The sequence below is a fragment of the Salvelinus alpinus genome, chromosome 9 (assembly GCF_045679555.1).
Source record: "Salvelinus alpinus chromosome 9, SLU_Salpinus.1, whole genome shotgun sequence".
NCBI classification, from domain to species: Eukaryota; Metazoa; Chordata; class Actinopteri; order Salmoniformes; family Salmonidae; genus Salvelinus; species Salvelinus alpinus.
The window spans coordinates 85,090,297-85,160,599 of NC_092094.1; the positions used below are offsets into that span (position 1 = coordinate 85,090,297).

At 44.9% G+C, this 70,303-nt stretch overlaps 5 protein-coding genes across 8 annotated transcripts in view; 3 read left to right on the forward strand and 2 right to left on the reverse strand.

Moving 5' to 3' along the window:
* The first annotated feature begins 21,639 nt into the window (after positions 1–21,639).
* slc35f4 (solute carrier family 35 member F4) lies at positions 21,640–45,007 on the forward strand. 2 transcript variants are annotated; one of them, XM_071327608.1, is made up of 7 exons: positions 21,640–21,990; positions 41,876–42,176; positions 42,688–42,907; positions 43,038–43,163; positions 43,276–43,468; positions 43,559–43,648; positions 44,248–45,007. In XM_071327608.1, exons 1-7 carry the CDS (start codon positions 21,768–21,770, stop codon positions 44,481–44,483), a joined length of 1,389 nt encoding a protein of 462 aa, XP_071183709.1. In that variant the 5' UTR covers positions 21,640–21,767; the 3' UTR covers positions 44,484–45,007. The 2 variants fall into 2 exon arrangements, with proteins under 2 accessions (XP_071183709.1, XP_071183710.1); XM_071327609.1 differs by lacking the exon at positions 21,640–21,990 and adding an exon at positions 36,423–36,977.
* A 112-nt stretch (positions 45,008–45,119) lies between these two features.
* On the forward strand, positions 45,120–50,636 carry LOC139530857 (uncharacterized). Its single transcript, XM_071327610.1, has 7 exons — positions 45,120–46,467; positions 46,586–46,872; positions 46,970–47,061; positions 47,299–47,361; positions 47,504–47,587; positions 49,436–49,553; positions 49,776–50,636. The coding sequence occupies exons 2-7, from the start codon at positions 46,647–46,649 to the stop codon at positions 50,252–50,254; spliced, it is 1,062 nt and encodes a 353-aa protein (XP_071183711.1). The 5' UTR covers positions 45,120–46,467; positions 46,586–46,646; the 3' UTR covers positions 50,255–50,636.
* A 991-nt stretch (positions 50,637–51,627) lies between these two features.
* naa30 (N-alpha-acetyltransferase 30, NatC catalytic subunit) lies at positions 51,628–54,893 on the reverse strand. 2 transcript variants are annotated; one of them, XM_071327611.1, is made up of 4 exons: positions 54,293–54,893; positions 53,752–53,872; positions 53,238–53,293; positions 51,628–52,016 (listed from the first exon to the last, which is right to left on the reverse strand). In XM_071327611.1, the coding sequence occupies exons 1-4, from the start codon at positions 54,644–54,646 to the stop codon at positions 51,879–51,881; spliced, it is 669 nt and encodes a 222-aa protein (XP_071183712.1). In that variant the 5' UTR covers positions 54,647–54,893; the 3' UTR covers positions 51,628–51,878. The 2 variants fall into 2 exon arrangements, with proteins under 2 accessions (XP_071183712.1, XP_071183713.1); XM_071327612.1 differs by having other exon boundaries at positions 54,330–54,890.
* Positions 54,894–56,713: 1,820 nt separating this feature from the next.
* ap5m1 (adaptor related protein complex 5 subunit mu 1) lies at positions 56,714–60,438 on the reverse strand. The gene is made up of 8 exons (XM_071327607.1): positions 59,799–60,438; positions 58,987–59,647; positions 58,642–58,869; positions 58,399–58,538; positions 58,122–58,207; positions 57,885–57,997; positions 57,708–57,804; positions 56,714–57,588 (listed from the first exon to the last, which is right to left on the reverse strand). Exons 1-8 carry the CDS (start codon positions 59,864–59,866, stop codon positions 57,506–57,508), a joined length of 1,476 nt encoding a protein of 491 aa, XP_071183708.1. The 5' UTR covers positions 59,867–60,438; the 3' UTR covers positions 56,714–57,505.
* Positions 60,439–60,460: 22 nt separating this feature from the next.
* The window catches only part of LOC139530854 (exocyst complex component 5), an 18,813-nt gene continuing 8,970 nt past the window's right edge, over positions 60,461–70,303 (forward strand). The window contains exons 1-12 of one of the 2 annotated variants that reach the window (XM_071327604.1): positions 60,461–60,626; positions 63,271–63,365; positions 65,218–65,365; positions 65,586–65,780; positions 67,138–67,202; positions 67,480–67,508; positions 67,610–67,719; positions 67,945–67,989; positions 68,125–68,265; positions 68,358–68,440; positions 68,944–69,153; positions 69,833–69,980. In XM_071327604.1, the coding sequence (XP_071183705.1) occupies positions 60,600–60,626; positions 63,271–63,365; positions 65,218–65,365; positions 65,586–65,780; positions 67,138–67,202; positions 67,480–67,508; positions 67,610–67,719; positions 67,945–67,989; positions 68,125–68,265; positions 68,358–68,440; positions 68,944–69,153; positions 69,833–69,980 (1,296 nt within the window). In that variant the 5' untranslated portion in view covers positions 60,461–60,599. Of the gene's footprint in view, positions 60,639–63,270; positions 63,366–65,217; positions 65,366–65,585; positions 65,781–67,137; positions 67,203–67,479; positions 67,509–67,609; positions 67,720–67,944; positions 67,990–68,124; positions 68,266–68,357; positions 68,441–68,943; positions 69,154–69,832; positions 69,981–70,303 lie in introns of both variants that reach the window. The other variant, XM_071327606.1, reaches the window with a different exon arrangement.

Genomic DNA, 70,303 nt, shown 5'->3' on the forward strand with positions numbered 1-70,303 from the left:
CCACGGTTGGGCATTGAAATGGGCTGTGGCCAACTGGGAGAGAGGAGAGGAGGAACTAGATTCTTATGAGGGGTTCATGGCTCTGTTCAAATGCATTTTCGATCATCCTGCGGAGGGCAGAGAGGGAGGTGAGCATCTGCTTCAACTACAGCAGGGGAATCAGACGGCTGTTGAGTATACGCTCACCTTCCGGACATTAGCAGCTTCCAGTGGATAGAATGAGCCGGCGCTTCGCACGTTATTTAGAAGAGTGCTGCGCGAGGAGGTCCATTCCACTGGAATGTCGGGATGACGACCTCACCCTGTATGCACTCATTGCGATGGCCATCTGTCTGGATAACCTTCTCCTGGGAGTGTTGGAATTCTCATCGTTTCTCTCCCTCCTTTGGCGAGTTCTCAGGATCAGGGCCCGAACCCATGGAGGTAGGGGTCACATGCCTTTCTGCGGCAGAATAACGCAGACGGATACAGCTGGGGCTTTGTCTGTACTGTGGGCAAGGAATGCACAAGCTCCAGCGGTGTCCGGTACTTCAGAATCCGGGATCCACTAGAGCAGAGGGACAGTCACGGGATATTTCATCCTCTGGACCAGTAGTGACTATTCCAGATTCAGCTCTTCCTGCTAGATTATTTTTGGTGTTAGTGGATTCTGGCACCGCGGGGAACTTTATGGATCAGACCCTTGCCTCCTCCCTCAACATTACCATCTATCCACTCTCCTGTCCTTTTCCGGTTCAAGGTCTCGACTGTCGGCCATTAGGATCTGGAACCATCACCCACATCGCTCAACCACTCACCCTCAACGTGGAGTCCAATCACCAGGAGAACATCCCCTTCTTCATCACCAGTGCACCACTTCACAAAATCACCCTCGGCCTCCCATGGCTCCAACGCCATGACCCTACCATCTCATGGTCGAGGATGAGAATCACAGACTGGTCACCTGAATGCCGGAAGAGCTGCTTCCCTGTCCCCTGTGGTTTCACGTTGGTTGAGAGTCCTGTGGTTGCCCTTCAGCCCAACATCCCGGAGGAATACCAGGACCTAATGGAGATATTCTCCAAGACCTACGGTACCTGTCTCCCTCCTCATCGCCCCTGGGACTGTGGCATCGACCTGTTTTCCGGTGCCATACCTCCGTGCAGACGCATATACCCTCTGTCTGTGACTGAGACCCAGGCCATGGAGGATTACATTCAAGACGCGCTCCAACCGGGTTTCATCTGCACATCCACGTCTCCTGCGTCGGCTGGTTTCTTCTTTGTGGCCAAGAAGGAGGGAGGATTACGCCCATGTATAGATTACCGAGGACTCAATGACATCACCACAAAGTATCGGTACCCTCTCCCATTGATGCCGTCAGCCATCGACCAGCTCCGCGGGGACCAGTTCTTCACCAAACTGGACCTGCGGAGTGCCTACAATCTCATCCACATCCGCGAGGGGGGGGGGGGTGAGTGGAAGACGGCGTTCAGCACGATGTTTGGTTATGCCCTTTGGCTTAGTCAATGTCCGTCAGTGTTCCAGGCATTCATAAACAAGGTGTTCTGGGACATGCTCGGACGTCAGGTGATTGTATACATCGATGACATCCTGATCTTCTCAACCAACCTGGAGGATCACATCACCCACGTTCGAGCAGTCCTGGAACGCCTCTTGGTCAGTCACCTGTTCGTCAAGGCGGAGATGCCAATTCCATCAGAGGGCTGTATCCTTCTTGGATTACCAAATCAGCCTGTAGGGAGTGAAGATGGAGGACAAGAAGGTAGATGCGGTAAGGTCATAGTAACGACTCTCCTCATCTGATGATGAGGAATAGGAATCATCGGACCAACACCCAGCATGGTAAGTGTTCATTGTAATTTAATTAAAAATAAACTGAACACTGAATGACAAAAACAACAAAGAGAGTGAACGACACGAAACAGTCCTGTAAGGTGAAAAAACACAAAACAGGAAACAACTACCCACCAACACAGGTGGGAACAGGCTACCTAAGTATGGTTCTCAATCAGAGACAACGATAGACAGCTGCCTCTGATTGAGAACCACACACGGCAAAACACAAAGAAATAGACAACATAGAAGGCGTCGCTGGAGACTCCGGACTAGAGGGCGACGCTGGAGGCTCCGAACTAAAGGGCGTCGCTGGAGACCTCGTGCAATAACTCCTCACTGGAGGCTTCGTGCCATGGATCATCACTGGAGGCTTCGTGCCATGGATCATCACTGGAGGCTTCGTGCCATGGATCATCACTGGAGGCTTCTTACCATGGATCATCACTGGAGGCTTCGTGCCATGGATCATCACTGGAGGCTTCGTGCCATGGATCATCACTGGAGGCTTCTTGCCATGGATCATCACTGGAGGCTTCGTGCCATGGATCATCACTGGAAGCTTTGTGTCATGGATCATCACTGGAGTGGAGAGACACACAGGAGGCCTGGCTCTGGCAGCAGGCACAGGACTCACCAGGCTGGGGAGACATGCAGGAGGGTTAGGGCTTAGCACAGGCACAGGACTCACCAGGCTGGGGAGACATGCAAGAGGCCTTGTCCTTGGCCGAGGCACAGGACGCACTGGGCTGTGCAGACGCACTGGAGACACAGTGCGCAGAGCCAGCACAGGATATCCTGGGCCGTAGAGATGTACTGGAGGTCTAGATAGCAGGGCTGGCACAATCCCTCCTGGCTCGATGCCCACTCTAGCCCGGCCGATGCGAGGAGCTGTGATGTAGCGCACCGGGCTATAAACATGTACTGGAGACACCGTGCGCTCCACCGCATAACACGGTGCCTGACCAGTACGACACTCCGCCCGATAAGCACCGGGAGTTGGCTCAGGTCTCCTACCTGACTCCGCCAATCTCCCCGTGTGCCCCCCCAAAAAGAATTCTGGGGCTGCCTCTGTCGTGGAAAATCATTTTCAAATACAACGCTTACCAGAACTTTTAAAATCAAACATGCTCTTTATTACAACTGTACAGCCCACTGGCATGTCCCCGCGGAACACACCCCGCGGAACACACCCCGCGGAACACACCCCGCGGAACACACACCGCTTCCCAACCCCGGTTCCAACATTTATACATAAATAGCATATGGGTCCACCCCATATGCAAATAAGCATACCTCCCCTAATTTTTCCTGCCATCCTTATCTTTTTAGTTCAGGCTTCCTGCTTGTTCACGCCTACTAACGCCCATTATCTGCTTTCAGTTAAATTATAATAGTGGCCAGACCCATGCTTGTCTTAAAAATAATATATGTCCCTCTATACTCTAGGCCTATGACTCAACCCTGTATTTAATTCAATGCCCCAGCATGTTCTCTGGTATTTCCTTATTGGAATTGGCAGACTCTATGTCTCTTCTTGTCATTAGTGTCCAGTTGCCTTAAGCATATTTCTCTGGTATGTGTGCTTTTAGTGGAATGTGTAGACTATAAGTCTAGTGTGTCCAATTATTTTAGGTGCCCATGTGTCTGGTCAGTCTGTCAGCACAATGGAGAAAATAAGAGGGCCAGAACGTCTCTTAGTATATCTCCATTACCACAGTCTCATGATAAATGTGAACATGTGGTTCGTTACTTTAATGTTCAGCTATCTTTTATATTTATATTTTATCCATGTGTTTTATGTTACTACTACACCTCTCGTGCACGTTTCCTCGAGCTAACTCCTCGTAGCGTCACCGCTCCGCTTTGGCTGCCTCCAGCTCCTCATTAGGACGGCGATACTCTCCCGGCTGTGCCCAGGGTCCCTTGCCGTCCAAGTCCCCCCGGAATGCTCCAGCAGGGAAGCTCCTGCCGCTTCCCGTGCCTCAGCGACCTTGGTCACATCTATCCATTGACTTTGTAACCGATCTTCCCCCCTGTGATGGTTTCACCACCATTCTGGTGGTAGTGGATAGATTTTAGTGTTTTCATGTCGATTAATCCCTCTTCCTGGTCTCCCTACTGCTCTCCAGATCACTGAGGCACTCTTCCATCAGGTCTTCCGGCATTATGGCCTTCCGGAGGACATTGTCTCCGACCGTGGCCCCCAATTCACATCACGAGTATGGAGGGCCTTCTTGGAGAAGCTCGAGGTCACGGTCAGCCTCACTTCCGGGTATCGGCCTCAGTCCAACGGGCAGGTGGAGAGGATGTACCAGGAGCTGGGGAGGTTTCTGAGGAATCACTGTCAGGGACAGAGTACGCCCAGAACTCCCTACATCACTCCTCCACTGGGTTGACCCCCCTTCCAGTGTGTTTTGGGTTTCCAGCCGACCCTGGCCCCGTGGACCTGGGCCAGACCGCGGCTCCTGCAGTAGATGAGTGGTTCCAGGGTGCGGAGGAGGTGTGGAGCGACGTGCACATGAAACTCCAACGCGCCGTCCATCGTCAGAAGGAACAGGCAGACCGCCACCGCAGTGAGACCCCTGTATTCCATCCTGGGGACCGCGTCTGTCTCTCTACCAGGAACCTCCCACTCCACCTGCCCTGCAAGAAACTGAGCCCCCGGTTCGTGGGGCCGTTCAAGGTTCTCCAGAGGGTCAACATGGTGACATACAGGTTACAACTACCCAGTCACTATCGTATCTCACCCTCTTTTCATGTCTCCCTTCTCAGGCCGGTGGTTCCTGGTCCCTTAGCTGATACTGTCCCCCACGACACACCTCCACCCCCCCGGACATCGATGTGTGTCCGGCGTACGCTGTCAGATCCCTACTGGACTCCTGACGTCGTGGGGGTCGGCTCCAGTATCTGGTGGACTGGGAGGGGTATGGCCCAGAGGAGTGGTGTTGGGTTCCGGTGGAGGACATTCTGGACCCCAACATCATCCGTGATTTCCACCTTCACCGCCTGGACCGACCCGTTCCTCGGGGGCGTCCCTCGGGTTGGCGTCGTCCTGTGGCTGGAGCCGCACATTAGAGGGGGGGGTCCTGTCACAACTGCTCCTCCCCTCTGGCATACGACGTCACTGGAATATTAACCACCAGTCATGGGATTCATCATTACGCACACCTGGCACTCATCATTACGCGCACCTGTTAATAATTATGATTCACAACTGGACTTCATTACCTTCATCATTTTCTCCCCTTTATATGTTACTCTCTTATGTTCACTCACCAGTTAGTATTATTCTTGTGTACTGGCGTGTAACCGCAAGGAATTGTCTCGTTCCTGGTTTTGTTGTTTTATTAAACGTTGTACCTGGTTCGCGACTCACAGCTCCATTATTACACATTTTTCACGTGATTTGTTCATATGTGTGCTCAAACATCCGAGAACCATGTGATTTTTGTTGTTGTTGTAAGGGCAGTCTCAGGAGTCAAGGGCATAGTGCTAAATCAGGCTTGCTTCCATCGTAAAGACAAGAGGCCATACCACACTATAACCTTTCTATTACACAACAATACAGACACTTCAGTATGGTCACTTTAAAAAGCAGGCCAGAGGAGAGTCATCAAAGGCAATGTGGAAACCATCCCCATACGTGTTTCATCTACCATGTGACGTTAACTGTTCTCCCTCTCTAATTTCATAATAACAAATGGCTGCCATTGGCATGTTATATAGATACAGTTTAGTGAGTGGTCAAGTAGGAGCTACTTATGACAACACTTCACTTGGTTAGGGATTCTACATACGTGAGGAAATGGGCCAACCGTAAATACCCAGAGTTTAATGGGTGTGTGTGAAGCCAGTGGAGGAGGACTGAGCTGAGAGAGGCCGATTTAAAGCGACACTGGTCCTGACCTGGGAGGCCATCATGCTCAGCCAACCATCTCCATACCGCTCTGAACACCAGCCAGTGGAGAAATCTTTGCTTTTAGATTGCCAATCTCCAAAAACATTTCTCTCAATACGGACAAATGACAGAGGCTGGTACAGAGGGCTCTTTTGAGACTTCCCAAATCCCTTCACTGGTCTCTCACTCTCTGGTGACGTCGACCTTGGATCCCCAGAGATAGTGGTGCCTCTTCCACCATCAGGGTTCAATGGGTTTTGGTCTGAGGAATGAACTCTCTTAATGACCGATGGGGAGAGTGGCTATAGGCTGTGTGGTCAATGTTAGGGTCATAAATCTAGCCATGGAGTAGAGTGGAGTGGAGACACCCACCACTACACTGACTCCACGGTAACATAGGCCTATCTCATAGTGCTGGTGCACTTCAGGGACAAAACTGCAGCGTAACCATAAACTTCCAAAATGACTGTCAACAGATAATAAAACTAGTGGGCTGTCTGTGGATAATAGTTGATTGAGTGTCTAGGTCTTCATCGATTGGTACTTTTCTCAGAGCTGCAGTAGTAAGGTGGGGTTGATTAAGTGACAGAACTCCCATGGGGCCTGATCATAAAAATGTGTTTTACAGAAGACACCTGATAGAAAAAAACAACAACATTTATTTGGCGTGTTTGATTCAGAAATACACCGGTTTCAACTCGCCCAACATGCCTACAAAGTATCTAATAAGTTACCTGTACACTTGGTCCAAACATTTCAAACAACGTTCCTAATCCAACCTCAGGTACCCTAAAACGTAAATAATCGATAAAATTTAAGACGGAATAAACTCTAATAAATTCTAATACCGGATAAAAACAACGTGAACGCGTTCCAGTTCACGCACACCGAACAGTCGAGTCCACCTGGAGTGACACTTACAAAGAGCCATACTTCTTCATTTCTCAAAAGAAAAACATAGAACAATTTCTAAAGACTGTTGACATATAATGGAAGCCATAGGAACTGCAACCAGGTTCCTAATAATAAGGGAGTCCCATAGAAAAAATTTGGAAAATCCTATGACCTCAAAAATAAATTCCCTGGATGGTTTGTCCTCGGGGTTTTGCCTGCCAAATCAGTTCTGTTATACTCACAGACATTATTTTAATAAAGTTTTATAAACTTTAGAGTATTTTCTATCCAAATCTACCAATTATATGCATAGCCTAGCTTCTGGGCCTGAGGAACAGGCAGTTTACTTTGGGCACGCTTTCATCCGGATGTCAAAATACTGCCCCCTACCCCAGAGAGGTTATTCTGGAGGCCAGGTCATCTGATGCAGCACTCCATCACTCTCCTTATTGCTCAAATAGCCCTTACACAGCCTGGAGGTGTGTTTTGGGTCATTGTCCTGTTGAAAAACAAATGATAGTCCCACTAAGTGCAAACCAGATGGGATGGTGTATCGCTGCAGAATGCTGTGGTAGCCATGCTGGTTAAGTGTGCCTTGAATTCTAAATAAATCACTGACAGTGTAATCAGAAAAGCACCCCCACACCATCACACCTCGTCCTCTATGCTTCACAGTGGGAACCACACATGCAGAAATCATTCGTTCACCTACTCTGCGTTTCACAAAGACACAGCAGTTGGAACCAAAAATCTCAAATTTGGACTCATCAGACCAAAGGACAGATTTCCACCAGTCTAATGTCCATTGCTCCTGTTTCTTGGCCCAAGCAAGTCTCTTATTCCTATTGGTGTCCTTTAGTAGTGGCTTATTTGCAGCAATTCGACCATGAAGGCCTGATTCACACAGTCTCCTCTGAACAGTTCATGTTGAGATGTGTCTGTTACTTGAACTCTATGAAGCCTTTATTTGAGCTGCAATTTCTGAGGCTGGTAACTCTAATGAACTTATCCTCTGCGGCAGAGGTAACTCTGGGTCTTCCTTTCCTGTGGCGGTCCTCATGAGAGCCACTTTCATAATAGTGCTTGATGGTTTTTGCGACTGCACTTGAAGAAACTTAAAAAATTCTTGCCATTTTCCGGATTGACTGACATTCATGTCTTATAGTAATGATGGACTGTTGTTCTCTTTGCTTATTTGAGCTGTTCTTGCCAGAATATGAACTTGGTCTTTTACGAAATAGGGCTATCTTCTGTATACCACCCCTACCTTGTCACAACACAACTGATTGGCTCAAACGCAATAAGAAGGAAAGAAATTCCACAAATTAACTTTTAACAAGGCACACCTGTTAACTGAAATTCTTTCCAGGTGACTACCTCATGAAGCCGGTTGAGAGAATGCCAAGAGTGTGCAAAGTTGTCATCAAGGCAAAGGGTGGCTACTTTGAAGAATCTCAAATATAAAATATATTTAGATTTGTTTAACACTTATTTGGTTGCTACATAATTCCATATGTGTTAATTCATAGTTTTGATGTCTTCACTATTATTCTACAATGTAGAAAATAGTAAAAATAAAGAAAAACCCTTGAATGAGTAGGTGTGCCCAAACTTTCGACTGGTACTGTATATATCTTTTTTTGTTGCCAAATGTGACTTTTTTTTAGATTTCATTAGAATAATGGATCAGATTCCATAAGCAACAGATATAAAGTACTAACTTTGAGTGGCACTTGTTATTGGCCTTTTTATGATATGGCACTTTTAAAAGTGGTATTGATTCAGGTTCACAGACAGCTGTAAACCTTATTTATTTTATGTTGGTCATAACTGCAGTTTTTTAAAATCTAAATTGTAGCATACAGAGGTAGTGAAGACTCCAGAGAAAGCCCCTACTAATAGTTACAGCTATCAATAATAAAAAATAATCCTTCCCCTAAAAGGAATAAAAGGACCCTTTGAGGAGACATCATATACCATGTGACTTGGTTGGCACCGCACCAGCCCCACTCCACCAGCAGCATCAGCCCCCCTCCACCAGCACTGCATGCCCCCTCCACCAGCACTGCAAGCCCCCTCCACCAGCACTGCTTGCCCCCTCCACCAGCACTGCCAGCCCCCTCCACCAGCACTGCCAGCCCCCTCATCCAGCACTCCCATCCCCCTCCACCAGCACTGCTTGCCCCCTCCACCAGCACTGCCAGCCCCCTCATCCAGCACTGCCAGCCCCCTCCACCAGCACTGCCAGCCCCCTCATCCAGCACTCCCATCCCCCTCCACCAGCACCCCCCGCAAAGCCACCATAAGTAGGGTTGCAAAGCTACTGGAATCTTCAGTAATTTTGGTAATTGACAAAAAATCTATGGCAATCTATCGTAACTTTGGTAATTTATACTTGAATAATACATATGGAATTATGTGGAACAGGTCAGGGTTCCATAGCCGCAGGCAGAACAGCAGAAACCGGCTTAGCAGCATGACCAGGTGGACTCGTAAAAGCCAGGTAGTCCTGAGGCATGGTCCAAGGCCTTAGGTTCTCCGGGAGGGGAGAGAGACATGGAATAATTAGAGGTAGCATATCTAAGATCACACAGGACACCAGATAAGACAGGAGAATGACACCAGATATAACAGAATGACACCAGATATAACAGAATGACCCTAGCCCCCCAGCACATAGCCTACTGCAGCATAGATCAGGGGACAGGGGGAGACAGGGGGGGGGGGTGTCGGGGACCCCCAGACAGGGACAACCAGGCAGGATATAACCTCACCCACTTTGGCAAAGCACAGCCCCAACACCACTAAAGGAATATCAACAGGCAACTAACTTACTACCCTGAGACAAGGCCGAGTATAGCCCACGAAGATCTCCCCACCGCACGAGCCCAAAGACAGGAAGAATGGAAGAGCGTGAGCGAGCCAGTGACTCAGCCCCCATAATAGTGTCAGAAGCAGAGAATCCCAGTGGAGATAGAGGAGCCGACCAGGCAGAGACAGCAAGGGTGGTTCTTCACTCCAGTGTCTTGCCGTTCACCTTCGCACCCATGGGCCAGACTACACTCAATCATAGGACCTACTGAAGAGATGAGATGAGACTTAAAGAGTCTGCGACTCTGTCCATCCACGTGACAGGTGTGGCATATCAAGAAGGTCATTAAACAGCATGATCATTACACAGGTGCACCTTGTGCTGGGAACAATAGTTCAATACAAGACTTGAAATCACCGGTCACTTTAATAATGAACATTGCTCGTCCAAATATTTATATATTCTTAATTCCATTCCTGTGTGTGTATTGTGTGTATTGTTGTGAAATTGTTAGATATTACTTGTTAGATATTACTGCACTGTTGGAGCTAGAAACACAAGCCTTTCGCTACACCCGCAATAACACCTGCTAAACACGTGTATGTGACCAATGAAATTGGATTTTGAATTGAATAAAAGGCCAATTTAAAATGCATAGTTTTGTCACCCAACACAATACCACAGATGTCTCAAGTTTTGAGGGAGCATGAAATTGGAATGCTGACTGTAGGAATGTCTACCATAGCTGTGGCCAGATAATTTAATGTTAATTTCTTTACCATAAGCCGCCTCCAATGTTGTTTTAGAGAATTTGGCAGTAAGTCCAAATGGCCTCACAACTGCAGACCACGTGTATGGCGTCGTATGGGTGAGCGGTTTGCTGGTGTCAACATTATGAACAGAGTGCCCCATGGTGGCAGTGGGATTATGGTATGGGCAGGCATAAGCTATGGACATCACCTCATGTTACAGCATGATAATGCACAGCCTCATGTCGCAAGGATCTGTACACAATTCCTGGAAGCTGAAAATGTCCCAGTTCTTCCATGGCCTGCATACTCACCAGACATGTCACCCATTGAGCATGTTTGGAATGCTCTGGATTGATGTGTACGACAGCCTGTTCCAGTTCCCGCCAATATCCAGCAACTTTGCACAGCCATTGAAGAGGAGTGGAACAACATTCCACAGGCCACAAACAACAGCCTGATTAACTCATGCGAACATTGACAAAAAATACATACTGACATTGTAAAATAAATAAAATGGTGTGAAAAATAATATTTCATGCTGAAACCCTCATATTCACATTTTAGCAAAGGCTCTTATCCAGAATGAATTATAGGTGCAATTAGGGTTAAGTGCCTTGCTCAAGGGCAAATTGACATATTTTTCCACTTCGGAATTTTATGGAAAAGTGATCGATTGGCTCTTTTTAAGAATACGGAAGAAAGCCAGTTTAGAGGGTACTAGAGCGCAGCACCAAGGTTGATGTCACGTGGTTTCCGTGTGGTGGCAACGTGATGGAATGAGAGACGACAACACCTTCACCACCACAGACTTCCTCGAGTACTTGTCTCTGTAGTGGCACGTCTGACTGTCTCTCGCTAAAAGCGTGTTCAAACATGTATGAAACCAAACAGGGCGGAACTTGGCATGTTAGAGTAGCTCAGCGCTGTTCATCTTCTATTTTTTTTAAATGCAGTCTGTTTACTATATGTTTTATTCATGTAGAGACTGGCTTAGGCCTACTTACAGCAATTGCATTTTCTAGATGCAAAACCAACCTTTGAATGTCAGTGGAGAGGAAGAAGAAATGTCATGGGCCGACCAATTCACAGCAAGACCAAGTTACAAAAAAAGCTGACTGTACTATATGTTTGTTCTGCAGATCAAAACAACAAAGAAAGGTCATCATCAAATGGCATCTTGATATTTCATCTAGAGTGCATTGTCCATGGAGGTGGAGGAAATATTATTCTGTAGATAGGCATTCTTGTTTCAATGATGAAGCAAAGCTCATACAGCATATGGCACACATGTAAGAATGTAATTATATTACTGTATGTTATATTATATTAGGGCCTCAAAGAATACTCTGTACATTGGGGAATAATTCAGTGATCAGGCTCAGACTGCATGCACAGTTCTTTCTGTATTGGCTTTTGATTATACATAACTCCTGAAATGCTATCTGGCAACTGCATGGCCAACATCAAAGGTGTTTGATCACACATATTAACTCCTCTCTGATTGGGCTGAGGCTGCTATAGTTTGCTTCCATCCATCCCAGTAGGTACTGACTCTATACTTTCCCGACAGTGTTCTCAGTACTGCCCCACCTCCACCCCCTTTCATTAAAACTACAGTGACCCACTGATCAAAGACATCAAATATTTAGCCGCTTTTTAAACCTTTAAGCAGGTCAACACGGCATGCCGCCACAGCTGGCCTTGCTATATTCTAATGAGAAAACATTTTCTATAACAGACCTCTTTCTTTAATAATTGAATAATTATATGGGCAAGAGGCTGGGAGCACATTATCCTAATTCTCTCCTTCTCTCTTTCTTTCTCTCTCTCGGAGGACCTGAGCCCTAGGACCATACGTCAGGACTACTGGGCATGATGACTCCTTGCTGTCCCCAGTCCACCTGGCCTTGCTGCTGTCCCAGTTTCAACTGTTCTGCCTGCGGTTATGGAACCCCTACCTGTCCCAGACCTTCGTACATCAGCTGATATCTCAAAGTGCTGTACAGAAACCCAGCCTAAAACCCCAAACAGCAAGCAATGCAGGTGTAGAAGCACGGTGGCTAGGAAAAACTCCCTAGAAAGGCCAAAATCTAGGAAGAAACCTAGAGAGGAATGTGCCCTTGAGCAAGGCACTTAACCCTAGAGCCTCTGCTAAAATGAAAATATGAGGATTTCAGCATGAAATACTCTTTTCACAGTTTTATTTATTTTACTATGTCAATATGTATTTTTTGTCAATGATTTCCCGCCCCTTTCCAAAACCAGGGACTGGTACCATATATGTCCATAGGTTTTTGTCCATAGGGCAAAAACCTAGAGTGATATCTGTAAGAAAGAAACATTAACTTTTAAATGGAAGAGGTAAATAACGACTCTCTGAACTAGCCAGTTCAGTCCATTAACCTGGAGGCTGACTAAGACGCCTAACGGAGCCTAAGAATGAAAGGAGGTTAAGTAGTCCCCCAGATGAGCAGGGCAAGTTCGTGCCCTCATAGGCCGTTCTTCAGCCACCCCCGCATATGGCTCTGGCCCTTGGGGAGCCCACAGAGGCTGGGTCTCGGGTGGTAGTAGTGGAGGAGGTCCATCAGGTGGCGTCTCTGGTCTGTAAGTCAGTTTTGTGGGCATTTGTGTTCCTTGAGGGGCAGGGACTTTTCCGAGGCGGCTGGCGTGCCGGCGTGATCCATTGCTCAGCATGAAGGTGGCGGGCCCCAGTTGTCGACTGACTTGCAAGGGGTCCGACCAGAATGAAGCCATTTTGTTGCACCGCTGAGGTCGTTGGGCTCAGACCCTGTCTGGCACTTGGATGATTGGCTTCTTTGCCCTGTGTGCCTTGTCAAAATGCTGTTTCATTGCTCTTTGGTGCCTGGTCACTGCCTGCTTTTCTTGGGTGCGCCTAGTCGCCGGTTCTGCTACTATCTGTGTTCTGAGTCTGTCCAGTGGCAGTTCCATCTCACAACCTAGCATGAGAGATGCCGGGGAGACGTGTGTTGTTGTGTGTTTGCTTGCTCTGTAGTGCATTAGCGTTTGGTTCAAAGCAGTTTGGAATGTGCACCCCTGGACCAGGTGCGCTCTGCTGCTGTTCTTCAGTGTTTGGTTGAAGCGTTCCACCCCTCCGTTAGCTTGTGGGTTGTAGTAGGCCGTGTGGATGTGTTTGATTCCCTTGTTGCTGAGATAGGAGGAGAACAGATGTTAGCTGGGGCCCATTGTCCGTGGTGAGGGTGAGGGGTAGGCCCCACCTTCTGAACAGGCTGTCTAGGATGTCCACGATGGCCTGTGTTGTGACAGTTCCGACAGGAACCACTTCTGGCCACTTAGAGTGGAGGTCACACGCCACCCCCAGGAAGCTCTGATGGTGAGGGACTGCGTGCCCATGGATCTCGCCACAGATGTTCAGCTGGGTGTACTCCCAGGGACGGGAAGGCCACATGAGAGGCTGTGGGGGGGTGGGGTGGACGTTACTGTTTTCCCACTGAGGAGGCTGCAGCACTGTTTGGCCACCACACAAGGTCTCGACATCGCTGCTTGACTTTTACTATGTCCAAGTGACCCTCGTGCGCCATTGATAGAACACGCGCACGCAGGCCACTCGGCACCACAGTGCAAAACCCTCGAGAGACACAGACTTTTTCCCAGCAAGAAAGTTCGTGCTTCACCTGGCGAAAGTCGCCAGCTCTTCCGGCACACATGCTGGCCATCCAGTGCGTATGTAGGTGCGCAGGGTAGACAGTGTGGGATCCTGTTCCGATGCTTGCTTCAGCTCCTCCAGTGAGACGGCTGGCTGATGGAGAGCGTAGAGCATTTGTATGAGCTCTGTTTCATTGTCGTCTGGCAAGACGGTCAGAGTAGGAGCGTCAAAGCAGCGTGAGAGGAGGTCTGCCACCACGTTATCTCTCCCCGGAGTGAACTTCAGCTGATAGTCATACTGTCTGAGGCGGTCGGCCCATCAGTGCAGTCGAAGTGGCTTGTGGCCAGTTCCTGATGCTGACAGTAGCATTGTGAGGGACTGGTGGTCAGTTCGGAGCGTGAACAGCCGGCCGTATAGATAGAGGTGCCACCTTTCACATGCCCAGACACAGGCCAGTGCTTATCGTTCGCCCACAGAGTACCGTTGTTCAGTGGGGCTCAGAGCCCTTGAGGCGAAGGCGACGGGCCTCTCAATGCCATTCTGCAGCTGTGAGAGGGCAGCTCCTATTGCTCCAGCTGAGGCGTCACAGGTGACAATAGTGGGGCAGACAGGGTCAAAGTGAGCCAAAACTGGGGCTGTGGTGAGCTGGCTCTTCAGTGAGCAGACCATGTCTGAGCAGGCTGCCGTCCAGGCCCATGGCTCATCCTTCTTGAGGAGCTGGCGCAGGGTCGCTGCGGTCTGAGAGTAGTGGGGCAGAAACTGGAGGTAGTAGGCTGTCATGCCCAGGTACTAGGCTGAGAGGCTGAGGTTGGTTCCGGGATGCGGAGGACGGCTTCAATGTTCGACATGAGTGGGGCAATGCCTTTGGCCGATAGGTGGAAACCCACAAACTCGACGGCTGAAGCTGCAAAGGTGCACTTTCCACCGTTCAGGGTCAGGTTGTTCCGCAAGTAGAGCATTGAATACTCTGTGGAGTCGATGGTCATGGATGTGGAGGTCAGGGCCGTGGACCATGATGTCGTCCAGATAGACTGCCACCCCGGGTATTCCAGCGAGGATGGTGCTCATCACCTTCTGGAAGCAGCTGGGGGCAGAGCTAAGTCCAAAAGGTATGCGTGTATATCTGAACACACCACCATGTGTGACAAAGGCTGTGAGGTCTCTGCTGGCTGGGTGGAGGGGCACCTGAAGATAACCCTGATGCAGGTCAAGCTTCGTGAAGACCGTGGAGCCAGGAAATTGTGCGGTCAGCTCCTCAGCTGTAGGCAAGGGGTACATATCCGGGACAACAGCCTTGTTCACAGCACGGAGATCCACACAGGTCCGGATTCCACCTGACTTTTTGGTTGCGATGACCAAGTTTAAAATCAAGGGGCAGCGTTGACTGGCTCAATGATGCCTGCCTCCAACTGTGACTGGAGATCTTTTGTGACATCATCGCGCAGTGCAAAGGGAATGCGCCGCAGGGGCTGCATGACTGCGGTCACGTCCGGGTTCACTAGGGGCCTGTGAGTAAAAGCTGTGAGGCAGCCCAGTCCATCAAACAGAGTTGGCCAGTTCTGTTGCCATGTGCCAGTAACTTGGTGGATAGCTGACCCACTGTCATCTCTCAGTGTGAACCCCAAGCCTGTGAAGAGGTCGAGGCCCAGGAGGTTGTCACCCCGCTTTGCAATGTGAAATGTGAATGATGGCAGGTGCTTGGCGCCATAGTGCACTGGGACCTGGAAGGTGCCTGCAATGTCTATCTTGGATCTCCCATACCCACACAGGGCAGTGGAGGGCTTGGATCTCCCATACCCACACAGGGCAGTGGAGGGCTTGGATCTCCCATACCCACACAGGGCAGTGGAGGGCTGTTGGAGTGTTAGGTGACTGAAAAACTTAGTAAGTTGCAAGGTTGAGCAACGAGACCGCAGCGCCAGTATCCAGTAGCAAAAGCAAACCCACCTCGCCCAGTTGCACGGTGCATGTCATGAATGACACATGGTTAGTGGAGACAATTCGGATTTCAGTGTGTTCATGTTGAGAGCGAGATGAAAATAAGGTCCTGTTCTGGGTGGAGCAGAATGACACACTTTAGCAAAGTGATTGTATTTTGAACAGTTCTTGCATATTTTCCCACGGGCTGGGCAGTTTGAAGCCCTTGAATTGTGAGAGATAGCCCCACAGTTGCCACAGCTACTTCTGTTTGTTTGTCTGTGTGCCTGCTGCACAGGCATGTCTGTGTCCATGCAGCAATCGACTGGTACGGCGTGTGCAGCGCGTGATCGTTGTAGTGCGCCTGCTCGGGTTGAAGCTGCTGTGTGAGAATGGCTGGGGCCAAGTGTATGCTGCAGAGCTGTCTGTTAGCATAGTAGAGCATTCCAAAGCCGCTTCAACCTGGAGTGCTATTTTAATAGCTCCATCAAGTTGTAAATTATCCAGTTCCAAAAGCAGTTTCTCCCTTGTCTTTTCACATAACGTCCCCTCTATCAGCTGATCCCTGATGATCTAGTCCTGAAGTGTCCCGTAGTTACAAGAGCAAGCCAAATTCCTCAAATTAGCCACATAGCTTTGAATGGACTCACCCGGGCGTTGGTGTCTTTTCCATAACCGGTAGCGTCGGAGGAGCACTCGCTCTTTCCCGGCGAAGTGGTTCTGTAGGAGGCTGACTGCAGCGGTGAATGTAGGAGCAGATCCAAGCGCTCTGAAAATCCTCTGTACTGAGGCAGTGATGGAGCAGTGCTGTCCTCGGCTTGTTGGAGATTGAAGAAAAACTGTAGCTTTGAGATAAGTGTTAAAACTTTCAAGACAGTTATTCCATGGGACTGGAGGTTCGCCAGGCACGGCGAGGAATGATGCTGGTGGTGGTAAGCTGAATTCAGCCATCTTCGTCGCCAATGTTATATCTAGCTTCACTGTCAAAGAACACACAGTTTCACAATGCACATCACTCTCTCGTTTAATGACGTGCCACTCATCCTGACACCCCATTCATCCGTAAAGCAGCAAACTGACGTAAACCATAACAACGTACAGTATGATGAACAGCACGTCGTACCATACATAACACTGGCGGTGTTGGGGGAGGGGGATGATGCTGCTGGTGGAGGGGGGCTGGTGCGGTGCCAACCAAGTCACATGGTACATGATGTCTCCTCTAAGGGTAATTTTATTCCTTTTAGGGGAAGGATTATGTTTCATTCTTTGCCACCTGTAGCTATTAGTAAGGGCTTTGTCTGGAGTCTTCACTGTACATTATAGAGAGAGTCATTGCAGGGATGAGTGAATATATACACTGAGTGTACAAAACATTAGGAACACCTAAGACTGACCAGGTGACCAGGGACACATAGACTGACCAAGTGAATCCAGGTGAAAGCTATGATCCCCAGGTGAAACCGTCCTCTGCGTTGTAATGGTGATGTGAGGCAGAGTGTTAGGCTCCGTCACACAGTGACTCACACTCTGTCATCCAGACCCAGCATTAGGAAAGCAATCATGCTGTGGGCTACAGAACATGTTAGCTGTGATAGTGTGTCTGTCTACGGGCGGATTGGCGTTATCTCTCCTGTACCTCGATACATTTGGGAGGGAATTGCACTGGATGTATTTTCATGTACTTATTGGGAGGATGAAAATAAATGTGATTTGTTCAATTAAATATACCCTACACATATATTGAGAGAGTGAGATATATGGTATTTCTGTCTATACTGTATACACTGAGTGCACAAAACATTAGGAACACCTGAGCTGTGTTCAAATACTCATACTAACCACACTAACCCTACTATTTGTGACCTGAATTGATTATATAGTATGCTTTTTGGTCATAGTATGGATATAGTTAGTATTCCAAAAGTTCCCGGATGTCGTACTAAATTCACCAAAATATGAAGTGTACATGCAGTGGACACTATTTCCGAGCTTTTAGGGACCAGAATACAATTCTTCCCGAAAATAACTAACTAACTACCCAACGTTTATTGACTTGATATTCACATCATTCCTAGCTACGTGGTATAGTCGCTGTGCGTTTGTTCATTCTGGCTATCTACTCTGAATTTACAAACGGAAAATCTGACAATGCTCTGGATTTACGAACAACCTGAGCGCACTCTGGCAATCCAGATAGAATTTACGAACACACCCGAAATCGTCAAATGTTTAGCAAGTCATTTGTTATGCTAACAAGCTAGCAAGAGGTTGCATAGCAACAGCATCAACTTCCGGTAGACAGGCGAAACTCTAGTATGCTCAACTGAAACGATACCATTCGTTTACAGTATACTAAAATGAACTAATGGTATATAGTATGTAGTATATACTCATTAAGTATGTAGTATACAGTATGTTAGTGTGAGTATTCGATCACAACACTGCTCTTTCCATGACCTAGACTGATCAGGTGAACCCAGGTAAAAGCTATGATCCCTTATTGATGTCACTTGTTAAATCCAATTCAATCAGTGTAGATGAAGGGGAGGAGACAGGTTAAAAAAGTATTTTGAAGTGTTGAGACAATTGAGACCTGGATTGTGTATGTGTGCCATTCAGAGGGTGAATGGGCAAGACACAATATTTAAGTGCCTTTGAACAGAGTATGGTAATAGGTGCCAGGCGCACCGGTTTGTGTATGTCAACATCCAAAAGGCCGCTTGGTTTTTTATGCTCAACAATTTCCCGTGTGTATCAAGAATGGTCCACCACCAAAGGACATGCAGCCAACTTGACACAACTGTGGGAAGCATTGGAGTCAACATGGGCCAGCATCCCTGTGGAACGCTTTCGACATCTTGTAGAGTCCATGCCCCGACGAGGGCAAAAGGGGGTGCAACTCAATAATAGGAAGATGTTCCTAATGTTTTGTACACTCAGTCTATGTCAATCTAAACTTTGATTATACAGCCGGTCTGACTGCCCTATCAAATCCAGCCTCTATTTTAATTCCACATCTAAAACCAGAAGCTATAAATAGAAGCTTAACAGTGTAATTGGTCTATTTATAGGCATTAGCTGTCCAACTGCCTGAAAAACATGTTGCTGATAATAAGCATCAACTAACAAGGCTGTCATGTAACCCCCACTGATGATCACGTGACACCTCATTAGAATAGGGTGGAGGGGACAGGGTCAGAATGCTAATAGATTCGATTGATCGTAGGGCAAGAAGAGTTGGCCCTATGACACAGAGTTCAGCTTCATTGACAAGACTAATAAGACCAGACCCACATGGGTTAGCTGTGCCTGAGAAACATTAACCACCGTCATCTTCACAGAAACAAGATGACAGGATGAGAATGCTAAGAATACTGAGCAGGAGGATGTAGAAGTGTCAGAATGCGTCTTCATCCCTACGTCCTCATATTCTCCTTATTACTGAGGGTATGTCACATAACAGATTCGGAAATGTATTATTATGAATAAACCAGTCCCCATCCAACCTTGTTATGTGCGTAAAGTAGGCCTACATGTCATTTTTTTTTAAATACGACAGGCCTGATGGAAAAATGACACTTTTCGGTAAACTTTCCAAATTTCGACAAAACAAAATACGCTAGAAAACGTGGGATCGTTTTATGTCGGTAAAATTAATTATGCGAGAAATTTCGGTGGAAACGCTTTTATGCGCAAATATTGATATGATAACCATCATATAGTAGTTTGTGAAGACTGGACTCCGGTGGCCAATAAAACAAATCACAGAAACAAAGCTCATAAAGCCTTTGAGGGAAAACACTTCTGGGCACTGGCATCTCTATGTTGTTGCAGCCATGAAGCTTTCATGTCCCTGCCAGGTAGTGGAGAGATAGCTGTTCTGGAGAAAAACAACCAGAGACAATAGAACATGAGGTGGAGATTGGTTTAGTAAGTAAGAGAGGGAGATGAAACACTGCTGGCACCCAGCGGCATCACCACAACTCAGCGAGTGTCTGCACAACAATGCCAACAGGGGTGCAAATTCTCCACACTTTAGAAATCAATTTCACACAAAGTGCTGAGGACTTGGACAGAGGCGAATCAGAAAGACATTGAAATACTGCAGCTTGTGTTCTTGAATTTGGAGCTGAATAGTAAGCACTTTTTGCGCAGCATCTACAAACTAGGGGATCCTGTCAAGATGAGCTCCCCTTCTTTCCAACGTCAGCCCTGGAACCTCTGGCGCTCCCTCAGCCAGCAGGAGAAAATAAATTGTTAGGGGCTTTACCTCACATTTAAAGTTATGTCTGCATATTTTAATTAAAAACGTTTTGGTTGCTTATAGTTATACAAAGAGAGATGACTACTAACTCTGTAAGCTACTCTATTGTAAAGTGCATGCTTTAACTATCCCTGACCTATGTTTATGTAAAATACCTTCTCCTGATGTAGGCCTAATACCCTGACAACTACCTTTGTCCTGCCACAAATCAACAACAACAATACCCCCTTTCCCTTCAATAAACTGGGTTTGCAGAATCCATTCAGTGTTCCTTGTAGGCTCTCTAGCTCTCCACACTGCACATTTGCTGTACTTTAAAGGTCCAATGCAGCCGTTTTTATCTAAATATCAAATAATTTCTGGGTAACAATTAAGTACCATACTGTGACTGTTTTGAATTGAAATGGTCAAAAAGAAACAAAAATAGCTTCTTAGCAAAGAGCAATTTCTCATTGCTAGGACTGGCTTGAGTGGGAAGGGAAAAACTGAAAATTAGCTGTTATTGGCAGAGAGGTTTAGCCTTCTTTCTTATTGGTCTTATCGGGTAGACAGGTTGCGTGTTCGAATCCAGTGATAGAAAGTTGTTTTTGAACCAGAGGCAGATGCTAACGCCCATCCTCCATCCCAGTCCACAGCACTCTAGCAAAACCAAAACAATCATAGTATGGTACTTAATTCTTACCCAGAAATGATTTTATATTGAGATAAAAAAACAACGGCTGCATTGAACCTTTAAAATACAGCGTATGTGCAGTGTGGAAAACTATTGAGCCTATAGTCAGCACTAAATGGCTTCTGCAAATACAGTTTATTGAGGGAAAAGAGGGTATTGTTGTTGTTGATTTGTGGCAGGACAAAGGTAGTTGAGGGTATTAGACCTACATTATGAGAAGTTATTTTACATGAACATAAGCCAGGGATAGTTAAAGAAAATGTGAGAAAAATACCAGGAATTCAGCTAAAAATGACTTCAATTTAGGAAGTCTGTTCACAAAAAAAAGAAGAGAGATATGTGATCGTGTCTCAATGTAATCAAGGTATGAAATTATTGTTATTTTCAAATACAATCTATTTTTGGGCTGAGGCTAAATGCGGTCAATTTGCAGTGTACAAATTATTATAATTCATTTTCAGCCCCCCAAACCATTTGACCATTTAAACCCTGACGTTACCTTAACCCTAACCATAACGCCAACCTTATACCTAAACCTAACCTTAATTACAAACGAAAACATAATTTTTGTTTTCATTAATATTTATGATATAGCCCTAGTTAATTTAGACTGTGGCTGTGCTATCTAATGGAAATCTTGTAAAAGAGAGAGTTATCGAGATCCAATCTCAAATCGTCCCTTTCAGGTCCTATAGCTATGCACTTGTGGAGATCTGAGCTGAATTGATTGGTAGGCTATAAGCAATATGGTTAAACTACCATGTAGGCTATTAAAGGGCACAGCATGGCGCTATTACCATATTGATTGCACCTGTCAAACACTCAGATGTCCAAAAGTGTTTTGGGTCCATTTGGGATCGGGCCAGAGACGAGCATACTACACATGAATTTAGATGCGATAGTGACACGCCCCCTGGTGTACGATGTCTGTCACGCTCACCAAGTTCCAATAACCTTGCGCACAGTGTGGTGGAATGTGAAATGTGAATGTCCTTTCATAGCTGTTGATTGATGCCATTGATACTATCGTTCACATGGTGAGCGCGGAACAGCCGAATTCTTTCCTTCTGACTGCCCGTTTTGACTTACGATGATCAGTACCGAAGGTGCTGAAAGTGGAGGGGACCAGCCCTGCTTTCGGCTGGAACCGTTGAACACGCACCTACCCGGCAAAGCGGGTGACAGCCACCTTCTCTTCGGGGACATGGACACCCCCTCCAAAGTGACGGCCAACGGTGTGCAAGACATTGAGGATAGAATTCTGCGGATCACTGGTTATTACGGCTATTACCCGGGCTACTCCAGTCAGAGAAGTAAGTAAGGAAAACGGTATACATATTTTTTTAAACAGTCGGAAAAGAAAGTAGCCTACAGTAGCCAGCCTAAAAGTCAACTAAACGAACCCGTAAAACTAAAGGGCTTTTTTCAGACAATGGCACAGGTAGTAGTAGACTATGTATGATCCGCATATTATAGAGGGAAAAAAAGAGCTTCGCTTCCCCATATTACATTCATGTTAACCATTTATGGGGGGTTGCAGGAATAGGCCTAAACATTATCTTCACTCACAAAATGAAATACAGTGATTGATGTTAATTCTACTGGTTTCTACTGTTCTGTCAATCACTGAGTTGTGTTTAATGTCAGAAGTGGGCATTTGTTTTTCATTCTAGTCAGCTTTAGCTATGTCGACTAAGAGGAAGTAATGTTTCTCCTCACATCCCTATTGACTTTTGGTCTGAGACACAAACAATCAACAGCAGACAGACAGTCAGTCGCAATGCAATATCGTAATGTGATGCATAGCCTCAGACACATTTATTACACATTGTATAGTGACTTGATGTCTATGCAAACCATTGTGCCTGTTACCATGACTGTAGTGTTTACTTAATCATTTAACAAACTAGATGAGGAGGAGTCAACAGATGTTGAGGAGTATATTAGATGTTGGATGCCTATTGAATTGTTTGTTGCTGGTAAAGTTAATAGTTGGCACTCTATTAAAATAATACATATTTTTCACGTAAACCCCCACTATTGTGCATGCATTGCAGGATACATTGGATATAATGTACTTAGTATTTCTGCCACCTCAGAGTGCTTGAAGAAGCTGCAAGCAGTATGCCTGGGCCACCCTTAATTGGATTGATCTTGATTTGCTATAATCTATGTTTGCTGTGATGAACTCATGGTTTGAGATTAACCTAGATTTAATTATATGGGTTGTTCATGGGATCTCTGTCTAGGAGCTCTGCAAAGTGGCAAAATCACCATATACATCCCCTTTACCAATGACAGCAGGAAGAAAGAAAACCCTTTGGCACTCCACAATGCAATTACTGCCAGCAATAGATATTACGTACAGCATATAGATAATCTATATGAGATTAAGGCCAGTATTCTTCACATAAAATGTTACAGTGGTCAGAAATCCTATATACTGTAATTGGTCCATTCATTGTAGTATATGTGGGTGTAAATGTAAGGAAGATCAGATACTCTTGTTGAAGATGTCAGAGGACAAATATCAATGATTCAGTGTCCCTGAGCCTGTTGTTTTCAAACTCTGAAAAATACCCTACTGAATTTAATTTGACGTGTCACACAAGCTCGACCAGGAATACGACTTTCCCGAAGCGGATCCTCTGTTTGGACCACCACCCAGGACAATGGATCAGATCCCAGTAGGCGACCCAAAACAACGGCACCGCAGAAGGGGCAGACGGAGCAGTCTTCTGGTCAGGCTCGCGCACCGCTCCCGAGTATACTACTCGCCAATGTCCAGTCTCTTGACAACAAGGTAGATGAAATTCGAGCAAGGGTTGTCTTCCAGAGATACATCAGAGATTGATTGTAACATTCTCTGTTTCACGGAAACATGGCTCACTCGGGACACGTTATCAGAGTCGGTACAGCCACCCGGTTTATTCACACATCGCGCATCTACCAAGAGAATTCTCTTCGATTATAATCACAGCCGTGTATATCCACCCCAAGCAGACACCTCGACGGCCCGGAAAGAACTTCATTGGACTCTATGTAAACTGGAAACCACATATCCTGAGGCTGCATTTATTGTAGCTGGGGATTTTAACAAGCGTAATCTGAAAACAAGGCTCACCTAATTTTATCAGCATAAATGGTATGCGCGACCCGGGCTGGCAAAATTCTGGATCATTGCTACTCTAACTTCCGTGACGCATACAAAGCCCTCACTTGCCCTCCTTTCGGCAAATCTGACCACAACTCCATTTTGTTGCTCTTAGCCTATAGACAGAAACTAAAACAGGAAACACCCATGCTCAGGTCTGTTCAACACTGGTCCAACCAATCTGATTCCATGCTTCAAGATAGCTTCGATCACATGGACTGGGATATGTTCCGGATAGCCTCAGACAACAACATTGATGTATACGCTGATTCGGTGAGCGAGTTTATTAGCAAGTGCATCGGTGATGTTGTACCCACGGTGACTATTAAAACCTTCCCTAACCAGAAACCGTGGATTGATGGCAGCATTCTCGCAAAACTGAAAGCGCGAACCACTGCTTTTAATCATGGCAAGGCGACCGGAAACATGACCGAATACAAACAGTGTAGCTATTCCCTCCGCAAGACATTCAAACAAGCTAAGCGTCAGTATAGAGACAAAGTAGAGTCGCAATTCAACGGCTCAGACACGAAACGTATGTGGCAGGGTCTACAGTCAATCACGGATTTCAAAAAGAAAACCAGCCCTGTCGCGGACATTGATGTCTTGCTCCCAAACAAACTAAACAACTTATTTGCTAGCTTTGAGGACAATGCAGTGCCACTGACACGGCCCGCTACCAAAACCTGCGGGCTCTCCTTCACCGCAGCCAATGTGAGTAAAACATTTAAACGTGTTAACCCTCGCAGGGCTGCCAGCCCAGACGGCATCCCTAACCGCATCCTCAGAGCATGCGCAGACCAGCTGACTGGTGTGTTTACGGACATATTCAAATCAATCCCTATCCCAGTCTGCTGTTCCCACATGCTTCAAGAGGGCCACCATTGTTCCTGTTCCCAAGAAAGCTAAGGTAACTGAGCTAAACGACTATCACCCCGTAGCACTCACTTCCATCATCATGAAGTGCTTTGAGTGACTAGTCAAGGATCATATCACCTCCACCCTACCTGACACCCTATACCCACTCCAATTTGCTTACCGCTCCAATAGGTCCACAGACGACGCAATCACAATCACACTGCACACTGCCCTAACCCATCTGGACAAGAGGAGTGTAAGAATGCTGTTCATTGATTACAGCTCAGCATTTAACACCATAGTACCCTCCAAACTCGTGATTAAGCTCGAGACCCTGGGTCTCGACCCCACCCTGTGCAACTGGGTCCTGGACTTTCTGACGGGCCGCCCCCAGGTGGTGAGGGTAGGAAACAATCTCCACCCCGCTGATCCTCAACACTGGGGCACCACAAGGGTGCGTTCTCAGCCCTCTCCTGTACTCCCTGTTCACCCATGACTGCGTGGCCATGCACGCCTCCAACTCAATCATCAAGTTTGCAGACGACACTACAGTGGTAGGCTTGATTACCAACAACGACGAGACAGCCTACAGGGAGGACGTGAGGGCCCTCGGAGTGTGGTTTCAGGAAATAACCTCACACTCAACGTAAACAAAACAAAGGAGATGATCGTGGACTTCAGGAAACAGCAGAGGGAGCACCCCCCTATCCACATCGACGGAACAGTAGTGGAGAAGGTGGAAAGTTTTAAGTTCCTCAGCGTACACATCACGGACAAACTGAAATTGTACGCCCAAACAGACAGCGTGGTGAAGAAGGCGCAACAGCGCCTCTTCAACCTCAGGAGGCTGAAGAAATTTGGCTTGTCAACAAAAACACTCACAAACTTTTACAGGTGCACAATCGATAGCATCCTGTCGGGCTGTATCACCGCCTGGTACGGCAACTTCTCCGCCCTCAACCGTGAGGCTCTCCAGAGGGTAGTGAGGTCTGCACAACGCATCACCGGGGGCAAACTACCTGCCCTCCAGGACACCCACACCACCCGATGTCACAGGAAGGCCAAAAAGATCATCAAGGACAACAACCACCCGAGCCACTGCCTTTTCCCCCCTCTATCACTCAGAAGGCGAGGTCAGTACAGGTGCATCAAAGCTGGGACCAAGAGACTGAAAAACAGCTTCTATCTCAAGGCCATCAGACTGTTAAACAGCCATCATTGAGTGGCTGCTGCCAACATACTGACTCAATCTCTAGCCACTTAAATAATACAAAATTGGATGTAATAAATGTATCACTAGTCACTTTAAACAATGTCACTTTATATAATGTTTACATACCCTACATTACTCATCTCATATGTATATACTGTACTCTATACCATCTACTACATCTTTCCTATGCCGTTCGGCCATCGCTCATCCATATATTTATATATACATATTCTTGTTCATTCCTTTACACTTGTGTGTATCAGCTAATTGTTGTGAAATTGTTAGATTTACTTGTTAGATATTACTGCACGGTCGGAACTAGAAGCACAAGCATTTCGCTACACTCGCATTAACATCTGCTAACCATGTGTATGTGACCAATACAATTTTATTTTATTTTATTTGTACGCCTATGTAGATATTCCATAAAAAATCTGCCGTTTCCAGCTACAATGGTCATTTACATCATTAACAATGTCTACACTGTATTTCTGATCAATTTGATGTTATTTTAATGGACAAAATATGTGGGGGGGTTGTTTTGAAGCGCCTCCATCTTGGCATTACCCCTCCATTGTAAAACATATTTTGGAAGTTATGCATTTATTAATGCCATGTTTATTCTATTACATACTTTAAAATTATATTATGTGAGCTAAACTTAACGCTGCCTTAGGAAGTCTCTGCTAGTCGAAACACGGTGCAGTTGTGCGTCCTGATGTACTATGCTAACTGCTTCTATATGTATTATTTTGTAAATAGTTCACTAAAGTTAATTGCAACATACTGGCTGCCTACTTGTCTTCTTTCTTGGATTACCCACCATTTAGGGGCCTACCTTCCCACTGCCCTCATTTCACCTGTGAGCTAAACATTAAAAAAAAGACTGCTTAAAATAACATATTTTGAAAGTCCTAATGTTACTGTCCCCACTACAACAACACAAATACATCAGAAATACTGTAGAATTCCACTCATTCCTATTGAGGAGTGCCAATTCGACCTAACGGTGGCTTCAAAGCCTCTCACTGGCCAATACATAGCATCAGCAATACAGGATTTACATGCATCATTGGTAAAAGCCCTACAAAGTAATTGGTGTAATATTTCTTAAAAATGGTTTAATAAGGAATTCTGTGTGTTTGCCAATGTAGCAAACATACAAACATGGGAGGCAAATTAGGAATCTAGTTGCTTAGGATAGGTGATTAAGGCTAACTCGGCATACACTGCATCTTCTTAAAAGTGTGCTTGACCACATATTCTCAGTGTTTGTGAGACTTTAGCAACAGTATAGCACAGTATAAAACGGGTTGAGGAAATGCATATACCTGCAATACCACCCTGGATTTACCTTGAAAGTCCAGATCTCTACTCCATTAATGGATTGACTGTTAGAGGTGGGGGTTTCCATGCATTGCCGCCTCTCCTCTGGTCATTATTTTCCTTAGTTTACTCCAAACAGCAGCATAGTACCTTTTCAGTACATCGAGTCCTCCAGCAGTCTCATAGTGCCCTCTTGTGGTCTATTAGGCTATCTAAACCTCAGCGTCAAGTCTTCTTCAGTCCTCCAATGAAATTACAGGTAGTAAAAGGGGAGCTGTGACTGGAAGTCTACTTAGCCTTATTACTACTGTGAATGGAAGTCTACTTAGCCTTAAATCACACGCACTCTGACATCCATTATCTCCCTAGAAGAACCACTGAATACGCATAACATGGGCATATCTTTGGCATATGGTGCTCCTTATTTGCATTAGTTAACAAATACTTAAGATGACCAAAGTCATATTGGTACACAGTTAGTTACATCATACAGAAAATAATGGGTAATGCTTCTAACTACTGCTCCTAGTCTGCTACTCTCCCTTATGCCCACTAGATGTCCCCCTCTTAAAACTTGTGATTTCTTTATCAACAGATGATGGGCATTGGTTTTAATCGTCAATCTTAACTTCACAACCTCACACTATTTTGTATAGTCCTGTAATTATTTAATATGTTTAAGAACAATGTAGATGAAAATTATATGCTTTGTTATAATCATATGGGTAGTCAGAATACTATTATACCACTGCCTACTCTAATACGTTATTTCAGGAGCTCTCTCTCCTCTCTGTCCTCTCGTCCTTTTCCTACTCATCTCTGAGACGTACTGATTAACAGAGAGATGCATAAAGACAAAGGGCTGTATGGTGGCAGAGGGACATGGGATAATCTGAATGACAAAGGCCCTGAATGGGGCTACAGTGTACTGGGCCAGAGCACACCGGAACAACGCCGTTGCTATGGAGGAGTGCTGAGTTTTTGGGGGGGACCTGTGCACTGGTCCAAGATGCAACAGCAGCACTGTGTTGGCCACGGATAAACCCCGGTCGGGAGTCTCTGGGGTTGTGATGAGAGGGGGAAGTGTTTGGTAGGTCTGAGGTGGAGATGTGTATCATTGGGACACAGAGTGAGAGGGCTTGTCCCAGTCCTTATGGTCATCCAATCCCAGCACTAGGACTGAGAGTCACACCAGATGTTCCATCTCACCAGCTGCTGTTGTTGCTCTACTCTACCAACCTAACATGTGGCTGAAAGCAAACATCCCACAGATGAATGAACATGTTTCAATAAGACGTTTAATAACAATGCTAGTTAGTTTAACTGTTTTGAACTCTAAGCACAGATAGGACCCATGGAAATTCATTTGCTCAGGCATTAATCATGCAAACATATTTTTTTTTATTGTGGCACAGCGTCAGTGGGATTTAAACCTATGCTCTTCTGTTCTCTATCTATGGAATTAGTCCACTGTGCCACCAGGATGGAGCTAGCATGCCATGTTTTTTAAAATTCATTCAAAGTTGTTAATTTAAGTCTATTCAAACAGACCCCATTTCAAAGGAAACAAACACTCATTAAGATCAGGTGTGGCCAATTAGTAGGCGCTGCAACACACCTGAACACACTTAACAAGACAGAGGATAGAGAGAGTTTTGTTGATGCTGAAAGGAATGTATATTTTTTAAATAACATTTTTAGAACGTTCTCTGAACGTTACTAAAGTTTTCTTGTGGTTTTGATGGAAAGTTTTCTTAACGTTTTCTGACAAATTTGAGAACATGACTTTAAATAGAACCACGAGGAAACCTGCAGGAAGCATTATGCTGAAGTACTGAAATTCCCACAGAAGAACGCTGTTTCTTAACGTTCTCTGAACTATTTGAGAACATTCCCAATGTCAAACCTGTTGGAGAACATTCCTAGCACATTACCAAAATTTCAATTAAACATAACCATGTTTTAACTTCTAGGAAACGTTCTGTTGTGGTAATGAAATACCAAGAAAATAATTTATTTTTGTCAAGTTCCTTAAAAGTGCACTATGCACCTTTCAATTTTGGGGGGAATAGTTTGCCTTATTTCAGTTTATGTGACAAAAGAAGCAAGTATAGTGTAGAGGATCATTGGACAATCTTAACCGCTGTGAAATATATTTTCCATAACCAAAAATGTGGTATTTTCAGCTGTTTGAAGCTGGTGTACAAAACCGAAAGTAAAAGCAACAGAAACTGAACTTAAGAACGGGAAGCATAGAAATAGTGCACATAGGACAGCTTTCAATGAGATTTGACAGAGCTCTTTACTCACATTTTTTGTGAATTTGGTCAGGTCGCCCCAAAAAGTTACATATTGCAGCTTTAAATGTGCTGAGAATGTTCCAAAGCCTAGCAACTATCCTGCACCATTCCCAGAAAGTTGTGGGGAGGTTGTATGCAAAATAACCATAGGACAACCACGCTCTCACCAAGCTTTAAGAAACATATGGTTCTCAGAACGTTATGTGCTAGCTGGGAAGCCAGCTCCAGACTCCACTTTTAAGGAACAGTGAAGCACTATGATCTGCCATGCTCTCTGTAGCCTTGCCAGGATTATGACTGATAAGAATTGGAGAGAGACAGGAGAGCGGGAAGGGAGGTTAGAGTGACACAGAGAGAGGCTGGAGTACACATTTCCTGGTAACTGTAATCAGACTACCCAATGGGAAGGTGCTGCAGCACTGGTTCACTGCACTGTTGTTCATATCTCTGGTGAAATACTGCTCACTTGAGCAATACATAACTCTCATCCCCAGCCGGCTTTGATTTTACTGGCTTGGGAGTATGCAGGGTGGGGGATATATATTACAGGGTGCTGAACCTCTGCTCTGTGACTCACCTCCTTAATGCTGTTGTATGCTATTGATGTATAGGCCGAAGTGACAGCGAGGCCCATTAGAACGTTTGATTGTGAAAACCGCTGAGAGAGGCAGGATGACCGGGAGAGATTCCACTGTGAGATGGAAACTCCTGACCACACTCACATGGGCCATGAGTATGCCCTGTGCTCACACCTCTGCTGGGGCATACTAGGATACCTACAGGTGGTGTTTCTCCTCCCCTGTGAAGGATGAGCTTAATAAAACAGTTAAGCAGTGGGCACTCTCCTCAATCAAAAACAATAGCATGAACAGGGAGTAAAAGATTTTAATTTCTGATACCCTGTTTTTCCCTATGATAATACTTTGCAGCTACAGTTTTTGTATCTGGTCCCTGCTCTCTCCAGCCCCCCTTTCTGTGGGCATGACATAGCACCATGAAGTGGGCTGAATGTAGGGGTGTTGGAGAGAGGATGTGCAGCCAGACTCGCTTCTCCTTCTCATCTAGACTCTGGGAGCTTGTACTGCAGCAGATCTCCCTGTCGTGAGGTGTATTGAGGCAGCCTGGTCTCATAGACTAGACGTAACATGGTAGGTAAATCCGGGACACTCAAATGAGTATGATGTTACGCTTGGTATTAGCACATAAGACAGAAGGTTATTTAAGGAAAAAACAAAAGTAGGAATTTGTAACATATCATACGTTTTGCAGATTCGTAACATATTGTATGAATTACAATAGAGCCCCACAGTGTGTCACAGTTTCTGTGTTATTTGATTGTTGTTTTCTTAGCTTACCGCTGGAGGGCACCCTTACACTATTTTCTAGTTTCCAGGTTACCCTGATTATTACTTATTGGATTCACCTGTGTTTAATTACCCTCTCTGGTCACCTGGTTGCCTTGTTATTTAGGTTCCTCAGTTGGCCTGTATCTTTGCTTAGGTCTCATGTTTTATTAGTATGCTCTTGTGCGGTTGCGTTGTTTCTGTTAAGACACCAAGTAAAAGTTCTGGATTTACCCTTACCTCTCCTTGCTGTGTTTCTCTGTGCCTGGGTTCGAGTTCGTACTAGCATTATTATTAAGGTAGACCTAAGACTGCTATGGACCCAGCAGAGATTTTTCAGTCGTCCTAGGAACATTCCGAACATTTACGGTCGGCTCTCACCCACCATGGAACTGTGATTGGCCGCCATGAGGCGTGGCTGCAGACATTGTCGGATGATTTAAGAACTCTTGTGTTCGCTCTGCAGACAGGACAGACGGGAGCAACGGCTGCTGCACCTGTGGCTGTTCCTAATCCTCCACTCCCTACCAGCTCAGCGTCTTCCTCCTTTCGGGAAGCCTCATCTCCCAGCACCGGGGCGAAATGAGGGGCATCCTGGGAGGTGTCGTGGATTCCTGCTCCAATGCTCGCTGGCCTTCGAGCTGCAGGCATCAACATTTCCCACTGAGCGTTCCAGAGTGGCATACAGTGGGGAGAACAAGTATTTGATACACTGCCGATTTTGCAGGTTTTCCTACTTACAAAGCATGTAGAGGTCTGTAATTTTTATCATAGGTACACTTCAACTGTGAGAGACGGAATCTAAAACAAAAATCCAGAAAATCACATTGTATGATTTTTAAATAATTAATTTGCATTTTATTGCATGACATAAGTATTTGATCACCTACCAACCAGTAAGAATTCCGGCTCTCACAGACCTGTTAGTTTTTCTTTAAGAAGCCCTCCTGTTCTCCACTCATTACCTGTATTAACTGCACCTGTTTGAAGTCGTTACCTGTATAAAAGACACCTGTCCACACACTCAATCAAACAGATTCCAACCTCTCCACAATGGCCAAGACCAGAGAGCTGTGTAAGGACATCAGGGATAAAATTGTAGACCTGCACAAGGCTGGGATGGGCTACAGGACAATAGGCAAGCAGCTTGGTGAGAAGGAAACAACTGTTGGCGCAATTATTAGAAAATGGAAGAAGTTCAAGATGACGGTCAATCACCCTCGGTCTGGGGCTCCATGCAAGATTTCACCTCGTGGGGCATCAATGATCATGAGGAAGGTGAGGGATCAGCCCAGAACTACACGGCAGGACCTGGTCAATGACCTGAAGAGAGCTGGGACCACAGTCTCAAAGAAAACCATTAGTAACACACTACGCCGTCATGGATTAAAATCCTGCAGCGCACGCAAGGTCCCCCTGCTTAAGCCAGTGCATGTCCAGGCCTGTCTGAAGTTTGCCAATGACCATCTGGATGATCCAGAGGAGGAATGGGAGAAGGTCATGTGGTCTGATGAGACAAAAATAGAGCTTTTTGGTCTAACTCCACTCGCCGTGTTTGGAGGAAGAAGAAGTATGAGTACAACCCCAAGAACACCATCCCAACCGTGAAGCATGGAGGTGGAAACATCATTCTTTGGGGATGCTTTTCTGCAAAGGGGACAGGACGACTGCACCGTATTGAGGGAAGGATGGATGGGGCCATGTATCGCGAGATCTTGGCCAACAACCTCCTTCCCTCAGTAAGAGCATTGAAGATGGGTCGTGGCTGGGTCTTCCAGCATGACAACGACACAAAGCACACAGCCATGGCAACTAAGGAGTGGCTCCGTAAGAAGCATCTCAAGGTCCTGGAGTGGCCTAGCCAGTCTCCAGACCTGAACCCAATAGAAAATCTTTGGAGGGAGCTGAAACTCCGTATTGCCCAGCGACAGCCCCGAAACCTGAAGGATCTGGAGAAGATCTGTAGGGAGGAGTGGGCCAAAATCCCTGCTGCAGTGTGTGCAAACCTAGTCAAGAACTACAGGAAACGTATGATCTCTGTAATTGCAAACAAAGGTTTCTGTACCAAATATTAAGTTCTGCTTTTCTGATGTATCAAATACTTATGTCATGCAATAAAATGCAAATTAATTACTTAAAAATCATACAATGTGATTTTCTGGATTTTTGTTTTAGATTCCGTCTCTCATAGTTGAAGTGTACCTATGATAAAAATTACAGACCTCTACATGCTTTGTAAGTAGGAAAACCTGCAAAATCGGCAGTGTATCAAATACTTGTTCTCCCCACTGTATGTAATCTCCTTGCTTTCAGGACGGGCTCTGGCCTGGGCCACAGCAATATGGGAGCAGCAATCAGACATTTGTTTTAATTGGCAAAGCTTCACCCAGGAGATGTTTTTTTTTTTATCACCCCATCAGTGGCAGGAACACTGCTCAAAGACTCATTGCGCTTCGGCAGGGCAGCCGGAGCGTAACTGATTATACCACTGACTTTCGGACGCTCGCCTCTGAGAGTGGTTGGAATACAGAGGCACTTCACTCAGCCTTTCTGAATGGACTCAGCAAGGTTCTCAAGGATAAACTGGCTTCCTGGGACAACCCTGACACTCTGGATGAGCTTATCGTTGTGGCCATCCGGATTGACAACCGGCTTCAGGAATGTCGTCATGAGAGGACGGAGGGGTTCTGAGTTGTTTCCAGTATTTCGGGCTCCACTGAGGGAGTCGATTCTTCGTTTGTTCCACTGCCTTATGCTGCATCTGCTTGTCCTGTACCCCGTCAGAGTTCTCAATTCGGCTCTGGTTCTCCTTCATATCCTTCAGAGGAGGCGATGCAACTGGGATGCACCAGACTTTCCGCTCTGGAGAGAAGGTGCAGGATTAACAAGCAACGTTGTCTTTACTGTGGACAGTCTGGACATTTCCGTGCCTCCTGTCCCGAGCTGACGGGAAAGGGGATGACTCGTCAGTAGATGGGAGAATACTGGGGAGTCAGATACAGTCTCCAGCTGCCGACACGGTACACACCTTGCTTCCAGCAAACCTGCGGTGGGACAATGGGCAGTTGGACATTCCTGCTTTCAATGACTCTGGGGCTACCGGCTGTTTTCTGGATCGCACATCAGCTCGCCAACAGGGGCTGACTCTCACTAAGCTGGACATTCCATTGTCGGTCACTGCGCTAGATGGTCAACCCCTAGGGTCTGGGAAGGTGACGCAACTCACCATGCCTATTCAGCTACGACTTCTGGATTATCATGTGGAGTTTATCCAGTTGCATTTGGTGGACATTCCTGAGCTTCCCCTGGTTCTTGGACATCTGTGGCTTTCTATCCATAATCCTCAAATTGACTGGCCCTCGGGAAGAGTTCTAGGATGGAATCCTTCATGCGAGTCTACCTGCCAGCAACTCTCGCCACATCTTTCCGGCCCTGCTCATCTGGAGGCTTCCAATTCTCCTGTTTCCCCGGCTGGGGATGACAAGCCTGATCTTTCCCGCATACCTCGGGATTACTGGGATCTGGGTCAGGTCTTCAGCAAACGAAGGGCCAGCGAACTGCCTCCTCACAGGTCCTACGATTGTGCCATCGACCTCCTGCCCGGCACCACTCCTCCGAGAGGAGGGCTGTATTCTCTCTCAGGTTTAGAGACTGCAGCCAGGCGCTGGTGGCTGGTTTTATTCGGCCGTCCACTTCACCTGCAGGAGCGGGTTTTTCTTTGTTTGAAAGAGGGATGGGGATTACGTCCCTGTATCGATTACCAGGGTTTAAATAACATTACCATCAAGAACCATTACCCTCTTACTCTTATGACATCAGCCTTTGAGAGACTCCAGGGAGCTACAGTTCTCAAAATTGGATTTACGGAACGCGTACAATCTGGTGCGCATCAGACAGGGAGACGAGTGGAAGACAGTGTTCAACACCCTAAATGGACATTATCAGTACCGGCCATTTTCCAGGCCCTGGTTAATGATGTGCTGCGCGACTTCCTTCACCAGTTCATGTTTGTGTACCTGGATGACATCCTCATCTTCTCCAGGTCCATGGTTGAACACATCCAACATGTTCGCCAGGTTCTTCAAAGACTCCTCTCTCACCACTTGTTAGTGAAGCACGAGAAGTGTGAGTTTCACATTCCTCAGATCTCCTTCCTGGGGTACATCGTGTCTCAGGGCTGTGTACGTATGGACTCCCAAAAGGTAGAAGCGGTGGTCAACTGCCCAGCACAGTCAAGCAAGTCCAGCGTTTTTGGGGTTTTGCTAATTTCTACTGGAGATTTGTGAGACTTTAGTTCGGTGGCTGCGCCATTGACAGCGCTCACCAAGGGCTCGGTTGGGCATGTAAGCTGGACCCCTGCTGCTGAGAAGGCGTTCCAGGACCCTTACCTCTGCTTGCTGTGTTTCTCTGTGCCTGGGTTCGAGTTCATACTAGCATTATTGTTACATAGTGGAGGTGTCACAACACCCATAAAACCTAGCGGTCAAACAGGAAAATGATTCCAATTGTTTTTCCACCATACATGTTTTCCCATAGGGGATTTTAGAAACACTTCAAATAAGGGCTGTGTTTCGTGTCGGCTTACCCTGGCATGACGTTTTGATAACCATGTAAATCTCTCTAAGACAAGGTGAATTTTATCAATATATTCAGTTTATTTTTTATTTTTTTTGTAAAAATGCTAATTAGCATCAAAGTAGACATCTTCCAAGGCTATAAATCTATAAATTCCTGCACGTCCTCTCTAGCTGACACCTTTGCTAACAGGTATTGTGTCAATTTAAAACGTGCACAATTTAGCCAATTTATTCATTGCTACATTTAACTAACATTAGATAGTTAATCCAAAGATTCTTACCTTTGCCAAATCGAGGCAGTCTTGTCTAGATCATCATTGCATTTTGTAGTTCTTTATGATAGACACATTAGCAGCCAATTAGCATTTCATTTTTGGGGGGTAAATACAGGCAAATATATTGATAAAAGTCACCTTGGCCTAGAGAGATTAATACGGTTACCAATATGTCCTGCCAGTGTAATGGAACACAGCCTACATGGAACACAGCCCATATTTTAAGTGTTTCTAAAAAATTCCTATGGGAAAAATGAATGGTGGAAAAACGATTGGAACCATTTCCCTGTTTAACCGCTAGGTTTTATGGGTATTATGAATCCCACTGTGGTACTCTATGGATGATGGGCGTCCACAAATTAATACATAACATACAAAACATAACATATCATACTAATTGGAGTTTTACTATCTTATGCCTACCCCAGGTTGAGTGAGGAATTAGGGGTGGTTGGGGGACTTAGGTAAGTCCTTTCCCATTCTCAGTTAAATTAATTTGTGTTACAGTGGCACAAACAACAGGACAGGACCTCTATAAATAATCTAAGACTGAAGGAGTAGTGAAGTAGGAGAGAAGTGCCAGCAGAGGAGCGAGAGAGAGAGAGAGAGAGAGATAGAGGGAGAGAAAGAGAGGGGGGACGCTTGGTTACCTTCCAAACAAAGCATCTGATTTGCACAGCAAAACGAAGAGGAGGGGAAAGCAACGGAGGAGGAATGAAAGGAAAGAGATGAAGGGAGTGATTGCACAGTGCCACACACTTGAGTCTACCTTGAAGACGGAGTAGCGTTGGATCACGGCATGACAGCTCAACAGTAGTCTCCACTCCACAGCACTTCTACTGAGCTCCACCACTGTCCAGAGAGAAAGACACTATCTAAGTAAGAAACAGTGAGGGAGTCAGCTCAACTGATTGAAAAGGATGGAGCAACAGTGAGGGAGTCAGCTTAACTGATTGTGAAGGTGGGAGGAACTAAAGAAGAAGATAGAAGATGAACATCAATAGACATTTAGAAAGAAGAAGCGGATAGAGAGCTAAAGCACGCTGCCTGTGGATGAGCCAGGAGCCCGGGGATGCAGAGGGATTGCAGGAGGAGCGTTGCAGCAGCAGCCTAGCCAGGCGGACAGACAACATACACACATCTCAGAGAGGGACTGTTGGCTCGGCCCCTAGTGGAAGATGAAGAAGCATTCAGCCAGAGTGGCTCCTCTCAGCTCCTACAGCTCCCAGGTCCTCACCTGCTCCATCTCCGAAGGTAAAATCTCCTGACTGGAGGTAGGGGACAGGGAAAAAGGGATGGAGTCTCACCCTAGGTGCCATGTCTCGGACATGTGTGTGTACGTTTGTGTTTGCGTATGTGTGTGTGTCTAAGATGGGCAGCATTGGAAACTCATCAAACCCTTCCATAAGAGCAGAGATATGCGTGGTGATTACCATATATTTGTGCATTATTAATGCCTATAGCTAAACGACTCTGGCAGTTTTGCTGTTTTTACATATTAATACTTGTGTAATAGGGCTTGGTGTTAAGTGGTCATTACATGGCTCATTAAATCAACCCCAAAGGGCAGAGTATGAGAGAGAGAGAAAGAAAAAGAGAGGGAGGAAGGGAAGGAGGGAGGGAGAGTTAAGGTAGCTGAAACAAATTAGGATGTGTTCAGTCCTAGTATAATTGTGTGCTCTGGGATTTCTTTGATAAAGTAAAGAGCACATGATGTGCCCTCCACAGAATAGTGCATACTGGGCTTCTTGTTATTAAGTCTATTAAATGTCACAATGGCATGAACATTATATAAACAATGTAAATGATGTAAACAATATAAAGTTATCAAGTAGACTATTATCTTGTGATTATTCAAAATCATACACAATCAGATGAATGATTATATTACCAATCAACTGTTAGAATTATTTCAATATTTTCACTTGAATGACAATGTATTACAGAACTATGAGAAACTTCCATGCCTTTGCTCTTCCCCATTCTTTGGGAGGGGATACAGAACTTATTGACAGGGACTGTGATATCACAGCGTGTGTTTAGTTGTCATTTGTGCCACACAATTGATATTGACAACCCAAACAGGCTGACGGCTTGGCTGTTCTCACATCTGTTCCTTCTTGCTTACCTGTCTTGTATGTGATTAGTTTTAGGCAAAACCCATTTAAATCGGGACATGGGTACCACATCCTTTAAATGGTACAGCCCTCTCCACAGCCATACACTGTTTCTACAGATTTGAGTTCCATACCATCCATTGCCTTTGTGTCTATTTTGCAGAGATGAACAAAAGACACACTTAATCAATTAATCCATGTCTTTTCGTCTCTCCTGGGATGGAATAAATAAATGCACTGCTTGACTCCTGTATACCACTGCATGCCATCTAGGAACATCAGTGTTTGCATTTCTCACCTTTGCTTATGAGTCAACTCAAAACATAGCTTTGGGCTTCATACAGTAAATAACAGGATGTATAGGTAGCTAGGTAAACACCTACTAAACAGAATTGGTTAGAGATATTCCTGTCCTTTGCAATACCTTAGCCAAATGATGCTGTCAAGTGTGCAGACTACAGCTTGTGAGATACTGTAGGTTTCCTTTATAGTTTTTGCTAAGCTATTCTTTGCTGTGCCATACCATATTGTTTATTACAGGAGCTCAAATGTAGTCAATACTTCAGCATTAATGAGGTGGAATTATAGTTTTGTTTTAATATCCGCATCCTGGCAAAGGATCAAAGTGTGGTGCTTTTCCCTGGGGAAACAGGATGCTAGCAAGCCTACAATGTGTTGCTCTCCGCACCTAGCACCCATTACAGTACTGTACAGGGAATTATGTCCTCTCAGAATGGGCAAGATTTTTGAGTGGTCAATGAACCTCCGAGAGAGGAGGACAAAAATGTAGCTCAGCATACATCTACATCCAGACTCGCTCATAAAAATTATGTTACTTCTGGTTTTAAATCATGCAGTTCTTGATCGTCTCCCATACTCCCCTTAAGGTCTAGCTGTCTGTCCCCATCTGGGACAAAGTGAGATAAAACCTTTAAGAGAAAACATGTAATCAATCTTTAGTTTTAAGGCATAAAACTCTATAAAAGATTTAAGTCCAAGTGCCAAGTCGTACATTTCCTGGATGTATTGGAGGGGACATTTTCATCCAAAAGTAAAACTCTGCAATATTAAACTTTGCACTGTACGCCAAGATCCCAAGCCAAATTGACAGAGTTCCAATTGCCAGTGAAAGTTAGCTACTGTATCTAATTGGGTGGCAGTTAGAGCATTGAGCCAGTAATCAAAAGGTTTCTAGTTTGAATCCCGAGCTGACTAGGTAATCATGGCTGATCCAATGCTGTGACCCCACTCAGGGGGAGTGGGATATGCAAAAAAACACATTTCCATTTCACTACACACTTGTTAAGGTTACACATTTGTACATGTGTGAAACAGGACAAATATAAGCACCCCCTATTTGACATTTTGAATTGTCACAGTAACCTCAGTAACCACAGTAACCAAAGTGGGGCAGAGATACAGTTTCCCTTTCGAAATGATCCTTTAAAAAAAGAAGTCAAACAACACTGACTGGAACTGATTTTAATGCACTGTCTGTCTTCATCATCAGCATTGTCCAGCATTGTCTGTTTGTCCAGCATTGTCTGTTTGTCCAGCATTGTCTGTTTGTCCAGCATTGTCTGTTTGTCCAGCATTGTCTGTTTGTCCAGCATTGTCTGTTTGTCCAGCATTGTCTGTTTGTCCAGTGTAACGGATGTGAAATGGCTAGCTAGTTAGCGGTGGTGCGCGCTAATAGCCTTTCAATCGGTGACGTCACTTGCTCTGAGACCTTGAAGTAGTGGTTCCCCTTGCTCTGCTAGGGCCGCGGCTTTTGTGGAGCGATGGGTAACGAGGCTTCGTGGGTGACTGTTGTTGATGTGGGCAGAGGGTCCCTGGTTCGCCCCCGGGTCGGGGCGAGGGGACGGACTAAAGTTAAACTGTTACACCAGCATTGTCTTTTCGTGTCTCTGGAAAGGCACTCTTTGGATAGATGCAATGCTCAACTAATATTATGTAGCAACTGTAGGTGTATGATTGCTGTTGAATAATGGTGTTACTGTTTTTTTTGTCATCATAAAGTTTCTGTAGGAGTGGATACTGACTAGCAGCATTATTGTAACTTAGGGTCAGACAGCATAAAGTGTCTTGGGTTTCAAGGACATTATCGTTCTGGATGTGCTGCCCGACGTCTTTCTTCCTACTTCTAAGGCTTTAAAGTCTAACAGAACACAGCACACACACTCTTAAGCATCTATGACATGTTAAGCCAGCAATTAATGTTACCCATGAAAGAGTTTCATCTCATGCATATTCCATTTCATTACACTCTGCTTTCTGTTTTAGAGAACCTAAAGGGAAGAGTCACGGTATGAATCGTAGTGGCACATTTATAGTCTTGATTGTTTTTTTGGGGGGGGGGACGGGGGACGGAAGACTGCTCTGAACCAACAGTTTTCTCTCTGGGAGCAGAGGGTCGATACCTAGTGGTGCACATAGGGGTTTTATTGGATTACTTAGAGGCACTGATTGTACTCATCTTGTTTCGAGCATTGCTAATGGCCCTCCTCAAAGCTCCAAGTAGAGAGGAGCGAGAGAGCCTGCTGCTTCCTGCTGTACTGTAATGTAATGTCTATAGCCATGGTGGAAATGGCTGGGCTGAACCCATAGTGCTGAACCAGCAGGCTGAGTGAGCAGCAAACACCCAGCACATGTCTATTTTATTCCTGCCCTGGTATAGGTTGATCATGCTGTGGAGGCCTAGATAACGGATCCTGGATCTCCGGAAACAGCCTCACATCATCTCAGTGACACACACATAAAACACACACGTGTGCACACACCATTCACACCCACAATCCATTAAGGCAATGCACCAACCAACATTATTCTGCTTTGACTGCAAAATGACTGCTGCAAGGAATAACATTCAATATAAGTCCTTACATTTCTGTTCTCGATTCCTGGTTCTCTGTAGTAGTGGGTTTGATGTGTGTGCTCACAGTTAGCTTTACGGTTCTCCTTGCTCCTAGTCTCCCTGCGCACAGTGCACCAGTCCAAAAACCACCCAGTCTGCGCTGAAGCCACTGAATGCAGAAGTGCACACTCAGAGCTTTGGTAATCTATTCTCTTTACAGTCGCAAGCAAAAAAAAAAGGCAGATCTGCTAAACTTTCAACAATGTTTTCTTGCGGCTGTAAAGATGTCAGCAGTCTACCATAGTGGCCCATGCTATGTCCACGAGAGAGTCCTAGTGGAACATCTTGCTCAGTGCTCTAAAAGGAATTTTGAAAAGTCTTATTCTACAATAGCCAGACCTCTGAACTATCAATCCTGTAGTTTCTTTAGAGCACAATAGAAAGAATGGTAAGAAACAGGAGGCTGCCACAATTGACAAGGTTGTCATGTCTTTCTAAAGACGGATGTCACGGGATTGGGCGGACACGTACATAATGTGGATCCTTTCTGGGGGTCATGTTTCTGTGCATGTCTGAATACATGTCTATGTTAAGACCGTATCCCCTGTGTTGTATAATGACTCAATGGTGCTATTCCTGACATGGGCAACCAGCATCCAGAATGCTAAGAACACATATTTTGACCAAAGCTTTGCCTTAGTGCCTTTACAGCAGGTCATTCAAACTGGAGGACTGACTCACTAAGGACGAATTATCAATACTTGTTTACATATCTCAGTGAGGCAGCCAGGATAGCGTCATAGAATGGAGCTTGGAACCCATTGGTCTTTATGGAACAATCCACTCTAATTGTCTTTGTGAAAGCTGTTCCACATCAGCTTTATTTTCAAGTGCTATGTGTTTTATTGTGGAAATGGAACATTCAAATTGACCTGTTGCTATCAACCACACACTGGAAAAACAAATACTGAAAACACATGCTTATGACTCTTTGTCCAGAGTGTCGCTGTCCACTGTGCTGAATGGGGTGCCACTGTCCATAGTGCTGAAGCGAATGGCATTGTCCATGGTGCTGAAGCGCCTTCTATTCAGCCACACCTACACCAATGCCTCTTGTGATGCAACAAGCCTACAGTACATATCCATCCATACTTTAACTACGGATATGTTTACCCCCACAGGAGAGGAGGGTTCTGAGTCTCATGCGGACACACCAGGCAGTGAGGCCAGTGAAGAAGGGACATCGTACCAGACGTGTGCTAACACAGTGCTGAAGGTGCTGGGGGGCCTCCTATTGGTCCTATGTGTCTCCTCCTCTTGGGTGGGCACCACTCAGCTGGTCCAGCTCACCTTCAAGACCTTCTCCTGCCCCTTCTTCATCTCCTGGTTCAGCACTAACTGGACCATCCTCCTCTTCCCTCTCTACTACGGAGGCCACGTGGTCACCACCCGGGACGAGCAGACGCCTATACAGAAATTCAGGTGATTGATCATGACAGTGGGGAAGGGCTTATACAAGGTTGCACAGGCTAGGTACTGTAGCTCCTTGAGAAACCATAGACTCCATAGGCTATAATTCCAGGGTATTGAATCAGTTGTGACACCCAGAAGTGTTTATGGGAGCTGCAGTAGTTATCAGATTTGTAAAATGCTTTCTGTTCAGTATTCAGGGGGTTTGATCTCCTCCAGTGCCATGAGACGTTGTTTATATGACACACCCCTCCTCTAATTACCATTGGCACAGGCGTGTGAAAGGGGATATTAACCGCAACCATGAGAAATGGCCAGTGTAATAATTTCAATGAAGCATTGCCTCTCAGCCAGAAGAACGGTTTTGACTTCCATCCAAAGTTTTGGAATTCCCACTCACATTTCCTCATGGGTATAGGACTAATCCCTTTGATAAGTTCTCTTACCAACAACACATTTGAGAAGTAAATAACCTCTTCCTTTTCTCTATCCACTATTTCCTCTCTATAATTCCATTCGTCAGAGAGTGCAGCAGGCTTTTTGGGGAGAATGGGATGACCCTCAAGCTGTTCCTGAAGAGGACAGTTCCCTTCTCCATCCTGTGGACCCTGACTAACTACCTGTACCTGCTGGCCCTGAGGAAGCTGACCGCCACTGATGTCTCAGCCCTCTACTGCTGCCACAAGGCCTTCGTCTTCCTACTGTCCTGGATCGTCCTGAAGGACCGCTTCATGGGTGTACGGGTCAGTACTCTACCACTACTATTACTTCATTGGACTTGGTCACACAGCTATCCAATGAATCATACAGGGGAGGGGAGGTTGGCACAAGTATTAATGTTGATTGGTTTACTTCCCTCATTCCTACCTGCAGATTGTGGCAGCCATAATGGCAATCACAGGCATCGTCATGATGGCTTACGCAGATGGTTTCCATGGGGACTCCATCATAGGCGTGGCCTTAGCTGTAGGCTCCGCGTCCACATCGGCTCTCTACAAGGTTAGTTTACTAAGCAGGTGCCTGTTAATACTGAAATAATTAGTATTCTTAATTAGTTTTACATAGAGTTCCATCAGTATAACATATCTGGACATTGTTTCCTCTGCTGCAGGTACTGTTTAAGATGTTCCTGGGCAGTGCCAACCTGGGTGAGGTGGCTCACTTCCTCTCCACCATGGGTGTCTTCAATCTCATCTTCATCTCCTTCATCCCCCTCATCCTCTACTTCACCAAAGTGGAGCACTGGGTCTCTCTGTCCTCGCTGCCCTGGGGATACCTGTGTGGCCTGGCTGGGCTCTGGCTGGGTGAGTGGAAACACACACACACACACACACACACACTATTTGATCTTACTAGAAACAATATTTGTGTTAACATTGTCATTTCTCTTCCAGTGTTCAATATCCTGGTTAATGTTGGTGTGGTGCTTACCTACCCCATCCTCATCTCTATAGGGACATTGCTCAGTGTGCCCGGCAATGCAGGTAAGTGTCTGTGTGTGCGTGTGTGCGTGTGTGCGTGTGCGTATCTCTGAAATATGTGTAAAGGCCTCTTTATTCTAATGCATGCAGAGGTATTGTATTCAGACGTCAGCACTTGAGGCCCCGGCAATAAACAGATTACACAGCAGGTCTCACTCTCTCACCTCGGAAACCCAATCATCATTGTGCCTTCAGACGCAGCAACTATCCGTCACAAAGGGAGGATCAGGTTGCTAAGGCGACACTAAATGCCCACAGTTATTTTCCTTAACCACAGTGGCCTGTATGAAGGTCAGTGGGTTACTACAGCTTGGCGCGGTGCAGGGGTGTAGACCTTTAGAGCAGAGAGGACATAGTGGCCCACTTGTGCTGATTGTAAGCTGCATTGTTAAGCTACATACTGTATATCCCCCCTGCAGTTCAGTTCATCCCCCCACTTTTGTCCTGCGGTTTCTGTTACTTTATGTAATTAATCAGAACATCTCTCTCTGTCTTTCTCCCTCTCTCTTCTATTACCTCACTACTGCTTAATTAATCAAAACATCTCTCTCTCGCGCCATACCTCCCTCCGTCCCTCCCTCCCTCCCTCCCTCCCTCCGTAGTGGTAGATGTGTTGAAACATGAGGTGATCTTCAGTGTGGTGCGTCTGGCTGCCACCTGCATCATCTGCCTTGGCTTCCTGCTGCTGCTGCTTCCTGAGGAGTGGGACTCCGTCACGCTGCGCTTCCTCGCCGCATTCAAGAAGTCTGAGGAGCATGCAGAGGAGCTGACTGATTCCAGCATCCACACACGCAGCCGCAGCCAAGCTAATGGCGCCGTCTCAATCCCTATGGCATGACCCCTGACCCTGTCAGCTCCCATGATCCTCCAATGCCCAGTCCCATCACCAACCCCTATCCTCGCACGGTTCTACATGTCCCATCCGGGAAGCGTGGTGGGATGACTCCTGTGCTGACTACAGACCAGGAAGTCCAAAATCAGGAGAACAGGAAGTGTTTCTATGGCTGAGAGAAACTGTTGTGGAGTTGAGTTAAAAGAGAACCTTACTGCTGATTTTGCTGAGCGTAAAGTTGGAAAGTCTTGAACTCCTTGCCACACCCAGTCTTGCCCCTAGACCACATAAGCCCAACCTTGAACCTGCTCCACGGACTGTATTCTGTGAATATAAATATTGACAGGGCCAGTTTGGCTCAATCTTATGTGCATTTATTGAATTTACTCAGAGGTGTATCAATAGAGTATTTACATTTGACTTCTTATATAGTATTATATACAGGAATGGGTTGGGAAGCATATGCTTAACATACAGGCTCTTTGTCTTTTTTAATAAAAGTAAAATAAAGACCAATAGCTTCTTGATCAGATCGTCTTATAAACACATTCACAACCTTTAAAAACATGCTATGTTCAAGACAGGAAAATTATTGAGATGGCTGTAAATGGATATTTCAGTTATCAATAGCCACGGAAGTGGATCAGGTTCACATTCGACAAATCAGAGCTTCTGAGGTCTCTCTCCATAAAGCCAGGGCCTTCATATCATCCTATTACATCAACTCTGCATAGGCCACGTACGTGGCATACAGACAGCAGGTTCATGTTTATATGTATTACTAACTGGTCAGTAGATCTGCTCACACATGTCACTACCATGTCTTCTGACCTGATTCGTCTTAGTTCCAAACATATCCAGCAGCATGGAGTGTGATTCATCTCTCTACTCCCCCTGCTCACTTACACAGAGATCTCTGGAAAATTGGTGATGAAGGCTTTTATGGCCCAGCAGCAGCCTAGCACTGATTCATCTGCAGGTAGCACACAGCTCCTCAGCCAGTCCGTGACAGCTACCAGGCAAAACAGCCTTTCAGTGGGATAGAAATAGAATGAAACCAAAATGAAAGATGGAATAACTAAATTCATTTCAGGGCACTTGAATGACTTTATTCCTGGAGACGAAGTGGAGTGTGTTTGTTGGAAGTAATCTGTTCTCCTCTGAGGCTGTGAGACAGAGCTCAGTCCCCAGTCAGTGCTGTGATGACTGGTGTGCTGTCAATGACCTCTAATGAAGCATTTGCTGAACTGACAGATTCAGACACTGACTGTTGTGGATGCTGCCCCATTAAACCAAATGAGCGAGAAAAGAGGAGGTGGACGAATGTAGGGAGGGGTTTAAATCCTCATTACTGATGATTTGCACATCCACACACTGAGACAGAACAAAGTACAGCATCTCCATGTTATGCAGGTAGTTCAAACTCTCTTCATCATTTGAAAAGTAATTCTCAAACTTTTACCTTTATTTCTATGTCCTGCTGTCAATTACTTCCTTGTTGGAAACTGTGAAAGTATAGTGTATGTTGTCGAGGCAGATTCTGTAAATGATCTATTATTATGCCTGAACAGTTTGGAACGTGGAGGTGAAGAGATATGGGGCTAGATAAAAAGCACGGTCTTTCAAGCATTAACTTGGAGTTACAAAGTAACCTGTAGGGAGAGTTGTCATAGAAACACAGCTCATTATAATGAGAAGTATAAAGACAGGGATGGGGGCACAGACCTTCCATTTTAACCACAACCAAAACTGTTACTGCACTTGTACAGCTGCAACATACAGAATGGATACCTGAGATGTATGCCACCACAACTAACTAGGGAAGTTATTATGTAACTAATGGTGTCATACCAAAGGGCTATGCTAATTTATCAAGAAAGACAAGTAAACTACAGTACATCAAGAACCGTAGCAGCCGTGGCGTAGCACGGCACACCACATTCAGCCAAACGAATGAGAGAACATGAGCGGAGGACTCAAAACAAGTGAGGTGAGACAAGTTCTTCTGATTTCAACACAAAGTAATTTAGATAATATTATAATAATATATTAATATTCATAATATTAACAAACCCAAATTAGAGTGTGATTGCTTGACTGATCAACAGACTTTCGCTAAAAGCATAGCATAGCAGCCTGACGGCCATAGCAGAGGGCTAGTGGTGGACTATGGGCTCTACAGGATCCAGGTCCAGGCTGAGTCAGGTGGCCCCGTGTCACAGTCAGCAAGAGGGAAACCAGGAACAGCAGGCCAGTCATCCCACCTCACAATGGACCATCCCTGCTGTGCCAACCCCACTGGAGCCACAACATGGGCCCCTAGGACATAGTAAGACTATCCAGCTGCACCCACTGAAACTGGAAAACTCTGCAAGCTTCCCACCACTATCTACAGGTCAGTAGACAGATTATTTTGTCTCCAAATGTGGTTGTCATCATCATGAAGGCTTAACTGTCTTGTGTGTCTATGTGTGTATATGCATGTGTTTAAGAATCATCATATGAAGCGAGCAGCCTCCCACAGAGTCAAAGCAACATTTGTGGACCAAGCATCATTCATTCTCATCCACCACGAAGACTACAGGTCAGAACAGTTTAGCTTTCACTACCATTTTACTACAAACTGTCACAAACATTCTTGTTCAAGTGTTCCTAAATTCCTACTTTATTTTCCTATCTCTGTGAAATAAATTGTATTTCAATTTAGTGTCTCGGACTCCACATTGGGGGAAGAGTGGCTGTGTTATTGCATTGACTGTTGTTGTGATGTACTGTACTGTATGTGTACCCATGCAGACCTCCCATCATTCTCTCTCCTCAGGCGTTGCAACCGTTGGCCCCTCTTAGTGCAGGCCTCAAGGTTACTGCCAATCACATGGCCATGGTAAAAAAAACATACAAAAACATCAGAGCCATTTTGTCTCTGTTTATGCTGTGTTGACATGTATACAAAGCCTTTGTCAATTTTGACGCTGTTTTTAAGACCTTATGCTTGTGTTTGGCTTGTTCTCTTTCTCTTGTCACAGGGCAGAGACTGGAGAGATGGGGGTGTCCTCCACTTTTCTACCCCCAGCCAGGGTGCACACGATGGCACCGGCCGCCGTCCGCAGGTGCAGATAGATAATGTAATGGATTTACAGTGCCTTCAGAAAGTATTCACACCCCTCAACTTTTTCCACATTTTGTTGTGTTACAAAGTGGGTTTAAAACGGATTTACTTGTAATTCATTGTCCACAATCTACACAAAATACTCTGCAATGTCAAAGTGGAAGAAAAATTCAATAAAACATGAATATATCTTGATTAGATAAGTATTCAACCCCCTGAGTAAATACATGTTAGAATCACCGTTGGCAGCGATGATATTTGTGTCTTTCTGGGTAAGTCTCTAAGAGCTTTGCAAACCTGGATTGTACAATATTTTCCCATTATTCTTTTAAAAAATTCTTCAAGCACTGTCAAGTTGGTTTGCTAGACAGCCATTTTCAAGTCTTGCCATAGATTTTCATGCCGATTTAAGTCAAAACTAACTAGGCCACTCAGGGACATTCAATGTAGTCTTGGTAACTAACTCCAGTGTATAATTGGCCTTGTATTTTAGGTTATTATCCTGCTGAAAGGTGGATTTGTCTCCCAGTGTCTGTTGGAAAGCAGACTCAACCAGGTTTTCCTCTAGGACTTTGCCTGTGCTTAGCTCTATTCCTTTTCTTTTTATCCATAAAATCTCCCTAGTCTTTGCCGATGACCAGCATACCCATAACATAATGCAGCCACCACCATGCTTGAAAATATGAAGAGGGGTCTCTGTAGTGACTGGGTGTATTGATACACCATCCAAAGTGTAATTAATAACTTCACCATGCTCAAAGGGATATTAAATGTCTGCTGTTTAATTTAAAATGTTTAAACCCATATACCAGTATGTTCCCTTCTTTGCGAGGCATTGGAAAACCTCCCTGGTCTTTGTCTTTAAATCTGTGCTTGAAATTCACTGCTGGACTGAGGGACATTACAGATAATTGTATTTGTGAGGTAGAGAGATAGGGTAGTTATTCACAAATCATGTTCAACACTATTATTGCACACAGAGTTAGTCCATGCAACTTATGTGACTTGTTAAGCAAATTTTTACTCCTGTAGTTATTTAGGCTCCCCATAACAAAGGGGTTGAATACTTACTGACTCAAGACATTTCAGCTTTTCATTTATTTGTTTTACGTAATTCCACTTTGACATTATGGGGTATTGTATGTAAATCAGTGACACATAAGGCGGCGCACAATTGGCCCAGCGTCGCCCAGGTTAGGGGAGGGTTTGGCCGGGGTAGGCCGTCATTGTAAAATTAAGAATTTGTTCTTAACTGACTTGCCTAGTTAAATAAAGGTTTAAATTTTTTTTCGAAATGATCAATTTTAAATTCAGGCTGTAATACAACAAATTGTGGAAAATGTCAAGGGGTATGAATACTTTTTGAATGCACTGTACATGCTTATGTTCCTCAGTCTCCAAAACAATTACATGGGATTTGATTTAGTCAGGAATGTTGTTATGAGAGGTAATTTACCAGAGAGAGCGAGAGCAGCTGGTGAGCTGCGAGCCTGGGCCCCTTCTGTCCCAGTGGGCCTGATTAAAACGCTGGTGGAGTGGAAAGTGGGGTGGTCTACAGCTCTGACTGGCCCTCAATGGGATGCGCTTTCAGGGTACAGGGAACAGGAAAAACCCCACTACCAGGCAAACACACACGTGCACGCACACACTCACAAACCGACATACTGTATATAACAATTTGTACATTTTCATGTTTCATTGCATAGGGCAGGATCTAGGGATCAACATTTTATCTGTAGCATATCATTGATGCATTATGTGTATACCATGACATGTGACTATATTATATTTAAAATGACCATTTGGTGGTGACTCATGCATGGTCTCTCTGGCTGTGTGGGTTGTGTAGGGAGGACTCCTGGAGGCACAGACGGTCCTCAGTCAACAGGCCCAGCGAAGAAGGAGAGCCCACCAGAGACGAGTCCGAGAGCAGCGGGTCCACGAGAGGACAATCTACATAGATAATGGTGAGACTGGAAACATTTTGTTAATCTGGCTGACACCAAACTCAAAGTCTTCCTGACTGCAGTGTCACAGCTCTCCCTCGCTGTGTACTACGTGAGTCGCATCAGCCAGGCTAAAACAAATGTACCACCAACTTGAACATGTTCTAAGTGATGCGTACAATCCATAGGGCTCTAGTACTTAAATAGATTGTGTACTTTGTCTTGCTCCCTTGGCTTCTGTAGTTGAAGCACCTAGCGGCAAAGGGATACAGAGACTGCATCTGCTGAACAGGCCAACCCAAAGGGACATATTTTGGGATGAGATGACAGGAGAGAGTCTTGACCTCAAGGAGATCCTCCAACCAAGCCCCCTTCCCCTGGAGCAGGGAGAGAGACAGCAGTCCCAGCCTGGACCACCACAGTGCCTGTGTAGGGATGAGGAGCTGATCAACAGAGACTTGGCATGGGGAGTCCTCAGGAGTCCTCACCGGAAAACAAATACTCTCACAGACAGAGTGGCAGGGGAGACAGATGGTGGACTGACCATGAGGAAAACCTTACCTTCGATGCTGGACTGGAAGACAGAGAAACAAAGAGATACAATTCCCAAACACTTGAGCTCTTTCGGGGATAGTGAGAGGCCTCTGAGAGGCTGGCAGAGAGAGGGCATTAGAGGTCTATGTAATGGAGAGAGAGGGAATTGGGAACCTGACCTGGAGTAGGAGCTGTTTGAGAGGTTTACTAATCTGGATTAGATCTGATCTCCAATCTCAGTTTGCAAAATGCAAATGGTGTATAGATGGTCACTTCATTTTGAAAAGGAGAAATTGTAGCTCATTTATCTTTTAAACTGTTAGCATTTGTACTGAATGATCACATGGCAAACTAAAATATTGGTTTGTCATAACCAAAGTATTTCAGAGAATGTGTCCAGCACCAGTGTTAAACTATCACCTGAATGTATTCATAGGGTTGTTTATTAAAATAGCAGCTGTGGTTAAAGTCTAGGATTGCTTCATTAGAATAGCAGATGTGGTTAAAGTAAGTCTCATTATGGGAACAAATCTGTTTTCCATAACAAATAAATGTGTTTATGAAAGTGAATCAGTGTGTTATTATTATTCCAGCCTGTTTGAAGTCAGTGTGTGGCGCCCTCTAGGGTTGATAGTGATACTACAGGTGTGGAAAGGTCTAAAATTTGCTTGATGTAACACCAGCGTAATGTTGAGAAGGGTGAGAAAGCACATAAAAAAATAATACATTTGGCTTTTTGATCTTATTTCCATCATGATTAACAATACATGGTAGTTATATAGTGCTTTTCAAGGACCAAAAGTGACTTTAATTTTGTTACTCAATCTTAATCTCTAAAACAATGGAAAATGGACAGACAAAATACTACCACCAAAAAGTACAAAATCCCAGCAATGAATTACCAAATACATTACTTTGTCCATCTTAAATTGAAAGGTGTCTTGCGATACACTTTTGAAAGAAGACCCATAAAAGATATCTGACCATATTTTGTTTCACGTCTTCAAGACCTCTAGACACAATGGTACAGAGACAAAAATGGGTACGTACAAATGGTACAAAATAATTTCCCTCAATGACCGTTTAATTTAGCTTCAAAGAGAATGTATTTTCTTTGGGGCTGAGTTTTTGTTTAATGAGAAGCACACTGAGGACCTCTTGTGCTCCCCAATTCCCTTCAACATTGAAAAGATCTATTGGACTTCAGGGCTCCTTTTACCCTAACAGGAAATTGCTTATTGCAGCAATCCTCTCCACCTTTATGAAAATCCTGATGGAAGCTCTGTGGGATTAGAGAGACAGAGTAGAACTGGCCAGCTACCACACACCTGGGGCCACAGTGAACACACAAGACAAGGGACAGCTGCATTATGTTCTTGAATCAAGTGAGAGGTATTCTCTTTTCTTATGACTTATGAAGCATTTAGGCTGTATCGCCCTTATAAAATGGCTTTATGAAAACATTCAGTTTGCATAGTCTTACTCTTCTTCCCAACTTGTGTTTTTGCCATGTTTTTAGTCCTCTAATTAAAAAAAATAAAAGGACAGAGGCAAGCTGTTGTTTTGTTTGTAATTGATTTAGTTTGGTCGAGGTCAAGGGCTAGGGTGTGGTTGTTTTCAGTTCATTTCCACTGGCCACTAAAATGCCACAAGTACTCCCAATTCAACAAAGAAAACTGTGGTACCGGTCTCCAATTTTCCTTCCTGATCTTTCTGGATTTTATGTGACTTTGATGTTTCCCTCGTAGGGAGGACGTTTGTTCCTGAGACTGGGAGAAAGAGGTCTCAGAGCCAGAGACACTGACTGTATTGCTACCGGAGCCACAGTTTGAGCCGTAGAGCATCCACTCCATTTAAATAGTATTGGAAGAGCCGCTTGTCCCTTACAAAGCCCAGGTTCTCATACAGTTTCTGGGCTGATTGGTTGGTGATCTCAGTCTCCAGCACCACCTGTTAAAGTCAACAAAACCAAGTAATTTGTAAGAGATTGTTACCTCTATCTCCATACTGAATACTATACAAAATGGTATTCAATGGCATTTTCAGTTTCAAATGTGCATTGGTGTAATGAGATTAGAATCAAGCTTAAACTTATCACTATTTATGGTAAAGAGTGTGGCCTGTTATCTTCTAGCTAAGGTGACCAGAGGGGGGGGGGGGTACAGTTTGGGGGAAAAATGCCATGGAACTATATTTAACTATCAACTTTCGCTATTGTCCTTTAAAAATACTTCAAACACAGAAATGGAATAACTACAGTTCTTAAAAGCCTAGCTAGTATTTTTTTTTATCACCCAGGTTTGGTAGCCTATGCTGTTGCATGTACTTTCTGGCCATGGTGTGTTCATATTTTTTTTATTTAACCTTTATTTAACCAGGAAAAGCCCATTGAAACCCAGAGTCTCTTTTTCAAGGGAAACCTGGCCAAGAAGATGGCAACAATCAATATATTACAGAATTAAAACATACAATTCAACAACATGATCCAGCCTAAAAAAAAGCATTTACACTCCTCTATAATTAATTCATTCAGTGGCACTAACATATCTAGATGAAGCATGGATTGTAAACTACGCCATGCCTCTGGTGCACAAGACGAGAAGGTAGTCTTGCCTAATACTGTAAATGTCCTGGGGACTTTAAGTAGCAACCACCGAGCAGACCGGGTATGGTAACTGCTGGTGGTGAAGGAGACCAGACTACAGAGGTAAAGAGGAAGTTTACCCAAAAGGGACTTGTAGATGAACACATACAAATGTACGTAGCTTCCTGCACACATAAAGTGAGGCCCAACCCACCATTTGGTATAAGGTGCAATGGTGGGTGAGTGACTTGGCATTTGTAATAAAGTGCAAGGATGCATGATAAACAGAGTCCAGTCTCTGTATCACTGGTCAAACGTTCTCATAAAAGGTCCACGGCAAAGCCTCGGGAGAAAACGAGTTTGGCAAAGGGATTGATACATGCAAATCTGATTGGATACAGCGTTTGATTATTTAACTATCAGCCCCAATTTAACTTCAATGTTGCTTTTTTCTTTCTAAGGGCTAATCAGGGACATTTTCGGGGACAGGCCACCAAAATCGGGGACTGTTCCTGGAAATTGGGGACGTCTGGCCACTCTTGCCTAATGTCTTCCAGGGTAGATATGATTATGTAAAATAAACATACCTCATCACAGTCCTCATCCATCATAGCATAGATAGCCTTTTTGACTAGATATGTACCTGAAATGACAGGAGTGATGACATGTTAGAGGTAAACATGAAACATTATAACACAGTCATGCAGGGGTGGGTATAATTTGTGGAATGTTCCAACAGGACTCTGTTCCAAAATCTTCGTAAAATACAAGGTTGCCAACAAACATCACATACAAAGTAACATGATCAATACACCTCGCTAACTAGCTGCCGAATAGGCATCAACTCACCATGTAGCTTATTCTTAATGTTTGTCGATATGCTACCAGAGTGAGGACAGACATTTTTCAGAATAAACATGGTGAGTGAAAAACGTAATAAAATAGCCTACTCCCTACCTGGTACCTTATTCTGCCGCTATACAACTTTGTATGCGTTGTTTGTTGGCAACCTTGTTATTTACAACGTTTTTGGAACAGATACCTTTTGGAATGTTCCACAAATTTTACCCACCCATCGAGATCCTCCTAATTCCCACTTACCAATTCCCTTCCTCCTGTGTCTGGAGTCCACAGCCAACATGGCAATGTAGCCACGGTGAATCTTCTTGTGCATATCCAGTTTGCACACAATGGCACCAACACAATCCTTATCCACCATCGCCTGTGGCACAGAGAGGTAAAACATTTTATTATCTACTGGCTGGCAGGTGTGTAGGCTTTTTCTCCAGCCCGAACACACCATATTCAGCCCTGAGCATAGCCTGGTAGTGGCAAACTACAATACATGATCAGTTCCTAAAATGCATACAACTTTATATCCGATTAAACGCAACTCCACGATTTACGATGGAGTTGAGTTTGCGACTAGTGTGGGCGTACTGGAGATCCGACGTCACATATAAACGTCATTTTTTGTGTTTTTTTTTACTCTCGATTTCAGCGCCCAAAGTAAATAATTGCCAGCAATTACACACGACATTGTTATTTTATGTGATGTTGGAGCTCCAGTCCGCCCACACGCAACTCCACCGTAAATCGTTGAGTTAAGTCAGCTAGCTAACAACTTTATAGCTCTACGTACCAGGAAGCAGAGTTGAGGCCAGTTATGAATGAAATACCTATATGTATAAATCGAATAAGGCTCTGACAAGTCCTTGGTAATAAGCCTTTTGATGTCTGACATTTGCAGTTCAGACTCGTATGGTACGTATTCCACGTCTCCCTCTATGTTTGAACATAACCCAAGCCTTCTCAGTTCTTCCACAATAACTTGAGAGGTGATAGTGGCAGCAAGCGCGGATGCCACCAAATCTTCTTCAGCGCACAGCGTCCCGAGGTCTTCCCTGTCTCCCTCCATCACCACCACTTCTTTGCTGCATGTTAGCACCCCGTCGAAACTACTGGAATCTATTTCAGCCATTCCCATGGTTGGCATGTTGTTGATTTCGTTATTGTTCGCATGCAGACAGTGCGTTTAGCCAGCTAACGTTAGCTAGAGCGAAAAAAAGTCGCTTGCACGGTTAAAGTTGTCACCAGTTGCGAATCTGTTTTTAAAGTATATAATTTATTTTCTGTAGCTAACCCAACTCATGTACTGTAGCTAGCTAATAACTTCTAAAGTTTGTTGCTAGGCTAGCTTCTGCCTGTCAAAATTATTGCTGCCGTAAAGCATTTACTGTGCGAAAAACAACTTTACGACACCCAGTCGCATACAATCTTAGGAACAGTGTTGTTGTAATGTCAAGAACAAGAAGTCAAAAACATTTATGAAATAATTTAATTAAGAATAAGACATCTATAAATCCAATTTAAGTTGTTTTTATAGTGCGACACACCGACAGAACTCAGTAACATGTTCTCTAGCCCTACCACTGGATGTCGTAGTATGCGTGACAGTGTGAGGGAAAGGACATATGTCGATCAGTCTTGGTCCCTGGGCCAATGATTATTCATATATACATATATATTATACCATTATATATTGGTCATTGATCACAAATTTAGTTTTTTTGTGAGCAAATCAATGTGGTGCTCCTTTTCTTGTGTTCTGTTTAGTATTATGTGGGTTCCACAGGTGACTACAAAGATGATCAAAAGACAAAAACCATGGGTGTTCATAAACCTAGTAGGCTTACTATTTGATAAACAAGTCAATGTATCCAATCAATTGCTTCAAAACATCTCCCGAAATTCAGCATCTCAATTTAGTTGTATGATATGTGGGTTCAAGGCATTGTAGCAGAGGCTTGTTAAACGTGCCCATTCATTTAGCAAGCCTTATTTAACCAACAATGACACGTCTGCCAGTACAAACCCAGTGACTGCACTGACTCCATGAGCCAGGCTGACAACAGGCTGGAATGCTCAAGAGCTTTGGAGCAGTCTGCCCCTTCAAAAAGACACACTGGGTCTTAAAGCCAAATCAATGTGGAGGGTGGGTGTCTGCCACAGCATACTGCTACATAAAAAGGTGAAGGATGCCGTGTGAGTAATTGGTTCCAATTGACAGAGGATTGGTCATGGTCAGTCTTCTGGGTGGAAATCCACATGAGAATGTGGCGATTGCACCAGCAAGGAGGGCAAGAGAGGCCAGTACTGGACAATAGAACACTCAGAAGAATCTGGCTGCAGTGGAACACACTCAAAGTGGATCACAATCTCCATCTGTTTTAACACTTCAACTACCAGATGTTCACATACTTAGCAGTGTATATATGACCAATATACTGTATTCCTTCCTTACTAGACAGGCTGTTGTATGTCTTGGGAAACACAGCTTGGTTATCTTAAGGACACTTAGAAATAACATCCAGATGTTTGTGTAGGGAAATAGTCTAGGATAGGGCTCTTAAAATGTGTTTTGCAGACACTTGTTTTGCAGACACACATGTATACCTATGCATTTTCTTTTAATTGACAGGACTTTCTTATCATGGTCATGTGTGAATGAGCTGTACTCTAACCAAATTGCAATTATTTGAATCCGACCCTTATGCTGAACCAATTTTTGTCATGCAATATTTAAGGTGGCCACCACACCCTGTTTCTCTTTACTAGTGTTTCTCCCCTTAGCCAGTCATCTGGCCAGCTGGGGGTGGTGGAGGCCTCAACTTTTTAGAGGGTTGTTCAGTGCTCCATCTCAGGCTGGAGAGGCTGGGTATTTGAAGAGACCACTGGCTGACAGGCAGTGCAGTCAGAGGGGGGGACAAGGGAGACCTGCCAGTTCTCCTGATAGGCTCTTTGTGGCACAGACGCTGCCCAGATCAGCCTACCCTTTCACATCCCAAGCCCCATCTCCCACAGGACCTCAGCTCCAGCCGACGACAAGGCCCCAGCTGCTAATTATCTGGCTGATGGAGAGGCACTGAAGTGGGACTGTCAGAGCTAGGGGTGGCCCCTCTCTCTAAAGAGATGTGGCCAGTGGAGTGGGATGTCCAAACATTTCCAAAATATAGGAACTGGCAGCATCAATAAATAAAAATGTACACAAATGCAGACATTATTGTATTAACATCAATATTTAATTGCAATAATTCAATATTTTCTCTTTCCAGTACTAATACTCTTTAGTAAGATTCAGTTGAATAACCATTATCTGTATTTAAAGCTAGAATCCTTAGTAGCTACATTCATTTTTGGACATACATTAAGGATATATACATTTATACCCATTGATTCTTGAAGAATATAACTTATAAATGACTCATGAGCTTAACTCTACAGTCATACCCCATTAGAACCAAAAATATAAGATTGTTTTACTCCAATGTTTGTGAACAATGTAAAACAAAAAGCACTGTATAGCCTCAAAACATAGTTAAAACTATAATTTTTATATCATGGATAGTCAGTCCTTGCAACCATAGCTATGTCTATGATTTTGGGAGTGGTTACATTTCTCCAGGCCCATCCCTCAGCTTTTTACCAAAACAGAGGTGGGGTGGACACTTTGTTATTGTTTCAATTAAGGATTCTAGCTTTAAGGCATATTCTTTCACTGAAAATGGATTGGTCTGTTCAGTACGAATGAGAAATTGCATTTTGCGTCTTAGATGAGACCAAGGCTGTCAGAACAACAGATACAAGCCATTCAGTTACAGCACTTTGACCATTGTGTTCATAATGTTGGATGCTGTTTGTTACACAGATTCAAACCTTATCACCAGAATCCAAAGCAGTGTCTGTTGTCCAGCAATGATCTTATGCTCTGGAGATCCATCATGTGTTTGACCCATCCCAGATATGGATGAAGTAGTCATTTCCTCGATGCTGGTCTATACTGTACAGTTCCATCCTACAGCATCATGTGTCCAGAGGACACTGGTGCAGTTCCAGTTGAGTTCCAGATAAAGTATTCTGAGGATAACAACTCCCGGGCTGCAGAGAGAAGAGAGAGCATACATTCAGACTTCACACTTTACAAATACATGTTTTTCATAAATATATTTTCATTGAAAATAATTAAACCAGCATTAGAACCCAAATCTCTCACTCACATGTGACTATACGAGGTTTTGCAGAGGAATAGACCTGCACTGAATGCTGGTCCACACAGCATCCAGACAGAGTCACGTCTGGCACTCGGAAGTACAACTGAAAAACATGAAGGAAAAGTTTTTCTGGTATGTTAAGTTTTAGATGTATCTCCAATGTCTAGAAAGAATCTGACTTACTTTGATGTAGGCTGTAAGGTCAGTGCAGAGAGGATCTGTAGGTCCTGGGAGCTCCCCTGAAAAACTCACACTGCCCTCTAGTGACACCTCGCGGGACTTGGGGAACTTCTGGCCTAAAGAGTGGCAAGGCAGAATATGCACGTTGTTTTTCCATAAACAAAGGGTATTTGAAACTTAAATATGTGGTAAGTTGGGTCATTGCAGTGTAAATGTTGTCCCCAGACCAATGAGACATACCGAGGACCCAGACCAGCAGGTTCTTCTCCTTGGACACCTCCAGCTGTCCTGAGCTCACTTTCACATCCACACTACCCATCTGGTACCTGCAACGACACAGGGGTCAGAGGTTAAACATAACCTCAAGTCGAGATGTGTTTCTTTACAAGATTCCAGAAACACTGCATTTCAAGCAACACTAGAAGGGATGATTATGTGTAATAAGCTACTATATTGACATCAGGAAGTGCATCATCAATGTGAGATGTTATGTTTTGTTTATATGTGCATAGGTTACCTGTTAAAGAACGGCAGATGTGCCTCACAGTATTCAAAGCTGTTCCTCACACTCTCGTGAAGTTTGAGACTCACAGTAATACGCAACTGGCTATCATCATCCTTTAGCTGATAGGTGCCTAGGATGGGAGGCACGGGGACCTGAAAAAATACATAATTCAATCTGACAAGAGATGAAGACAGCAATGTATGAAGGAGTGAATGCATGTATTTAGCTATTTTTACAAGCTCTGGACTTGTATACCTGAGATGTGTAGCTGCAGAGCCTGAAAGGCTCAAGAGGAGGGGAGAAGGGGAACTTGTAGGGGCCAGAGAAGGCAGAGCTGTCACAGTCCTCAACACTCATGGCAGTCAGAACACTGGCATCCAGTGAAGACACACAAGGGTGGACCAGGACATCCATCAGTGGTGAGCCATTGGGTGGCAGGGTGAGAGTGACCGTCACATTGGGAAGGACCCCTTCCACTTCACACTGATGACACAAAGGGAAAAAGCACAAATGGGTTAGAGAGAATGAGTAGACAGCAGAAGGTAACAAGAAACTTCAGTATTACATTACCATAAACATAGACATTATCACTGTTCTCACCTTGCAAGTCACTGTGCCATAGACATCCCAGAGGTCCTGCCTGTTTCGGTTTCCATACTGCATGGAGCGCACCATCTCCGTTAGAGCTACATTCACCACAGCCCGACCACGGTGCACCCCTGTTTTCCAGGCTGGCTGTTTCTGGGTCCCTGCAGGAGTGGGCATTGCTGATGCCGATGAGGCCCCTGGCTGAGGGATGTCCAGTGGGGTCCCGAGGGGGCAGATCTGCAGGAGGATAGAGGGCATCATGGCCAGGCGAGAGGTCAGCCCCTCTCTGTCAGGCTTACTCCCAGACCCACAGAGGAACGCCTGCAGGCCCGCCAACAGTGTGAGGCCCTGGGAGACAGAGAACAAGCTGGCCAGAGGAGGCCGGGGATCAGCGGGGGCATCCACCATGGCCAGACAGGCCAGGATCAGAGGCCCCTGGGAGAAGACCAACACTGGCCAAAGGACCCCTCCACTGGGGCCTTCTACATGGAGCTCCAAGGCTGGTGAGCGCTGCTGGTGGAGACAGTCATCTCGTAGAGCCATGTAGGGTTTGTCAGAGTCAGATAGGCCCAGCTCAGTGAGTAGGAGCTGGAGCACAGTGCCATCCTCTGGGACAGACACATACAATGAGCCGGCCATACACTTAGCACGCTGCTCCACTGTTGGGTATCGCCTGTGTGAGAAGCCAACACTTTTACCTACTATGTACATAGCCAAAACAGCAATACGGGACAGGTGTGAAATAACATATATATATATATATATATAACATGATGACATTACATTTTACACACACAGACAATGGAAGGAAAAACATTACAAACCTGGAAAAGCGCACTGCTACAGATTCTCCCCTCTCGTAAGATATAATCCACAATGCCCTCACACTCATTTTGGCCTGAAAAAAATGCCTGTGATTGACAGTTTATGCATACATATGAAAACCACGTTTCTTCAGTGATAGATCTATAAGAGAAATCTTAATGTAGTCCAACAAAGGGGGACATAACATTTTGCCTCATTTTATACTTGCACGACTGAGTTTATCGATATTCTGTTCTGTTTTCGTTGCAAAATGAACTTCCTATTTTTACAATCATGTGACAGCCTGAACCAATCAGGATACTTTTGCGCATGTGTGTTTACGCAGTGTACTTTCCGGAGTGTCACTAGTTACCACAGCCACAAAGTCAAAAATGAATTGTTTTTGTTACATTTTGGTATTCATTTAAGGTTAGGCATAAGTTTAGCAGTGTGGCTAGGGTTAGGTTTAAAATCAGATTTTGATAAGAGAAATTGTAGGCGGGGTTTAGTCATACTAATGGACACGCTCGACATTGCAGCCGACTTTAAAGGCGAGTCGAGACTGACTGATTTACAAATTCCCTTGCATCCTAAATAACTGCTCAATATTATTGATCGATTAGTCAGTCATTCACAATTAACCCATGATACACCCCGGTTTTGACGCTCTCGAATACGGCCTATGGCTATGGTTGTGGAAACTAGTGACGACCCGGAAGTAGAGCTGTTAAATTTATCAACAAAGGGCAAAACATAAATCCAGCTGATCAATCAGTCGGCTGTCATACCCGAATGTAACTTCAATTTGTACATTGTAGAACATGGCAACGACTCCTCAACTATTCGAGGTAAAATAAACTGTATGTTCCCTTGGTCTTTGCTTGGGCTAGCTGACTGCTAACTTTAGTGATAACTAGTTAGGAGAAGTATGAGCTAGCCAACCCCCTGTTTAAACGTTAGGTGATTAGCGTTAGTTGAAATGTCTTATTTTAGGCTAACTAGCTAGCCAGATATAGCTATAAGGATTGGAAATTGTGCCTCAGCTAGGAAGTTGCCTTGCCAGCAGAGCCGACCCGCTTGCTTACAGCTGCACTAGGGTCGGATAGGCTTCCTCTGTAGGTTAAGACACCACGGAGCCAGCGCGAGGTAAGGCTCGGAAAACAGGGATGAGAAATGCGGTGTACTCCGAATTGTCCCAACACCCCAACTGTTACACCGATAAAATTCGGAGTACAACGCATTTCCCAGGATTGAGGTACGTCTTCCGAGCCATATCTCGCGCCGGCTCCGTGGTGTCTTAACCAACACAGGAATCCTATCCGACCCCAGGCCTAGCGCAGCTGTAAGCAAGCGGGTCAGATCTGCTGGTTAGGAAGTTGCCCGGCTGTCCATTAGCTAGCTACGTTACCATTTGCAAGCTATTTTGCACTGACAGCTAGCTAACAAAGCTAGCTACTGTAGTGTTCACCCAGACAGATGTTGACGATGTGGTCATTTGTCAATCATGATGTATGTTGACTAGAGGGTTATACTACAAAGTAGGTTCAGTGAGTTAGCCAGCTAACTTTGATAAACAACCGATTTTTGTTGGTTAATTAAGAAAGCTAAACTCATATGTTTTTGGATGTGGAGCTCATTTCAAGTTATTTTAGAGCATTTAGACAAGTTAGCTGGTTAACTCATTGAACCTGATTTGTAGTATACCCCCCAGCTGTACCTTAACGATTTGTGATTGTTACCGAAGTTACCTCTATCTCGGGGGTAAAGTACGGCCCTTAGGCCGTATCCGGCCCGCTGGGCACTTCAATCTGGCCCGCAAGACATATTACATTTATTATATATATATATATATCCCCAATTTCGTGGTATCAAATTGGTAGTTACAGTCTTGTCCCATCGCTGCAACTCCCGTAGGGACTTGGGAGAGGCGAAGGTCGAAACACGACCCAGCCAAGCCACACTGCTTTTTGACGCAATGCCTGCTTAACCCGGAAGCCAGTCGCACCAATGTGTCGGAGGGAACACTGTACACCTGGCGACAGTGTCAGCGTGCAATCGCCCAGCCCGCCACAGGAGTCGCTAGAGTGTGGTGGGACAAGGAAATCGTGGCTTGTCAAACCCGGATGATGCTGGGTGATGCTGATGATGATGCTGGGCCAATTGTGCGCCGCCTCATGGGTCTCCCAGTCACGGCCTGCTGTGACACAGCCTGGGATCGAACCAGGGTCTGTAGTGATGCCTCAAGCACTGCGATGCAGTGCCTTAAACCGCTGCGCCACTCGGGAGGCCTCCGCAAATTGATTGCGTCCCTCAGTTGAATTTCAAAATCCCGATGTGGTCCTCGAGCCAAACAGTTTGCCCACTCCTGCTCTAGCTGCTCTATGTGTTATGTTATTGCCTAAATTACTGGTTTACAGTAGCATTGGCTAGGTAGCTTGTCACGCCCCTAGTTATCAGTGTTGGGGAGTAGTGAACTAGCTACGTTGTTCAACTAGTAATTTAATTACATTTTGCAATAGCTTGGTGGTGGTTGAACTAAATTCAAATATTGGTACTTAATTACTTTTTTGCCATGTTTTGGTGTAGCTAACTACTGTAACTGCACGCTACTTTTTTGCAAAAAGAAAAGATGGGTGAAGAAGGAAAGAATTTCCTTTATTTTTTGGCATCAAACCTAGCTAATTCTCACTTGAAACACTGTGTGCCTAATTCTAACTTTGTGTTAAATAGGCTAAATCATACATTCTGTTGACATCTGACTATAGGGATCTGTTCTTGCAATTTGTAGTATATGACATTTCAGATTTAGATATGTTATTTTTTCACTAAGTAGTTTGGAAGAAGTTAACTATTTTTTTCTAAGTAGTTAAGTAGTTAAGTAAACTATATTTTTCTTAAGGGTAGCTTAACTTCAGTGTGAAGTAATTGGTAGCTTGGTAAACTGTGCAGCGGTCGAAGGCACTGCATCTCAGTGCAGTCCCATAGGGCTGCCCACAATTGGCCCAGCGTCGTCCAGGTTTGGCCGGTGTAGGCCTTCATTGTAAATAAGAATTGTTCTAAACTGACTTGCCTAGTTAAATAAAAAAACAGCAACTATATTTTCAGAGTAGCTTCCCCAAAACTGCTTGTTATAAGCCATGAAACCATGTAGCCAGCTAGCTACTTGAGTGCACCTGTAATCAATCATTGACCATTTGACACAATAAGGGTTAATGTATGCCATGGTCTAGCCAACTAAACTCAATGATTTACGATGGAGTTGAGCAGCGACTAGTGTGGGCGGATTGGAACTCCGACATCACATAAAAGGAAGTTTTTATAAAAAACTACCGATTTCAGCACCCAAAGATTAGCCCACAATTATACAGTCGTTGAGTTTAGTCGGCTAGCCAGGTTCCAGTATTGCTCATGTCACATCCCATGCTCACCATTTATCTAAGAAAGTCTTGACAGGACAGAGATTGACACTGTCTGTGTGTGCTTGATCCACAGGAGCCCTTTGATGCAGATGAGTACATAGAGAGGTTGGCCTGGAGAACCCCTGGAGGAGGGTCCAAAGGCGGAGCTGAGGCATTCGACCCCAAAAGGTAGTCTTGTACTAAAGACATGGCTTTATTGAAAGTTACCGTAATCATGACTCTTGACCTCTTTTCGAAAGACTAACTAACCCTAACCCCTACCACCAGCCTAATCTTGATCAACCAGCAGCCAATCCCCTGTCTTATTGCAGGTCCTTGTGCTTCCCCTTTTAAGACCCTTACCTTTGTTTCATCCTTATCCCCCTTTCTTAAAGCTCTAGTCCCAACCATACAACAAGTTCTATTTAAACCTCCATTGAAGATAACTCAGAGGCAGTGCGTAATGGGAGGCCACCAAGCTCTGAGTCATACAGTAACTGACAGCAAGGAAATGAATGTGTATTGGGAAGGGATGGGAGATGTCCCTAAGCTGAAGCCACTGCTGCGGGAATTAGCTAAGAGATTAAATACTCATCATTTTGGGACGTTTCCTAGTCTGTTAAATATGGTGCTGACTTACAACATTTGCTCCACATTCCTCACTTTAAATGCAGCTGACGAAGCTCCCAGTTTGTAGAGCTTCGTAAATCTGGGGAGCCAAGAATTAAGCCCTCAATACTATGTATAAATATTAACTGAATGAGTGTAAGGTTAGGACAGTGGTCACCAACCGGTCGATCGCAATCTGCAAAGCATTCCTAGTAACATTTCTGAAGAAAAGTCAATGATAAAGCCTTGCGCTCCTATATATAAAAAAAAAAGTGCATCTTGCTCTGTTGGCAGTAGGTTCATTTGATTCAGAAGTTCTGCACGCCTGGTAAGCAAAGTGTTCCCATTTTGAACTACATTTAATTTGTCTGGAGGGACAAACTGCCTACCCGGCAGACCAGGAAAGTTAAATCAAGTGTGCCTACTGCGCTGTCCAGTCTGTTAGCTAAAATCACTGTGCATACAGCTTCCACAACCCACAGCAAAGATTGATATTAGCCTAGGTGAGATTTCATAGCTTTTAAAACCTCGACCAGAGAAAGACTGTCAAAGAATATAGCAAAGAGCTGGTGTTTTTATGAGTGAGTTCATGTTTCTGTTTTTATTCAACCCTTTTTCAAAACATAAATGTGCTTCTCCCTGCTTCCACTCGCGCTGCAACTCCAAGGAATGAGTATCGATAGACCTGCGTCTTTTATTAATTGCTCATTGTGTCTATTTTAATATCAAGGAATATTTCACTTTTTCTGGTCATATGCACAAATTCATGTTGTTCCTGAGGCAGAAATATGATGCCCCCTCTCTCTGGTCAGTCTCACCGGAGGAAAGGAGAGAGCAGGGACTATGAGAGGCGGACCCCTCTGCTGCTCTCTCCCTCCGATGAGACTGACCATCGGATGCAGGTACCATCACTCCAGTAAAATAAAAAAGACAATTATTTAAATGTATGCTCAGCTGTACCTCACAAGTGATAGAACTGATCTATTTTGTTATCAAACCTCGAGTTTTGAAATATAATATGGTCTGAGAAGAACAATATTGTTAGGCCAAGCATAGCCAATGCTGCGATAATGTATTAGGCCTACTGCACAAACCTCATTCCTATAGAACTGTTTTTTATTGCATAGGCTTACATTTTTTAAGTCATGTTTTTTTTAAATCTGAGTGGTAGATCTTGGCTTGCATTTTGACCCCGAACGTGATCTTGACTCAAACGTTGGTGACGACTGAGTTAGTAGGACAAATCCAACCCTAAATTACTCACCCATGCTAGTATACTAAAGCATTTTGTCTACCCTTTGTTTGCTGTGAACTTATGGCTGTAGTTCAAGTTGAAGGCCAGCTTGTAAGTGAACTCATGGCTATGGAGTGTCTAGACCAATGTGAGGTAGGCCTGCAGTCTTTTAAAGCTCTTGTCCTGCTTCCCTCCTAGGCTGCTGGAGGAGTTTGAGAACCACATAGAGGAGCTGAAGCAGCTAGATGAGAAGATCCAGCGGCGGGTGGAGAAGCTGGAGCACCAGTGTCACAGAGAGGCCAAGGAGTTTGCCCACAAAGTGCAGGACTTACAGAGGAGCAACCAGGTCAGTTTCACGACCCACTACAACCTCAGATCCCCAGCCTTTTACCCTGTAGACAGGCACATTTTGAAGAGAATGTCAGAATCCAGTGTAATATAAAAGCATTATGACCCTTGCTACTTATGAAAGCCCTGCCATCATGCAAGTTTATTTTTATCCCCATTCATTAATCATGTCACACAATGTGCGACTTCTTTTTGCACAACTCTCTGTCTCCATACAGGTAGCCTTCCAGCACTTCCAGGAGTTGGACGAGCACATCAGCTATGTGGCCACCAAGGTGTGTCACCTTGGCGACCAGCTGGAGGGCGTGAACACGCCCAGGCAGAGAGCGGTGGAGGCACAGCGTCTCATGATCTACTTCAATGAGTTCCTGGATGGGGACCTGCGCAGTGATGTCTTCAACAACCCAGAGAAGGTCATGATACATACATTACCATCCGCCCTCATGTATTCTTACAGAGATGGACCTTTTTTATGTTTTTCAAAAAATAAAAAGATTGACCCTTGAAAATAACACCTCTACAGCAGTGAAAGATGTTAAGAACTGAAATAAGTCAATGAACAGGATTGAGGTAACCACACATTGTAATTTGTGGAATTGATCCCTGAGCTAATTTGGATTAATCAACTGGCCTTTACTTTTTGACAATAGCTAGAGGATTGACTACCATGGATGTCAACATGCTCATGTCTGTCTTAATCACATTAATTAATTGCAAGGTGTGAGAGAGACCCTTTTTTGTTGTTGCTGTTGACAGTCTTGGTCATCACCATTTTGTCCTACTACAGCTAAATGTGGCATGGGAAAGCACATCAAAATATTTTTCTTATGGGAGAAAACTGAGCCTAATTAATCTAGGTTTCCTATAAGAGTTCAAGGCCATTTGAGTGACCTCACTATCAACCCTCAAATGTTTGATTGGGGATTGTCAAAACAGTTTAAGAGCGAGTGGGGAAACAGTAATCAAAGCGGGCAGAGAGTCTGGAGGTCAATCTCAGAGACGGGACCTGGAGATGGGATGGGAATGCTTCCAGAGAGGGAATATCGGACAGATCCCTTTTCCTGAGCATACCTCTAGATGAGGGGGAAAGAGGAAAGCTGCGAGTGAATAGCTGAAGGGGGAAGGCTCTGCTAATCCTTCTGAAAGGGAGGGCTGGGCCGCCAGCGTGGAGACAAGTGCTGCTAAACCCTGACTGCAGAGAGACGGCTACATTACTTACATGGGATTTAGCTAATCTTAGCTGGGGGACAGATACTTAGAAAACCTTTGCCGCGCAGAAAGGCTGGATCCTCCTCATGGGAGCGGAGTAATGATGTTAGCTGAGGCAGGCATCTGCGGGAACAGAAGAGTTGCGGACGGCGGGCCTTTACTAGGTCTGGGGTTTTCAGCCAGGGTGTATGTCAGGGGGAGGGGAGTGGGGGGTTCTCGACAGGGCCCATTTTTTAAGAGATATCCCTGGCCGGACAGATTATTGAAGGCGATTTAGGCTCCTGTGGGATTAGAGCCCATTCAGAGGAGGCATGCCAATAAAGAGTTAGATATGCTGCTAACCCAGGGCTGCTGCTGCGGATGCTGTTAGCCAGGTGAGCGGCGGCTGCTTGTTATCAGCTCCATGGTGTACAGGGAGGAGGTGGAGGAGGAGGGCTGGTTTAACATGATCTCCTAAGTGGAGATGCTGCTACTGTTGGTCTGCTCTCTGTTTGGGTGTTAATTTCTTATGTTTCTCTCTCTCCCTCCCGACTCCTTCCCCCCTATTTCTCCCTTTCCCAGATTAAGGAAGCTGCTGATATCATTCAGAAGTTGCATCTCATAGCGCAGGAGCTGCCGTTTGACAGGTGAGTAGTCCTGGAGGCAGCTTTACACGAGCTCTGTGGTACAATGTAAACAGTATCGGTGCTGCTACTCTGTGCCTCCAGCCCAACCAGACTGGTTTTGTAAATGTTATGTTGCATTAACTAGTGTTTCTGAGTGAGAGAATACATTTCACTTCAAGTCAGAGGGACTACAAATATCACACATCATGCAAGATTACATTGACATCATTTTGGGTTTGAGTCTTTTTAATCTCCGATATCCTTTTTGGTGAATGCCTCTATTCTTGTCCTCTAACAGGTTTGCAGATGTCAAAGCCAAGATTGCAAGTGAGTGGTTGCATTCAAAATGACCTTTGTTGCTGATTGATCAACAAATGATTGCACAGCCATGCTAAGAAAGGCAACTAAATCAGAATGTGTCTCTCTAGGTAAATACCACGACCTGGAGCGCCAGCTGATCCAGGAGTTCACAGCGGCCCAGCGTAGGGGCGAGATTGGACGCATGCGGGAGGTCGCCGCAGTCCTCTTACATTTCAAGGTGACCCACAAACACTGGACTGTTTTGATATGTCTCCATATTAAAGAAAGATTAGTGTTATTGTTTGAGCTGTGTATGTGTAGTAGTAGTGCATATTGTAACTTACAAATATGCACTTGTATCTCATTTAGCGTCTATGCAACCATGCATCCAGTTTGTTCTTTGGAGATGTTGGATTGTGGTAGTGATGCAGGTGTGATTGTGACATGTCTTTGTTTCCTGCAGGGCTATGCACACTGTGTAGATGTTTATATCAAGCAGTGTCAGGAGGTGAGTGTGCAGTGTTCAGTTGAACATGAACCCTTTTATAACAGTTTAGTATAGAGTACCTATGTGCTTCTGTTGTAGTCTCACCACAAGTTGTAGTCCTGAGGTCAGTAATTAACTCTCTGTGTTTGTGTTCAGGGAGCGTACATGCGTAGTGATGTGTTTGAAGACACGGCCATCCTCTGCCAGCGAGTCAACAAGCAGGTGGGAGAGGTCTTCCAGAGCCCCGAGACCGTCATGGCCAAACTCATCCAGAACATCTTTGAGAACAAACTACAGGTATAGTGAACAATATCTGCCACTAGATTTGCCAGACAATATCTTCTCTGACCCAGTTCTGTTGGACTGACTGAGCAGCTTTGTGTTTCCAGGCTCACGTGAAAGAGAAGCTGGACGAGACCCGCCGCTCTGACATAGAACAATACCTCAAAAACCTCTACGACCTCTACACCAGGTAATATGTCTGTTCACCTTTGAACTCTCACTCTTAAAGGTCCAATGCAGGCTTTTTTTCCCATCTCGATACCAAATAATTTCCGGCTAACAATACGTACTTTACTGTGATTGCTTTAAATTAAATTAAAGCAATTTCTCAATCAATCATTTTGCTAGGTCTGTCTGGGAGTGGACTGAGTGGGGAGGGGAAAACTGAAAACTAGCTGATATTGGCAGAGAGGTTTGGAACTCTCTAATTGGTCTATTAACTTATTTACCACCTGGTGATGTCAACAGGCAGGCCAAAACTCCATCCCACCACAACAGGTTGACATTTCAGGCAATCTTTTCAAACAGCTCTTACTAAAAGGGAATTATCATCTTTTTCACAGTATTTTTGCAACCTCATAGTGTGGAAATATATATAAAACACAGGAGATCAAGTTGTTGACTCCACTGGGCCTTTAATACCTCATTCCCTCCGGTCTGACCATTGGTAACTTGGCAACCCTGTGTCTCCAGGACGACAGCCTTGGCATCCAAGCTAACAGAGTTCAACCTGGGCTCAGACAAACACACGTTCCTGTCCAAGCTCATCAAGAACATCTTCTCCACCTATCTGGAGAGCTACATTGAAATGGAGAAGGATTACCTACGCACACGCAGCGCCATGATCCTGCAACGCTACTACGACTCTAAGAACCACCAGAAACGCCCACTGGGTGGGGGCAGGTAGGAAGTGACTGACCACCTCTACCCTAGTGCCCCCTGACCCTCTCCTCTCTCCTCCGTCTTCTCCCTTTACCCTGAACTTCCTTGTCCGCCTTGGTGTCAGACCTGAGTTGTATTAAATAGTTAAATGGATTTAAATAGTACATCCCTCATCTCTCCACTCCTCATATCAAGGTCCTGTCTTTGAGTTCAGACTCCTCCCTTTTCCTTAATGTTGTAATGGTGAGGGAGTTCTGTTAATGTCCCGGGTATGCCCCAGGTGAAGCCGGTTAATGTTGATTGCATTTGTTTTAGAACCGGGCTGCCTCCCGTGCGTCAGCCAGGGGCCCTGTTTTGGTCGACGACATAGTCTGCTCAAAACAAAAGTGGCGTAGTTTAGGCACTTGGAGTAATGAGTAGGATTCTGTGTTTTCACATGCAAACGTGGTTGCTTATGATGAAAAGGCTTTATCTGCCTTCCCAATTAACTTTTTTGAAAATTGAAACATTTTATGGAGAAAATAGAAAGTGGTGTATTTCTGAATGATGCACCATGCTGGCTTGTTGACGACATGACAGAGGTGCAAATTTCGCTTCGACTTGATAAGGGCACTCCTCCGTTCGCGTCACGGGCCATAGCCTGGTGCACTTAATCAAATTCCCTCAATGTAACCCTCTCTGTCCTATTTCCCCCCCACAGTATCCAGGAGCTGAAGGAGCGGATCAGACAGCGCACCAACCTGCCATTGGGGCCCAGCATCGACACCCACGGGGAGACCTTCCTGTCCCAGGAGGTGGTGGTCAACCTGCTGCAGGAGACACGCCACGCCTTCGAGAGGTGCAACAGGGTGAGGCTGCTACGCTGCACCCTACAGGAGAGACAATGATGTGCAGTGATGTCACAGTCTGTACTGAATTATCATAACAGGATCTTTTTGGTCACAGTGATCATACAGTTGAAATCGGACGTTTACATACACTTAGGTTGGAGTCATTAAAACTTGTTTTTCAACCACTCCATACATTTCTTGATAACAAACTATAGTTTTGGCAAATTGGTTAGGACATCTACTTTGTGCATGACACAAGTCATTTTTACAACAATTGTTTACAGACAGATTATTTCACGTATAATTCACTGTATCACAATTCCAGTGGGTCATAAGTTTAC

Coding starts and splice junctions, on each gene's coding strand:
- slc35f4 (XM_071327608.1), top strand. CDS start 21,768: ATGATCAGTACCGAAGGTGCTGAAAGTGGAGGGGACCAGCCCTGCTTT. Junction 21,991..41,875: donor GGGCTACTCCAGTCAGAGAA/GTAAGTAAGGAA, acceptor TTACCCCCACAG/GAGAGGAGGGTTCTGAGTCT. Junction 42,177..42,687: donor ACGCCTATACAGAAATTCAG/GTGATTGATCAT, acceptor TCCATTCGTCAG/AGAGTGCAGCAGGCTTTTTG.
- naa30 (XM_071327611.1), bottom strand. CDS start 54,646: ATGCCAACCATGGGAATGGCTGAAATAGATTCCAGTAGTTTCGACGGG. Junction 53,873..54,292: donor GGCCTCAACTCTGCTTCCTG/GTACGTAGAGCT, acceptor TCTGTGCCACAG/GCGATGGTGGATAAGGATTG. Junction 53,294..53,751: donor ACACAGGAGGAAGGGAATTG/GTAAGTGGGAAT, acceptor CTGTCATTTCAG/GTACATATCTAGTCAAAAAG.
- ap5m1 (XM_071327607.1), bottom strand. CDS start 59,866: ATGAGTGTGAGGGCATTGTGGATTATATCTTACGAGAGGGGAGAATCT. Junction 58,870..58,986: donor ATGGCACAGTGACTTGCAAG/GTGAGAACAGTG, acceptor TTGTGTCATCAG/TGTGAAGTGGAAGGGGTCCT. Junction 58,208..58,398: donor CATCTGCCGTTCTTTAACAG/GTAACCTATGCA, acceptor GTGTCGTTGCAG/GTACCAGATGGGTAGTGTGG.
- LOC139530857 (XM_071327610.1), top strand. CDS start 46,647: ATGGGCTCTACAGGATCCAGGTCCAGGCTGAGTCAGGTGGCCCCGTGT. Junction 47,362..47,503: donor CTGCCAATCACATGGCCATG/GTAAAAAAAACA, acceptor CTCTTGTCACAG/GGCAGAGACTGGAGAGATGG. Junction 49,554..49,775: donor GACAATCTACATAGATAATG/GTGAGACTGGAA, acceptor TGGCTTCTGTAG/TTGAAGCACCTAGCGGCAAA.